Below are 52,500 nucleotides of genomic sequence, written 5' to 3'. Positions count from 1 at the left end.
TCTAATAAACATATAAAAAGGGCATGGGAGCACAGATTTGTCTCAGTGCTTAAGTGTACCTAGGTTCAATCAGTGGTACCACAAAAAGAAGATTTCTAATATATTACAAAATTTAGGCAGTGTGGTAAAATTTTGAAAATAATACAGCACATACAGAATTCAATAGATAATACTGAGAAATTATAAAATGTTATTAGTGACATTTTGGCTGCAATATTAATAGGTATTATTAATAGTTTTTGTTAAATTTTCTTTCCTATGTGCATATATTTCTAAGTATAGATTTTTAATATAATTATTTATAGGTTGAGATACCATATAAACAACAGAATATACTATTCTTTTATACTGATTGTTTTATGTTTTACAAGACCCTTTTTCTCAGCTTTTTAAAGTTTCAGGAAAGTGAATTCAGAAACAGTTTCAAAGTCACTGAACACTACACAATAAGGAGTATAGAGATCCTTTAATACCCCTGGAAAAAACTCTAAGACACATTAGAGAAGAAAAACAGTTCTATGTGACCATTCTGAATTTAAGTCTTCACTCTCAAATTTTTATGTACACAATGACAGCACACTTTAGATAACATTCAGCCAGAAATTCACCACATTAATCAGAAGCCCAAGTGCATATGCCTTGTTGACTTTTCCATTTTATCTAATTTTTTTTTCCATTTTTAAACACTTCATTTATGGTGACCTTGAAAATATCTACTTTTTTAGCTCTGTTATAACTCATTAGGGGAAAAAAAACAAAATTAAATAGCAAGAGACACAAGTAAACTACTTGGTATATACCTTACTTTTACCATATTAAAAATGTTGGTTTGAATCTCAAAAATCTACAATTCAGAAACAAACAAACCAAAAAAAAAAAAGACCACTAAAGAGACACAAATACATCCACTCAATGAAAGAAGTGAAAGAAACATTAACCAGTAGTAAATTTTCTATTCTCAATTAAGTAGATGACAGAAGCAATAAATAATTCCTCCAATTTTTAAAAATAAAAACATATTTTCAGGAAGTTTGTCAGAATCAGCCCTACACTTTTGAACACTGCAAAAAATAAAATTTATTAAAAAGTATTTCAGAACAAAATATTTTATAAATGAGAAGTTATATAAAAGATAGAGTCACATCTGCAGTAAGCAGCAGGTAAGATATTAAATAAATAAGTAAGTAAATAAATAAATAAATAAATGAAAAACTGAAAAATTTGCCTTACCAAGCTCATTCTGTTTCTGAAAATATGCTAGGCAGCTTTAAATTAAGCTTGCAAATATATATAAACAACCTGGACAACCAGTATTTATATTTGACACCTACCACTTTAGGAGGATTCACTTTGGTTACATTGTCAATTAAACTTGCAAAAAAATCCATAGATTCCTATTGCAACTAAAGAAAATAATCACAAATATAACAGCTTAAAATAATAAAAACATATTCATTTATAGTTATGGATGTTTTTATTATCAGGACAGAGGATTAATAATAAATATTAGCAAAGACACACTCCTTCAGAAACTCTGGAAGAATATCATTTCAGCTTTAAATGGCTATCGGTATTTTTTCTGTGGTTACAAATGTTTCCCTTCTCCTAGTAGTGATACAGCCTTCAAAAGAATAAAGAGAGACTACACACACACATACACACACACACACACACACACACACACACACACAGAGAGAGAAAGAGAGAGAGAGAGAGAGAGAGAGAGAGAGAGAGAGAGAGAGAGAGAGAGAGAGAGAGAGAAAATGGTGCTGTGATAACAAGTTACAACATTGAAGCCTCATAGAATCTGAGAACTACAGCAACATAGAAGTTAGATCCTCCATTGAGCTTATTTTTATTCTTGCACAGAGTATTAGACAGAATCACAAAAAAAAATAAAATTTCATGCACAGTGGATGAAGAAAGAGAGGGGACACTGATCCAGGAGAATGTAGCAAGACAGGTTAATTATGCACAAAAGTGACTATGACAGATAAAATGTGACATCATACACTGTCTCCAGATGCAGAGCAGAAGACAGAGCTGTGTACAGAGTGGAAGTCTTATTTATTTTTTCTTGAAACCCTGAAAACCCTCTTAATTACATGGAGCTTTGGATTATTCAAACTAATACTCTATTTATACTTTCTGCCTGTCCTTGGTCATCCTCTTACAATGAATGTGCATGGTACTTATTTGAATACTGGGAAAAAGAAACTATATCAGTGACTTATATTACTCAATTTTTAAGACCCTTTCCTGTTTATTTTCATGGATTTCTGTATGAGAAGGCCAAGTTTTAATATTGTAGATGAGGAACACTCAGGTATCCAAGCTAAAATATAAAGTGAGAGAAAATACTTGCAAAGTACATATGTAGCAAAAAGTTGATATGACAGAATAAAAGTGGTTTATATTTTTGAGAAAAAGAAGGCATACCAAAAGAGAATGTTATGATTAAACTATTTCTAATTCACTTAATTAAAGAGGAAATATTAAACCATTATGTAAATTTACAAAAAGGAGTATAAATCATGACTATTGAGACAAGTTTGCTAAAAAGCAAATTCACTATTGCATATCAATCAGGAAGGAGAACATGCAATAGAAAGGCCAAAAAAATGACTGAAATTATAAGCCTTGTGGAAAATTGATTTGGTACTGCCTACTTAGGTATACCTCAATGAGTCATCAGTTCTACCCTTGGCACCAAATATTCTGAATTTTCCAACTGGTAACTGACACTCCTGTTTTAATCATGAAAATACACTGCTTCTGCCGCCATCTTTCACTGTCTAGTTTCTCTAAGTCAGGGCTCTGGTTACCAATATTCCCATGAGCCCATGCCCTGTCCCACAACAATGTCAGAGTAAAGCATAAGGAATGTGGCATCCTTGAGAATTAAGGATCTGAATGTGGACACAATGAAAGAAAAAGCAAATTGCAACAAGAAGAAAAAATGGTGAAAGACTAAAAGAATGGATCTAAGGAGAATGAAGAAATTGCTAACTGTGTATTAGATGAGAAAAGAGGTTGATCCCATGGGGAAGAAGACAGGAAATATGTGGCAGCAGGATACATACCCCAGTGGCCTCATATTTGGACATTTCTGAAAAACAGAATGCTGTAATAAAACAAGTATGCCACACACCTGGCTTCCTGCTCTTAGAGCTTTACCAGAAATGTCACTCATTTTCTTTCAAGACTTTGAATTTATCCCTCTCCAGGCACTGCTCATCCAACTTAAATCTACTGGTCCACTACTTCTGAACCTGTTCCGTCTGAGCTCCCTCAGATTGTCTTCAGTAACTCATATCTAATCTTTTTTTTTTCTTTTTCCTCAAACCATCCCACAACCCTTATACTCAGGTAACCTCTCATAACTGAACTCTTCATGCTCCATTGCTGATATTTTGAGCTACCCTTCTTTTTTATGACTCCTGGGTCAAGCAAGGCCTGGACCCATCCTAGCGCAAATGGCACTAGCAGAACTGAGAAGCTGCTGTGAAGTTCCCGAGGACTCCTAGGGTAACTCCGCTGACTGTTAACTATAGATAGAAACAAAGTCAGTTTGACTTGCTTCATCTTAAACACTTAGCAAAGACAGTCAAAGCCAAAACACAGCTATTCCTGGACATTTTAATAATAATAATAGTTAAATGTAACTTCCAAAAAATAAGTAAACTGGAGGCTACAAAAGAGATTCTCAGACAGAAATGCCTGATAACTATCATCTCAGACAGGAATGCCTGATAACTATCAAAAGGAACTGCCAGAGTAGTTTTTAGTTTAACGCATTTATTTCTAACCTACACAGGTAGGCTTAATGTTTGCTAGTATGGTTATCCAGCCCTAAGTAACAGAATTAAAGATTTCTCTATTAGGCACAGGTCATACTAGTAAAAGAATTTTGCAAGATCAGATGATATTAAATTATTAAACTATATCTTAAGGGAAGGACAACTATAACCCTAGAAGTTAAATGGTGTGTTTACATCCCTGACATTTCTGGTAATGTGACAAATATCCTTAAAAATTTACATGCTCAGATAGAAGCCATGTCCTCAGCAACTTTATCATGGAAACAATATCTTAGCTCTTGGTTCTTGGTACTTCCTGGTGGTAAACATTGTTAGTCTTCGTCTTTGCCATCATACTCATTGGCATATTCCTGTGCTATGGGATTTATTGCTACATCAATATGGTTCCAGTACTAATAAATTCTTGTTTCTCTTATAGACCACCCATCACTCAAATGGCCCTCCAGCCTATCATGGACCACTCGATAGACTCGATTTTTAAAGGGGGACTCCAAACTGCTTGCCCCACACAATGTCTCTTTTCAGCCTGAAGAAGCCAGAAAGATCTTCTTCACCCACTTTCCTTACAGCAGTAAGGAGTTCCCAAATTAGAGCAGGGAATAAAGCCATATTTAAAGTTAGGTAGTCAGTGTAGTTAGGTAAATCGGGTCTAATATCGAGTGAAATCTAAAATGGAGGCCATGCTGGGAATGACTCCGGGAAAACACAGGACAATTCATGGAATGTTAATGAAGTACCTAAAAGGCCCTAGGCCAAAGTCTACCTGGAAGAAGTATTAATGAATAGCCCCAAACAGATTTGGAGATAGCCCATCCCAGAGAAGTGGTAATTAGGCCCACCTGTGTCCCACCCCTCAGGCCTTCCAACCTACATTCTATCACCAAAACTATAAAAAGGGGAAACAACCACACTTCCATGGATTCCACCTCTTGAGTCCCCTTCTTCCTCCGGGAGAAGTCTTTTCTGCTGTCCTTTAATAAACTTCTAATTTCTACACTGATCTTGCCTCAGCGTGCTTCTTTGGTGTTATTCTTCAACATCGGGGAAGCAAGGACTCGTCACCGGTCAACAGCGGGTGACACTATTTGGTCCACAAAAAAAGCTTCAGGCATAATTGGTGTAAGATTTTGTTTGCTACACAATGAGATACATATTTTACTCATTTCTTGTACAATTGATGAAATAAATAAATGGTCCCAATTGTTTTTGATTGTTTGTTTGTTTAAAGAATAATACTTTAAAATAACTAGTTGAAACAAAAAAGTTGAAGTTACCACTAGGGGTGCCTGGAGTGTATAGTGAAAGCAAGAGAACACGAAGCTGTTCTATGTAGCATCATTAATGTTCTATTTCTTAAAAGAAATAGTAGTCACATAGTAATGTTCCACTTGTAATAATTCATTGATCGGTAGAGTGTGATGCTGATCAAGTATTTGCATTGTTAAATATAATCAAATTAATTTCATAAAACTTGGTGGGGAAGAGCATAAATGAGACAAAAAAATTAGAGTACCTGAAATTACACTATTAAATGATTAATTCAAAATAAAAGTAGGAATTCATTCACTAAATATCAGTCTCAATATTTTGAGAAAGGCAATTTTTATATGTAGAGAGTATAGGGAAAATAGTAACAAAGGAGTGATACTTGAACATATTAACAGTGAATATAGCATAGAAAGTATCAGTAATTCCAAATGTTGCATTGAGAACACAACTAAAATTAAAAGAGCTCTGGTAAATTTTATAAGTAAAATTTTTATATTTATATATTATATACTTATAAAATGTATGGTATGTATAATGATGCCTCATTTAATTATGTGGATACATTATAGAAAATGCACCATAAGGTGAATGATGCAGGGTACTTACATAATTCTACATGGTATATACCACTACACACCTAGGTTATAATTTAGCCATTAGAGTACATAAAGTCCATCATAAATGAAAACATTGTGCTACATATGACTATTGAATTTAACATTATAGCAATCAATATAGATATCATGATGAGGTGAGTTATTAGCCCTGTGGAACTAAAGACAGAATACTTAAAAAGACTCTGGCCATTTAGACAATATATAAAACAGAAACAGAACTACCATAAAGGAGAAAAAAAAAGATAAACTTTCCAAAAAATCTGCTTAAATAATGGAGTATCTGCATAAAAAATGCCATTGTATCATTTCCTGGTATTACTTAATAAATCACTCACTGGTAAAATATACTTTAATATAAAAGAAAAGTATGATTTATGCCAAAGTTTTTACAAGAAAGAAATTTATACAGTGTACATAATAGTTGGTGAATGTAATACCAGCTACTTGGAAGAAAAAGAAAGAAATATTGCAAAATTAAGATCAGCTTAAGCATCTTAGTGAGATGCTTACTCAAAATAAACTTTAGAAATGGCTGTGAATGTGTCTGAGTAGTATGACACAGCTTTTTTTTAAATCATGAATAATAATAACATTAAGAGACAGATATATGTTTTATTTTTATTTTCAAAGTTAAATGACACCTTTATTTTTTGAGAGAGAGAGACAGAGAGAGAGAGAGAGAGAGAATATTTTAATATTTATTTTTCAATTTTTGGAGGACACAACATCTTTATTTTATTTTTTTTTAATGTGGTCCTGAGGATCAACCACAGCACCCTGTGGATGCCAGGTGAGCACGCTATGACTTGAGCCACAATCCCCAGCCCCTAAATGATATCTTTATAACAAAACAGTAAAATACTTAAATGCAAATTATATTTATAATATGATACCATAAATGGTACAAACTGAAGTAAAAAATTGGGGAAAAAACTAATTGCCTCACATATGACAAAATGTATGCTTCACATATGAAAAAAGAGTAACAGAAGCTAAGGCAAAAGGATCCCAAGCCTTAGCAACACATCCAAGCCCATAAGCAAATTAGAGACCCTGTCTAAAGCTTAAAAAATAAAATAAAAATATTAGGGGATGATGCACAGTAGTTAAGAATCCCTGATTTTAAAACTGGGCACCAAAATAGAAAATAAAAATAAAAAGAATATCAAACATAGAGACTCCAAAATAGAGAAAGTAAGAGCTATGATTGGTGGCAGATTTTTATACACCCAGCAGCTCAAGATACTCAGGAAAGAGATTGTGAGTCCAAACCTAGTCTCAGAAGTTTATTAAGGGACTAAGCAATCAAGTGAGAACATGTATCAAAAGAAAATATTTTTAAAAATCTAGGATGTTGTTCAGGGGTTAAGTGCCTCTGAATTTAATCCTCAGTGCCAATAAAAGAAAGGGAAGAGACTTCAATAGCCACCTTTTAAAAGGAAAAATAGTGTTTGATAAATATAAAATAGCTCAATAGCTTTAGAAATTTGAAAATGGCAATTAAAATCATATCTGTGGCACAAAAATTAAATAGTATAAGTAAAAACATGGAGCAAGTAAATTCTCAGGAACTAAAAAGAGAGTAAAAATTGTTATTTCTTTTATGAAGTGGCTATTAAAAATACATGTTTCTTCCCCAGCAGAAGCATATGTTTATTAAAATTACTGCATATCTGAACCATGGCAACATATATGGATATGGCCATATTGGTCCAAACAGCTGAAATCCAGGACATGGAGAAAAAGCAATGTACATTGAGAAAGATATAACAAGAATAGGGTTAGAAAGGCAAAGGGAATACAGTGAGAAAAATGATTTTCAAAACCCATTTTCATCATAATATATTCAGTTTGAAAAATATGTGAGTCATCACATAATTTTATGTAGATGTCACATACATGTGTTAGTTTTCATTCATGCATGTATAAAAATATGTAGAGTTTGAGAAAATAAAAATATACAAAAGGACATAAAAGACTTTATCATACACATCATTGTGTACATGATAAAACTGATCATTACCAAGATGCAAAATTTTCCCTAAATCTACAATATCACTTCATTAAAATATTAGCATATTTTACTTTTAATGAAAGAAGTGACTAGAGAAAAAAATTCTAAAATTCATCTGGAATGTTATATGTTATATATGAAACCAGCAGCCCCCAAATTCTGAATTTAAAGAACAACTTATTTTACAATAATGAAAAAAAAATTCATAGATGAATGTGTATGTATGTGAAACTTTATGTATACTTAATAGGAATTGAAAGGTCAACATGAATCTAAACACCTCAAAAACAACATCACATGTGAATGGTTGACATGGCCAACCTGAAGAAAGATCAACTTGGGGGAAGAATTCACTGGCGTAGTTTGTGTACAATCTGCAAAACACAGGATTACAATAATAACCCAATGATAAAAGGCATACATTAAGTGAGGGCAATGTTGGGAATATAAATAAGTAGTACCTCCTGATTCACTTTCCATTAATGAATACATTAAATGGAAATATAATATTTCAAGTTCCTCTTAGGCAAAGTAAAAAAATGAGTTGAAAGATTTATATAAACTGTACAACTTGAAAATGTCTACCCTTTGATGATCTTAAAAAGCTAGGGTAGGCTGGGATCTAAGTCCAGCCTTAGGCAATGTGCTATGTAATTGGAACAGAATTACCACCAGCTAGTGAAACCCCAAGAAGAGGAAGATTGGGACCATATATATAAAACCCTACCACTAAACTGTTTTCTGTGCTTTAGATCTTAATTTTGCTTGTGCTGAAGAAGGATCCTCACATTAATACCACTAAGAATACAGAAAAAAATAATAGTTATCTATGTTCTTCCAAGGGCTTCCATGGGCTTAAGACCCTGGGATTGGGACAGAGAAGTTAAATCACAAATAACTTAGTTTATGCATTTATGGGTGTTCAGCACACAAAGAGCTCCAGTCTTCAGCTTGCCCCTTTTAAAATTCCATGACAGCCAATTTTTGCCAGCAGGAAAATTTTTCTTTATTGACTGATAAATATCTCAACATCTTCCATTCAATAGAAGAAACTAGTTACCTCACATATAAAAAAACACTCTAGAGAAAGAAAAGTAGGAGGCTTAGGCAGAGGACCCCAAATAAAAAGCCATTCCATATGCTCAAGTTCTGGGAATAAAGCTTACTGATCATAGGCAAATCTCCCCTAGATAACAAAATATTTGTTTACTATTGATTTGCAAGCAACTAAATGGGCTTCTAAAATCCCAAGCAGTAGTTCAGATAAGGGGTTATAAAGCACATATATTTGTTAATTCCCAGAGAAGGTTTCTACACACTCTCTCTGTGGATACTTGACAAACTGGACTCCACAATCTTCTCTGAAATATTTTATAAGAAAGTCAAATAGTGGACAATTGTATACTGAACACAGTTGTTAGAGTAGCTTTCATCAGCAGTAACAGTTGCACATGCCTGTAACCCTGGCAGCTTGGAGAGTTGAGGCAGGAGGGCCTCGAGTTCAATGCCCAGACTCAGAAAAAGTGAGGCACTAAGCAACTCAGTTAGATGCTGTCTCTAAATAAAATACAAAATAGGGCTGGGAATGTGCATCTCAGTTAAATCTCAAGTGCCTACCCCCCCCCAAAAAAAGAGAATAGTTTTGTCAATAATCTAATACCAAAAAGTCAAGAAACTATGAATATGGAAAAAAAGAAAATCCTTGCACTCTGTTGGTGAAAATGTAAGTTTTAAAAAGTCACTTGTGAAAATAATGTAAACTCCTTGAACTATTTAAAACAGAAGTAACATATAACATGGTTAAATTAATTCTGTATATAAATTCAAAGAGTTAAAATGAGTAAGTAAAAGAAATGACTGCATGCCACTATCATGTAGCAGTATTGCCAATAATCAAATAAAAAAAAAGACTTAAGTAAAGGGTGTCTCAGGAGATTTATTCCAGGTGCAGGGCATCCAACTACTCTCCAGATAATTTCCACACAATATTTCAGAGTGCTTCTCCCTTTCCAGTGTACAGATACGGTCTCAATACCCTGTGCAGTAACTATTGCCTGGTTTTCAAGGTGACTTGCATTTTCCCAATAGATTTTTTATTATCTATGTGGAAGCAGAACCTCAGTCTCCTGAACACTGTGAAGAAAGCCTAGAAATGAATCTGAAAGAATGACAAGCTCCAGAAATTAAAACTCGATCAGATAGTGTAAGTCATAGCTTTTGTACTTATCATATGTTGGATTAAACAATTATCATCCAAGAGTACCTGATTGGAAACTGCATCTCTCCTAGTCTGAATCCACTGAGCCTACTATCTAATAACAGTATATGCCTTCAACTCCAGGAATGAATGAGGCCAGAATGAGTCAAGATAGGCATGTTCTTGTGTGCATTTACTTCATTTTTTAAACGTGATTATAATTGAGTACAGACAGCAGCTTTTTTAAAAGGCAAGTTTATCCAAAAGTGATGGAGTCTAGCCTGGCAATAGGATATTTACATTAAGCCTTTTATATAGGATAATATCAATGTATAAATTAAATGCATACATATTGTTAATTACTGAAAACTATATAATGGGCAATATTTTTTTTTAATTAAAGTCTTTTGATCTAATTTCTAAAAAGACAGTTAGAGCTCTCAACTGAGAAGCACTCCCGTAATCTCCAACTACAAATAATATGTAAGGCACAGGTGTAGACTTAACTATTTTAGTATATAAAATTTAAAAAAGACATAGTTGAAATTTATTTTAATCACAAAACTGAATATATCTGGAGTACTCTTATTATGAGACAAATATAAAATTAGTAATAAAGAATATATATGTATTTAGAACTCCATCCTTACAACTCCCTCATTTTTAATGCTCTAGCACAACTTAATTCATAATGATCACAATTCATTTTGAGAATATGGCTTCCCTGTCCTTGGTAAGTCAAAGTGCCTGGACGCCTGCATTCCATACAGGAGATATGAGAATACACTTCTAATATGCTTTTCCACAAAACCAAACAGCAGTAGTGGCACTGCCCTCAGAAAGAGAAGTAAGACCAAAAGAAAAGGTATAAAAGATAATGATTTTTTTTTCTATTTGATGCTGGACACAGACTCATTCCCATTCCAGATGTCAGATAGCATAACAAAGAGTTCCAAAAGTTGGATTTCTCATTTTGGTATATCTTTTCACAGCCTTGACTCTAAAACTTAAATATATTAAAGACAAACATCTTATTTTGTAACTTAGCCTTTGACCTAATGCCTACCTAGGCTGTGATATTGTTTCCTCAGTTTGTATGAGGTATTGTAACAGTTTTTGCATCAATCTGATGTATACATGTCTGCATTAGCTAATAGCACCTCAATAATGGTCCAGACTTAACATAGGGAAAAAGGAAAACAGTACCAATAAGGCAACTGCTGTTTTCCACAGAATTTTCTCCAAGTATGTGACAGAATCTTGGTTTCCAATTATAAATGGTGAATGATTCACTCTAAAGCTTATTAGATTTTGATTGGGCTGCTTTATTAATTCAAGCTGGGCTTATCTGGGTTTTTCTGGTAAAAAAAAATTAGCTAATGGCTGGTGAGCTTCAGGGGGTTAGCTATCATCCTCACAGCAGCACCTTGATTCTCTGCTTTGATAATTCTTCCACTAATGTAGGCTTGTTATTTTGGACACAACAGGATTTGAAAAGTAAAATCAAAAGAAATCAGGATCTTCTGAGTGTAGATACTACACTATTCACTTTCATCTTTACTGGTTTCTATGAGCCACAATAAATAAAAAAATGCAAATAACAGTGGTGGGTGTGTGAACATAATTCAAGTGTCTCAGGAGACTGTGGCAGGAGAATTCTTAAAAACATTCTTTAAACTGAGCCTCAGCAATGTTGAGAAACTAAGAAATTCAGTGAGACCCTGTCTATAATAAAATAAAAAATAGGGCTGGGGATGTGGCTCAATAGCCAAGTGTCACTGAAATCAATTCCCAGTACTCCACCCCCCACTCCAATAAAAAAAGAAAGAAAAAAAAAGAAATAAATATTAGATAAACTTAGGAATAGATTCTGCATTTTAAGAGGTGAAGATGAAAAACACAATACATACTTTAAAAAGGCAGAAAATAAGGAAGAATTGCTTATATTAAGCACTCTATATCATTCAACCCTATTTTATACATGAAGCTTATACAATTATTTGAAGGAAAAAATGTGTTTGTATATCCACAGCTATTAAGCAGACCAGGTAGAATTTAGAATCAACTATGCATGACTCCAAATCCCAAAGATTTCCACTAAACCACATACTACATGCAAATTTGCTTACTCTCTGAGGTTTTGGACAGAGACATACCAAAAAGAGGAGGATCTGTATCCATATTGTGTACATCACCAGTGGGGACAATATACTCAAGAGTGTTCTTCTGAGCCTTCTAATAAGAACTTGCAATAATTTTGAGTAATGGCTGATGTCTCAATTTAAAAAAATCAGTAATCAACAATATATTCTTAATTTCTTACCATGTGAGAAATATGAAAATGCTACAATGCATCCCACAGGCATTGCATTAAAATATTCTATGAAAATTTTAGAAAAAGAATACATCATCTGTGTCCCAAAAGTGTTAAAAATAAAAATTTAAAAACCCATTAAAGAGTGTAGAAGAACACAGCACTTTTAAACAAGATACCACAGAATACACTAGAATTCCCTGATGAGATTATTATCTGTGCCTTTCTAAATGAGAACATTAAGCTACATGGAACTTGTGTCAATACAAAAGGATTTCAAATAGACATAATTGGGAAGTGCATCCCATGATTATGATATATATGCATTGGTAGAGCACTATTTTAAATTTAATTGCAAGAATTATTTTAAATATCATAAGATAAATCCATATATGAGTTAGAGTAAAAAAATAAATATAAATGAATAGAAAACAAATAATGATTTAAATAAAAATCAATTCTAAAAGAAACGTGAGGTACACAAACCCCCCCTCTGTCAAGAGTAATCCGTGGTATACAGATAAAAATTCAGTTCCAGCTATTACCTAAAGAGGCCACATTTATCCTAAAGTTATCTGATTATTAACACTTCTGTTAATAAGTGAGAATGATTTTCAATAATGCAAGTTAGCAATATTTCATCTTTATAAAACACAAAAACTAACAAAACTTGGTGGCACTTATCTAAAATCCCAGTGTCTCAAGAGGTAGAGGTAGAAAAATAAGAAATTTAAAGATAGCATCAGCAACTTAGTGAGGCTCTAAGGAACTTTTAGGGGTTCTGTCTCTAAATAAATATGTAAAGGTATGAGGATGTGGATTAGTGGTGAAGTGTCTCTGGTTCAATCCAAGGTTAAAAAAAAAGTGTTGTTTTCTCTTTTTTCTAAAAATGTTCTGCTTCAATTTTTTTCACTAGTTGTTCCTGTTAATGTCTCATAAAATTAAGTAAAAAAGTTCTGTCATTACATATTATATATTACTGACATTGACATATCCTATTACCTTAATCATTATAATTATTTGAATATTAAGGTAGTATATACACAAATAAGTTTGAACAACACAACAATGGAAGAAAACTAGAAGTCTTTAAGTAAACTTCATGACTCTGGTCAATTTAATTTCGACAATTGTGTCAGAAAAATTAAATGGAGAAAAAGTAGTCTCTTCTTTAATGTAGATTGATAAAAATGCATGTTTATGTTTTAAGTAATGTTATTGGATTTTACATGAGATTATGTACAATATTTAACATAAAATATGTTTTGCACTAGAATATAAGAATTAAAACTATTAAAAAATAAGAAGAAAACAATTACATATTTATAAATCAGATTCAGCTGTGGAATCTTCATTATGCTTCCAAAGTAAAAATAAGAAATAAGAAACTGGACTTGAAAGAACTGCTGTAAAAAAATAACCTCACCGTAAAAGTGAAGACATAATTATCAAGTTTTTCTTTTTGTTTTCAAAGAACTATCTTTTCCAAGTTTTTAGACTTGGCTAGAGAGCAGTCATTCCTCCTTATTGAGAGGCTGATTGAGCCCAGAGCCCAAATAATTACCTTTTGAGGCTCTCATACTCCAGTGACAAAATGCATCCTTCATAATTACCCAACAATAAGGGAGTAAACCATTGAAAAAAAAATGTTATACATTCCAGAGACCCCCAAATTTTTAAGCTGTTAAGTCAATGATAATTCCTAAAATCTAGATGACTTCATAGTACATAGTATATGGTACAGAGTACATAGAACTGCTACCACAGTTCTAATATGTCTTTGTTATACCTTCGAATGAACAACTATGTGTTTATTTTTGACATAATTCTTTTATTCCTTTTGCCTATCCAAAGCAACTGTTTTATATTATGTAAACAAAAATTATAAACATTTGCAAAAATACCCTAAAATAAAACAATTTGGAAAAGAAAAAAATGTAAATATGCAGAAAATTGAAAATTCCATGCCTCTCTGATACAAAAGTAAAATTACATTGATGGTTTCTTGGTAAAATAAAGAATTACTAGATGAAGAAGCATTCATTTCTGAAATATACCAAAAGTAACTGGAAATGTATTGAGACTGTCATTCATATAGGAATATTTATTACTGAACTACACATAAGAACCAATATGTAAAATCAATGCAAGGTAAATAGATAAATGGAAACATGTAAATCCTCACAGTAGACTGTTACTCAGGAATATTATATTTGTGTTGCTAGAAATTGAATTCTGGGCCTCACACAGGCTAGGAAAGAACTCTACCTCTGAGTTATTTTCCCAGCCATTTTGAGCAAGTAGGATTTATGAGAGCACTAAATGTTACAATGAATGTGTACATGGAAACCTTTAGCTAATTGAAAGTAAGCAGAGAAACTGTAATGTGATTTACAATTAATATTATATTTAATTTTTTGCACAAGTAAATTCATGAATCCAAAACACATATAAGTCATTGCCTAGACCTATGTGAAAAAAAAAAAACTGCTAGTGGGCACTAATTTCTTTTCATCTAAAATAGTTTTGGAAACTAAATGCTGGGGATGGTAAACATGTGAATATACTAAATCATAAAGAATTACATCCTGAAAATATTTATAAAGTTAATTTAAAGTTCACATGTGATTTCTAGGAATGAAAAGATAAATAATTTATGGAATTCATAAAGCAGCCAAAATTAAAGCCTGTAAAACAGAGAAATAAAAATGTAACTTATTACTGTTAAAAAAAGCACTGAGTTTTAATTATGGGATCCACTTACATTTATGTGAATATACTGTGACTTTTTAAAATTTTCATTGTTACTTTATAATTTGTAATAAGTATATAGAAAAACTATGTCTATACATCAACCACTATTGTAAAGTTGTCAAGTTTTTAATATTCTTATATGAATTAATATTCATAGTTTGTGAGTGTGTGTGTGCATGCACCAATGGAGATCAAATCCAAGATCTTGCACAAGTATGACAGGTGTTTGACTGTTTTGCCAAAACCCATGTAAAAATGTATATTTTTAATCTTTGTGCGCTCGCTCTCTCTCTCTCTCTCTCTCTCTCTCTCTCTCTCTCTCTCTCCCTTTCTTTCTTTCTTTTTTTCTTTCTTTCTTTCTTTCTGTCTGTCTCTCCTTGTCTCTCTCTTAGCCCCTCACTCTCTTTCTCTCTGTTTTGTATTTTCGGACACAGATGGCACCCTGGAATCATTTACCACTGAACTACATCCCTAGTCCTTTTGATTTTTTTGGCAGAGAGTTTTTCTAAGTGTATTAGACTAGCCTCTAATTTATAATCCTCCTGCCTCAGCCCTCAGTCCTAGGATTACAGGCATGTCTTGCTATATCTGCCTATTTATCTCTTTTTGAAAAGATATCTAATGCCAATTTTCAACTGTATTATATATATTTCTTATTGCAAAAGTGAACATTTATTATGTCCTAATTAACATTCTGCTAATACTATATTGATTGTTGTTGCTATTTTATGAGTGGATAAAAATTTCACATGATTAACTAGAATCTTCTAATACTTCACATATATGCTTTCTTGTATTGCCTATTTATTTTATGTAGATTATAAACTTGATCTCCCTGCTGACTAGTGTGCTCAGTCTCACACAATCCTCAGTTCTCTGGGCTCCTCAGGCTCCTCACTCCTGCTTTTGCTATAGTTGAGTGTCAGGAATCTCTCTTACCTATGCTCTTGCATATGTCACCGGGTCTTACTCTAACATAGCAAGGAACAAGACTGCATTAAAACAAACAAAACTCATCTAAAACTAATAGCCATGTTTTCAGACACTATGCATAGGGACACTCAGATTTGTGAAAAAGGAGTCACAAGGCATTTACTAAAAGACAAAATGAAAGCTGACAAATAAGATCCTGAGCATAAAGTTTCCTGACATGTTATTTACACATAAGTTATATGAGTAATTCACAAAGATGCAAATTACACAATTTAACATACATTGGTAAAACTGGCAAATTACACAATTTAACATACATTGGTAAAACTGGAGACTGAGGCCAGAGGATTACAAATACAAAGCCAACTAAGCAAGGTCAATCTATTTTCAATTGTCCTCTTTTAAAATCTTAATAACTGTAGGGGGCAGTGGAACACTACTGTAATCACAGAAATGATGAAGGTTGAGTTGATGAAGGATTGCAACTTGGAGTCCAACTTCAACAACTTAGTGAGGTCCTATGCAACATAGAGAGACCATGCCTTAAAAATGAAAATTCTCAGGCTGTGACTCATTGGTAAAGTGTCAATGGGGTCAATCCCCAAAACCCTTAAAATGACTAATATCTGAAATTTACTAAAAATGAATTAATTATCTAATAGTTCTTTGAATTACAAAATTAGCACTTAGGTGAAACAAATATGGTCTACAAGTTTATTAGCCTCTACTTTAATTTCTATTTGAAGGAGATAACTAAAAGTTGCAAATCAAAGGAACATGATATATATTGTAAATAACTGATGAACTGTAATCTCCTGAGACCAGGATGTATACATTACTTTTAATTCATTATCCAGTTTCATAAAGCCTAATTATAATAGTATGGGTTTAATAACCAGTTTTATTAACAAATATTAGTTTAGTAATAAAATAAAAACCAAATGTGAAGTATGTATCTTTTTGTGGATGGACTCTTAATTTTTATTTATTTAAGTATATGTGATGCTTAGAATTGAACCCAGTACCTCAAAGTTGCTCAGCAAGCACCAGGCATGATGGTGTACATCTATAATTTTAGTAAGTTGTGATGGTGAGACCAACCAAATAAGTACAAGATTCCTTGTTATGATGGTGAACTTCTGCAATACCAGTAGCTCAGAAAAAAAAGCAGGTAATTCTCAAGGTTAAAGGCAACCTCAGAAATTTAACCAAAAAAAAAAAAAAAGAGTTTTTCAAGTAACTCAGTGGTTAAGTTCCTCTACGTTTAATTCCTGATACTAATGAAAGTACAAAACTAATTGGGCAACTAAGGAAGAGACGATTCTGCTCAATTATAGAGCACAGCTAGATTTGATCCCCAGTACAAATAAGAACAAAAATGAAAATAATAAAATAAAGAGCCATACATTTACTTAAGTCAATTCCACAGTAAAATTAAAAATTAATTAATTAATTAATCAGTGCCTTTTGAGGACTGACTTCCATTGGTGAATAACTAATGTGGCACTAGGTACATGCTAGACTAGAAGATACATATCCTGAAACTTTTGGTTGCACTCTGAAAAAAAAAAAGTGCAAATTAGTAGAATTAAACAAAAATTTTTGTACCCAGCCAAATGTATGTGTGTGGGTGATTAAAAAAAATGTTAAACACTTCAGTCTGAAGACACTCTTTATTTTTTACATGTTTTTCTTTAGAAACCTCAAAATATGTGTCAAACAATATAAAGAAGAATACTAAGAATGCTTACCACATAGTGAGAGGTTTTTTTGATTTTGTTTTAATTTTTCAGGATAGAGTTTTTGAGGAACTAGGGACATATATTCTAACTATGCAGTTTTATGTGTTGCTTTCAATATCCATTAAGAAAGTAGAAAATGTGTATTTCTATTGCCTTTTATACTTTTGTTTGTACCTTTACGTGTCTATTTTCTTGAGCTACTTTTCTGGACCAGCAATTATAAATAGTTGCAATTTTTTTCCTGTTCACTAGTTCTGCTGGGCTAACCTTTCATGAATATCTTCATGCTGTCATGCTAAAGGTCTCTCAAAATATTATATTTCAATGAATGTACACTGAGTAAATTATTAGCTGTTTTTAATGGACACATTGTAGTAACATTAATTACTAAAACTACTCACAATCACCTATGAAGTAGTCACACTGCTATTTTCTTTATAGGCTTACCAAAGGTGATGATAACCTGAATAAATAAAATTAAATATTTTTTGAATGAAACTAAATTTTGTCATTGGCCTACTCATCATAAAATGACAAATTTGAGTACAAACAGTAAAAAGTATGTCTGAAACTAGCTACATTGGGGTCATATAAGATTGAAGAAATATGAGCTTATTCATTTTTAGTTACTACATAGCTACAAAAATATTAAATGTTGTAAAACACTGTCAATATCATGACATTAACATGATATATATTTAATTTAGTAAGTACTACAGAAAATTATAGAGAAACATTACCCCCCCCAAAAAAAATTTTGCTACCACAATAATAGTTGCATAATGAATGAAAATATATTTTTTTAAGTGCAACATAGTTGTATTTGCAAGTTTAAAATGACATCAAATTAAGACGTGCAAGATCTAGCTGGGAAAGGTGGCTTAAGCCTAGAATCCCAGTAGCTCTGGAGACTGAGGATGGAGGACTTCAACTTCAAAGCTATCCTCAGCAACAAGGCATTAAGCAAATCTGTGAGGCCCTGCCACTGAATCAAATACAAAATTGTTCTGTGTATGAGGCTCAGTACTCCAGTAGCCCTGAGTTTAGTTTCTAGTTATCCCCACCACCAATCAGAGACTTTGATGGGAGACTTTGAAGAAACCAATATCAATGAGGTAGAAAAGTAGAGAATGGGACCATAAAATTGATCAAACTACATTCACTTGATGAAACAAATGATAGGAAACTAGCCAGTAAATTGACCAAATTTAAATTGAATAGGTTAAAAAGCTGGAAATAAAACAGCCAATCTCCAAAATATAATACTAGAATGATCAGAGTATATATATAACAGTAGAAAACCTCCTTTTGTAAAAATCAGTTTTTTTAGTTCCAAATAATAAAATGAGTCCTTATTAGGATCATAAGAAAATAATTGTCAAGGCAGAAGTTATCAGAAGTAACTAAAAGCAAAGAGAACATGTGAGTATCTAACATGATGAGAATGGTTTAGCAAAGAACACCAATAAGTTACATCACAAACAGGTATTTCTCTCTCTCTCTCTCTCTCTCTCTCTCTCTCTCTCTCTCTCTCTCTCTCTCTCTGTCTCCTGTGTGCTAGGGGATTGAACCCAGAGCCTTATGCATGCAAGGCAAGCACTCTATCAACTGAGCTATATCCTCAGCACTGGAAACTAGTATGAAAAAATGAATCACAAATAAACTTACATACTATTTAGAAATTTAACGTTGCTTTATCAACCTGTTTCTTACACTCAGAAAAAGCAGGGAAGTTTAAATCATATTTTAAAGCAACTTTGTACAATGTTCTCTTAATTCCTACTTAATTCTGATCACATTATCATGATGGAAATTTGAACACATAGATTTAATTTTCAGTAATTTCTGATTTTTAATATGGCTAAAAAAATTAAGTCACTTATTGAAATGAAATAACCAGAAATTATTTCTTAAAATTATGGATTATTTAAATACAAGACTTCCACAGTGTGAATGGCTTTGAGTATATAAATTTTTATCAAATTGATGAAATAGCCATACTTCCTATAAAAGTCTAAGAGAAAATTATTACTTGCATTTTCTCAAATCTTATAGCTTCTAGTGTTCTTTAGCTTGTGACCACAAATACTTCTCTTCTGAGTTGGTGGAATACAAAAGATAGATAAGCCTTCTTTTGTTTTTTAAGAGAGAGTGAGAGAGGAGAGAGATAGAGAGAATTTTTAATTTTTTTTTTTTTTTTTAGTTCTCGGGGGACACAACATCTTTGTTGGTATGTGGTGCTGAGGATTGAACCCTGGCCGCATGCAGGCCAGATGAGTGTGCTACCGCCTGAGCCACATTCCCAGCCCCTAGATAAGCCTTCTCACAGGGAAGATGATAGGAAAACAGCAGGGGAACTACCTTCAATTCCCACAGGGTCTGAGAACCATATTATACCATATGAAAGACCCTCCTATAGACTGACTATTCCAAACATTGTTTGCAAAGATAGAAAAAAAGTCAGTTTATTGAACAAAGTGAATGAAGTGGGTTTGTGCCTCTGCAGATGAGAATAAGTTGTAAAAAAGCAACAAAAGTGAGTTCAGGACTGGGCATTACAAGACTTGGCTGACAAAATCCTGAAAACAAAAAAAAAACAAAAATTCAAAAAGCACTTTTCCCACCTAAGCTTATTTGAGAGAATCAAATTCAGATGAACAGCAGAGGAAAGAGGCATATCCAAAGTGATAACAGTATCTATTTTTATTAAATTTTTATTATTATTCCCCATAATTATAGAGTTCTGTATCACCTCAATTACTACTTTTTTCATCTTTCAGGTGTTATCATTACCTTGTTTATACAACTCATGCTGTTATCATTACCTTGTACATACAACTCATGTACACTGAATTTACCCTGCATTTATGAGCCCATCATAGGAATTTCACAGAGAACACCAGAGGTGGCGCTGTATTGGTATCTAAGTCATCCAACACACATTTCAGATAAGAAGAGCTAAAAGCAACCAATGATACTGCCACTTCAGAAAACCAGAGAAAGAAGAGCAAGGAAAACCTAAATTAACCACAGGTAGGTAACAGAAAAAGTGTGGAAGAAACCACAATCAGGAAATCCACAGTCTGCAAAATCAAGTTCTTCATGAACATCAGCATCACTGATTAACTGTCAAAAGGCTAAGAATACAGAGGACAGGGACTGGGGTTGTGGTTTGCCTAGTGCTTGAGAGAAACTGGGTTCAACCCTCACTGCCACATAAAAAGAAAAAATAAAAAGTGTAAAATATATAATAATATTAAAGAAAAAAACAACAAGGACTGAAAACCTACTAACAGATTTAAAAGTGTCATCATCAACAATGCATTGGGACTTCAAGATTATTTTAAATGTGCTTGACACAAATTAGACAACTTGCAGAAACTGGACCATTTCTTTGAGAGAGACAATCTCCTACAACTTACATACAAGGGGAAATACACGAAATAAATAAGCCCATGGCTGCTGAAATAAAAACAGACTCAGTAACTAATTACTTCCCCAAAAGGCAAGGCAAGGCTCTTTCACCAATTTTCTACTTTTTTCCCAGAATATAGAAGCTGAGTTAACACCTCCTAGGTCTTTCTGAGGCATAAGTTATCATATTATCCAAATTAAATAAATAAAGAAAAATAATAAAAAGAAGACTATGAATGATGCTCATAATCATAAATGCAAAATTTAATCATAAATGCAAAAAAATGTACAATTAAGTCATCACACTCCAGGTGTCTATGCAAATGATGTGAAAATTATGGGCACAGGACGCCTCACTGCAGTGCCTACAGCAGCCATATCCACAACTGCCCAAAACTAGATGCAAGGAAGATGCACCTTTCAATACTGAGTGGACAAGCTGAAGTTTAACCACACCAAAGTGCATCACCCAGAAAATGAGCTCTGCAGCCTGGAAAGATTCAGCACCCTTAAAGGCAGACTGGTAAGTGAGAGAATCCAGTTTGAAATGGCCAAGTGCAGTAAGATTCCAAGTCAAGAACATTCTAGAAAAGACAACATTATAGATGCATTAGCAGAACTGATGGGTGACAGGGACTTAGGGAGCAGAGAGGGAGGAAGAAATGAGGAGGAGTGATGAATGGGTGGAACACTGGATTCCCAGAGAAGTGAAACTCTTCTGTATGACATTATCTTTTATAAGACGTGAAACACACAATCACATCACACAGAAGAGGAGCCCTAAGGTAAAGGATGAACTTTGGCTTATCCTAACATGTTGCTTCATCCATTCTCTTTATCAAATGTTCAACACTGGTTTAATAACTAACAAACACCCTACACGAATGCAATATGTTTAAAACAGTGGCGACTATCAGCTGGAGAGAAGGGGTATTTGATACTATGTGTAATGGCACATTTAATTGTCATCTTGATTGGATTAAAACATGTCGGTGATTAATGAGCTTGAGGGTATGTCTACAAAAGATTGGCATATGGGATAGTGAGCCAAACTGGAGGACCTTCTTAAGCTAGGCAGCACCACCCAATAGAACGGTGTCTTGGGTGGGACAAAATTCTTCACTCTCCCAAAGTGGACTCTGCCAGTGATTCTCTAGTGAGTTTCCAGAATCTTTGGTCTGGACTAAGGCAGCACCATTGATCCCCCTTGTTCTGAGGCTTCAGCCTCTGGGACTCTGCAGCTACTACTTATCAAGCTCTCCAGCCTGCAGATGGCCACTGTGGACATCCACCTTCGGGTCAAGTAGCCAATCTAATGAATCCCCTTTGATAATCATACTTCCTCTTGATACTTTTCCTCTAGAGAACACTGACTAATGAACTATGTAAGCCTAAAATTGCTCATAAAAACAAAGTTTATCTAATAAAGAAGTAAATAAACCACCAAGCCATGAAGTTTTAAAAATGCATATATAAGAAACAATATTATATGCTAAATACCTTTTTCATAATAATGCCAAAAATAAAGCAAAGAGGAAGAGTCATAGTTACAAATTTCAAAAGTATGAAGAAAAGCAAGAAAACTGATTTTCAATACTATTTTCATCTGGAAAGAAATTGGATGATAGTCTTCAAAACTCATTCCAACTGCTAGTGTAGTGGTGTGCACCTGTAATTTTAGCCACTAGGGAGGTCAAGGCAGGGAAATGGCAAAAGTTTGAAGCCTGTCTCAGCAACATAGCAAGACACTCAGAAATTTGGTGAGATTGGTCTTCATCAAAAATAAAAAGGGGGCCTGGGACTGTAGCTGACTGGCAGAACACTTGCTAACATGTGTGAGACACTGGGTATGATCCTCAGCATAGAAAAATAAATAAAGTAAAGGTATTCTATCCATCTACAACTATACAATATATTGAAAAAAAGAAAAAGAAAAAATAAATAAGAAAAAGAGCTGAGGATGTGCTCAGTGGTCAAGTGCCTGTAGGTTTATTCCACAGTAAAACACTTGCCCACCTCCAGAAAGTTGCTCACAAATTGAAATTTATTTCTGGAAGATAACTAAGCATGAGCATGTCCATGGCATAAATTCCCAGCACTCAATAAGTAAGCAAATAAATAAACAACAGTCTACAATACTAATTCTCTTGGGCTGGAGAGTAGCTTGGTAAAATACATGTAATGAGAGATAAAAATGATTATGATACAGAAGGTACACAATTAGAGGCATAAAAACACAACAAATCAGTGGAAAGACACTACACTTTCTAACAAAGAAGACTGAATGTTTCCATGATCTAAACTCTCACTGAGCTTTTCAGTAAATTCTGTGAAATTTAGGGCATGGTTTACTGTATTTTGGAGGTGAACTTCAAGAAAAACTATATCTAAAATTGAAAATACTAGGGTTGGGATTCTGGCTCAGCAGTAGAGTGCTTGCCTAGCACATGAGAGGCCCTAGGTTTTATCCTCAGCACCACATAAAAATAAATAGGTATTGTGTCCAACTACAGCAACAAGAAAAAATACTTTTCAAAAAACTGGAAATAGTAAAGTGTATCTAAGACCAGCCAAAATGTTGTACAGGACAGAGAGAATAGAGAGAGCATTTATGTGACTCCCAAGTTTCATAAGCTAAAAGGCTAGCTCCCAAAGGGGTGGCCCTACGAGGAGGCAGTTGGGAGGAAACAGGAATTAGGTGACATGATGAGGGGATCAACACCCTTATTTAGACACATGGGTCTCTCCTTTGCAGAAAACAGGTGTCATTTACTCCTTCACTGATATTCAGTGATTAAATGACTACAGTTGGGTATTCAAGGTATTGCCAAAATTGTCCTTAAAATTTACAATGAAGACGGGTGTGATGGTGCACACCTGTAACCCCAGCAGTTCAGGAGTCTGGGGCCCTAGGCGATATAGCAAGACTCTGTCTCAAAAAAAGAATCAAAAAGGGGCTGGTGGTTAAGCACCTCTGGGTTTCATTCCTGATAACAAAAAAACCACACAGTTAACCTGAACCTGCCAAGTCCAGACAACAACAGTGAAAAACTGTCATCCTTGGTCAAAATCATCACCTTGTGAAGAACAGATACTAGTTTTCATGAAATCACATTCATAAATTTATCCACCACTATTTTTGGTAGAATTGGACTCAAATTCTGCAGCAATAATGCAAGACAGAGTTTCTCTGTAACTTACGTGGTATTTTGGAATCTAGGGTGGGATTTCAATTTGAAACCACTGAAAAGACAAACCTGAATCTTACAAACTTTTTATACATACTCAGGGGTAGCAAAAGGTAAATTAGGCAATTAGATGTTTTCTTTTTCTTTTTTTCTTTCTTGTTTGATGCCCCCAAGATTAAACCCAGAGATATTTTACTACTGAGTCACATCCCCAGTCATTTTTATATTTTATTTTGAGACGCAGTCTCACCAGGTTGCATAAGGCCCGGCTAAGTTGCTAAGGCTGTCCTCAAATTTGCAACACTCCTGTCTCAGCCTCTGGAGCAGGAAGGATCACAGGTGTGCACCACTGTATCTGGTTGTAAGCTGGGATTTTTAACAAAAAAAAAAAGGTGGATTTTAACCCACCTCTCTCTTGCCTCTTTAATAATAGTCCATCCCATTTGGCTCTGAATACATAAACCTGGGCCTCAGATAAGTGAGCACATCATTTCAAAGTGATACACAGAAAGCTTTGGTGCTGAGGGAGCACAGATGTGTCAGGCTCAAGGGGCAGGGAAGGTCTCTGACAGCGGAGACATGCTTCCTCCTGTCCTTGCTCATGGAAAGCATCCAGGATCACCCTCCCAGGCACCTGGACCATGACTCCAGTCTATGAGGCTTTTCAGGTCTGCACAGCTCTTCACTGGGGTGGGTGGTATTTATGCTCTGGGAGAGGTTTTGCTCCTTCACACTGTGAGAGACTAAAAGGGCAGGAGTCACTGCTGATCTGACCCCTCAGCACCAGCATCCACAGGCTGACTGTCCGCCTGTCTCCAAGGAATGGGAACAGAGCTTGGGGATAACAAAGTCCCAAGGAAGTAGCTGTTTAGATGAGGCCTTTTCCAGGAGATTCCTCAGCCCAGGGCCCCCAGCAGCTTCCCTGAGAGGCTGCACCCCACACCTCAGGCTGCCCTCTGGGAGCAGCTGACCCAAGGCCTGAAATTCTGTTCACCCTGCAAGGCACAGGACAGCTGTGGGCACTCTGTGGCAGCACCAGGAGAGGACACTGGCTGAGAACATGGGACTCTGTGATGTGTCCAAAGAAAACCTCTGCCCAAGAAATCTGACATGGTGCCTACACCTAAGGAAGACAAAAGAAAAAGCACAAGATTTTTACAGCTGTGAACTCAAGTTCTCTATACAGTTGCATCTACATCAAAGAACCTTCAGAGTACTTGACTTTAGCTAACTAGACCACCATGAGGGTGGAAAGGCAGGGTTCTGTATGGAGAGCAAACATTATCTCGGGCTATCTTAAGCCCTTTAATAGCCAATCATCTTAATTTCTGTATCAGACCACAATCTCAAAACTTCTCAGAATATATTCACTAACCTGACCAGACGTCTCTAAAATCTACCAAAGCTCAGAATGCAATAACAGACATACAGAAGAAATTTTCTTTACTTTTTTTCTGTATCCCACCAATCTGATGTTTCTACCAATGCAATTGGTTAATGCACTGATACACAGTTTCTTTTATAAAAGTTCATGGAGGCCAGGCACAGTGGCACACAACTGTAATCCCAACAGCTTGAGAGGCCAAGATAAGAGGATTGCTAAATTCAAAGCCAGACTCAGCAACTTAGTGAGACCATCAGGAACGTAGTGACATCATGTCTGAAAATACAATATAAAAAGGGCTTGGAATGTGGCTCAGTGTTTAAGTGCCCCTGGGTTCAATCCCTGGTATATTAAAAAGGAGAAAAAAAGAAAGAAAAAACAATGAAAAAAAGAAAGAAAATAACGAAGAAAGAAAGAAAGAAGTGATGTAATCTCTTCTAGGGAGGGTCACACACATCATTCATAGTAACTTGAATCTATGTTCCTTAGTATGATAATTAATATTTGGGTTAAAATGAACTATTTTCTGTAGCTGGGGTTGTCGATGCCTTTAATCCCAACAGATTGGGAAGCTGAGGCAGGAGGATCACAACTTTCAGCCAGGGCTGGGCACCATAGCCAGATCCTTTCTGAAAATCATACTGAAAAGAGCATGGGATGAAGGACAGTAAAGGAATCAGACATTATTGTAGTGGCATCCAATTTTTTCACAAAAAAAAATAAAATAACTGGGTTTCTCCAGAAATATGCACCATGGCTAATTTTAGGACTATCAACAAAGAGTATCCACAAAAAAGTTCAGTGTAGATAAACTTCCTATTTTTGTGTTGCCCTATTTTACTGGGCTGCTAGTCTGGAAGAAATCAGCACTCCTGGGCTGGAAATGTGGCTCAAGTGGCAGCTCGCCTGGCATGTATGCGGCCCGGATTCGATCCTCAGCACGACATACAAACAAAGATGTTGTGTCTGCCGAAAATTAAAAAATAAATATTAAAAAAATTCTCTCTCTAAACCAAAAATTAAAAAAAAAAAAAGAAATCAGCACTCCAGGTGCTGGACTCCCCTTTACTAGTTTTTTACACACTTGTATCCAGAATAATAGTTTGTAGAAATGTGCAAACAAGGCCTCTGGCCTTGAGCTGGGCTTCACAGACAAGTCACCAACTGGGCTCCATGGTAACAGCTGGTGGGGGAGGAAAGAAAGAGAAGAAGCTCTCCCCTCCTCAGGTGCTGTCCTTGAAGGGTTAACTTGGTCAGAATAGAGAAAGAAAAACCAGCTTTTATGTGTGTGATGTGACAACTTGACTATGGTGACTTCACTTTGTGAACTCAGCCATGACACTCAAAAAGCTCATTATTGGGGCAGTTTGGATTCTTTTGTTCATGAAAATTCCCCAAGAACACAGAATGATCTATGGGGCCAACTGGAGACTAACTGACCACAACTTTCAGGCTTGCTTATTTTGCCTGAACCCCCAAACTTCCCTTTTGTGGTTTTTGTGCTTAAATATGGAGCCAACTGAAGACAGGGGTACCACTCTGACCATCTCATTCTTTCGAGAGCAGAGTGTCTGCCACTGGCCAGCAATAAAGTCTTAACTGGAATGAGACTGTGTGGTCTGAGAGTTATTTGGGGGTCCTGCTATTACAATGTGAACTTCTGAGCCTCTCCCCTTATATGCTGGGTATAAAATTCTGAAACCACCTGAACTCCGGGTTCAGGGGATGGATGGATTGATTACAGCAAAAACAGTGCCCTCTGAGACTGGCTGCAGCCAGATAAAACTGTTTACAACTACCTTCAGTGCCTTGCCTCCTTAGTGCCTACATCATTATAACCCTGTGAGCTTACCTAACTACAGGACTGGTGTGACTCTACATCATGGAGGATCAGAAAAAGGAGCACTTATACTCTATTGATGTAGCCCAGAATTCCATATCCCTGGGATCTATAAACAACCCACTTATTCCCTTTAAAGCAGTTATTCTGACTAAACACAAGGAAGTGTTAAGTGCTCATTCTTTCCCCTCAAGGATAATATTCACAAATTGAAAACAAATGCTTTCAAAAGTGTTCTTCTTGCCAGGGACATTGGCACAGGCCTGTAACCCCAGTTAAGCGGGAGGCTGAAGCAGGAGGATCACAAACTGCAGGCCAGCCCAGATTCCAAAACAAGGAGAAGAGAGGAAGAGAGGGGGGAAGGGAAGGGGAAGGGAGGGGGAAGGGAGGGGGGAAGGGAGGGGGGAAGGGAGGGGGAAAGGGAGGGGGGAGGGAAGGGGGAAGGAGGGGGGAGGGAGGGTGAAAGGGAGAGGGGAAGGAAGATTGATTGATTCTTTCCAATATTTCACTAAGCGATAATGACAATTAGCAGACGGTGTCTATTTGAAACGAGTGGGAAGAAGAATGTCTGGCCCAGCTGTGAGGTGGAGGGAGGTGGCCTTTTAGAAGGCAGGAGGCGCCTGCAATTTGGAGGACCTCCACTGGGTGGAGCTCCACTGGGAGAAGGAAGGTGCACTTATGGTCCTGCTTCCTACACGTTGGGAAAAGTGAGTGCGGGCCACAGGTAGAGAGCAAAGGGGACACCTGGGACCTGAGCCACCATTCCAAACCCAGGGAACCAGGGGACGGGGCCCAGGGCCACCCGACAGCGGCGACTCCGTGCGCCAGTCCGCAGCTCTCCCGCCCGCCAGGCCCCAAGGCAGGTGCTGACTACCTATCTTCAGCGAACTCACCATTTTTGGCTTTTCTGGTGACCTGGCGTCCTCTGGAGGAAGCTCTGGGCACCCGAGATCCCCGAGAACACGGGCAGCGCAGTCACCTGGGTCCCTGGAGCAGAGAACACGGGGCCTGGAGCAGGAGTAGCCAAGTTGGTGAGGAAGAAAAGCCCGCGAGCTCGCAGAAGCCCGCCCTTCCCCTCCCTCTTCGCACTGATTGGACAGTTCCCCCCAGCGACCCGGATGGATGGCCTCCAGGCCCGCCTCTGGATTATGACTGACAGCTAGAATAGTCCAATCACTGGCTGAAATTGGGTAGAGTGACAGATTCTTGGTCCCAGCCCTTTTCAGGAGGAGCTTCCCGGCTGTGCTAGGAACGAATCAAGGTGGGAAGCCTTGGCTTAGCCTCTGTGACAGAGGTGACGCCTGGCGCTGAGCTGGGCTTCAGCCATAAAGTGCTTTCCGAGCATGGCGAGGCCCTGGGTTTTACCTCAACACAAAAGCAAAGCAGAGCTTCTCCAGGAGGCTGCGGCTGGAGGAGCCCAAGGTCAGGTCTGCATCTGCAAACAGTGAGACCCTGTTTTCAAATAAATTGAAAAGGGTGGGGATGGAGCTCAGAGGACGGGGTCAAGCCCCTTTGGGTTTATTCCCCAGTACCTTAAAAAAGAAAGTACAATATTTTATTCTGTATTATATATATATACTATATATTTTATATATTTTTTGTATATATAAAATATATATCATATATTTTTTATAAAATATAAATGAAAGACCCCCGTTTCCCTGTCCAAGGAGAATCACACGAAACACTGGCTGCAAAAGCAAGAGGGGTTTATTGAGACACAGGCGCCTGTGAGTGCCCAGCAGAACCTCAGCCGGAGCTTTGGTGAGCTGGCACACCGGGTTGGAGATACAGAAATTTTTATAGGGTAAAGGGGCAGTTTAAACAATAGGTTTCTTATTAATTTTAAACCCAGCATATAGATTACCTAAAGGGCAAAGTTGTTTTTCACTGTATGCTACTGAAAAAGAACCACATAAAAGCTACATATTTGCACTCTGGTCCTCTTGTTCCTGCTTATTCAGGGATGCCTGGGGACCTGGTTCTCTGTCCTTTTTCAACTGGTTACACCTAACTAATTATCTGAAAAACACCTCTGGTGCCTGCGTAGGTTTGTGACATGCCTCGGTGGTTTTGCAACTAGGCCTGATGTTGTTGGGCTGGGGTCTTTCATATATAATATATTATATATTTTCTATATAAAATATGTATTTTATATAACATATTCTATATATAAAATGGATATTTTATATAATATATTTTACATATAAAATATATTTTATATGTAAAATATATATTTATATATATATAATATATATATATTTCTCACACCAAATACATCTAATCAGAATATTATCTATAATATATTATATATAATATATATAATACATATATATTATATTTATATTTATTTATATATATATTTTTTTTTCCCTAGCTGATGCAACCTCAAGTGATTTAGAAAGACACGGTCTCCAAATTTTTGAAACACTTTTTAAAGATATCATATATATGACTCATATATAATATCTAAAAATAAAAACAATTTGAAAACTGTTTAGTCACTCTCCTCATCTCCTGGCCTCTGTTTCTTTGAGGAGGCTCCTGATCTATGAAAGGAAGCAACTGAGGTTGGCTCTGATGCCCAAGGCTCCCTTCCCAGCAGAAAGGGTGGGGAGGAAGGAGGGCGATCCTCTAGGGCAGCAATGTGGGGTGGAAATAAAATGGGTGCTTTGTGCTTAGTGTCGATGTTCTACTTCAACTGTTAGAAAGTTTTCTGCAGAGATGTAACTCTGGTGACCCCAGAGGTCTGGTCAGGTGTTCACTCACAACCAAACAGATAAGGTTGTGATGCAAAGCAGAAAAGAAACTTTGACCAGTGCAGCTACACCAGGAAGACAAGGAAACCCTGTCCTTACCCTGTCTTCAGATGCTGACAAAGACTTTGAGGTTTGTAGAAAGGGTAATCATAGGCATGTATGGATAGGGGAGATTGTATCTAGGATTTAGTATTATCTGTAGGATTTAAGCTTCAGGCATCTGTGGTCTTATAACCTGTCTGTGAACTCACACTCACTTGCCCCCTGGACGCATGTCACTCTATTGCACAGACTGACCTCACTTTGTCAGGAGGAAGTCCCCCTCCAGTGTATTCTTTCCATGTCTAGGTTTTCAACAAAAGCCACAGCCATAGGAAGCGACATAGCCCCAGGAGCTGACCCAGCACTCTCAGCATCCTGGGTTTCAACTGATAGTCCAACCAGAAAGAAACCAAATCCCTGCTCTCCTGGGCCCATTAACCCTGCATATAAACCATAAAAAATTGCCACTTGGGGCCAACACTGCCTGTCATGTCTAACCCCACTTGGAAATTAAGTACAATTTTTTTCTCTACTCTTAAGTTGGGCTTCGTGAAGTCTATCACATCCTGCTCACTGGCCCAAGTTCATTCTACCGAACAATATTGCCCATGGCCAAGGGGGCTATTGTGTAAAAAGTCGTATTCCCACAGGTGTAGAAAAGTGGACACATAGCTACCAGGGCTGAGAATTGAATTCCAGGTGCCTTTATTGTCCCCCATGGTAGAGACTGAATTGAGGGCAGGGGCACTTTGCCACTGAGCATCCCTTTTATTGTGGTTCAAAGAAGGTGGGTGTGAGCATAACTGTAATGGGCCTGAGAGAATAAGTCCAGATGGTGACTCCAAGCTACTATCAATCCAATGAAGAAGTTGACAAATCAGAGTGTGAAACCAAGCATGGTTGTTCATGCCTGTGATCCCAGAGGCTCAGGAGGCCGAGACAGAAGGATTGCTTGTTCGAATCTAGCAATCAGCAAAAATGAGGTGCTAACCAACTCAATGAGAGCCTGACTCTAAATAAAATACCAAACATGGCTGGGTGTGAGAATATAATATTTTGCATTAAATGTACAATTGAGATATAAGAAAGGCAGCCTGAGGGCAAGTAGAGCAAAATGGAGATTAACGTGTACAGCCTCAGACTGTGGATGTGGCAGATCCCGAGTCCATGCACTTGAACCATTCTGGACACACAGGAGGTTGGGGAGGGGTCACCCTGACCAAGAGAGAAAAAAACAGTGTTGATTTACGTAAAGTCAAAAGTGACTAGGTCCAACATGCACTCAATCCAAGAAGACTTTCCTGGCACAAAAGGACAAAGGGAGTTGGGGACAACTAAGCGTGTATTGCTTTATATGAAAATATGTGGGGGTTTTTATACCAGGGATTTAACTGAGCACTGCCTAACCACTGAGCCAAACTTCCAGATCTTTTTTACTTTGACACAGGGTCTGCTAAGTGGCTTAGGGCCTCCCTAACCTGCAGAGGCTGCTTCCAACTTGCAGTTTTCCTGCATTAACCTCCCAATCCACTGGGATTTCAGGCATGTGCCACTCTGCCCTGCAGCATGCTTCTTTAAACAGCCCAGTGGGACACAGGGAAACCCAGGTGAAGATCTGTAAGTTGGTGCACCCCATAGTACTTTGCCAAAGAGGAACTGGGGTGGGAAGCGGGGACCCTTGTGAACCAGAGGATAGAATGCTGACTGCAACTTGCCTACTCGCCCAGATGTTCCATCCTGTCACACTTTCAGAAAAAGCTGTGCTTTTTCTGTACCTGTGTCTCTTAGTCTTTTAGGGGACACAGGCAAGAATGGTGGGAACAGACGGTTAAGAGAATAATTCTTTAAAATGGGCCCGCCGTGCTGACCTGCACATGCATGATTTCCAAAAAGCAATTTACCTGCAACTCTGCCTGGCCCAAGTGGATAGGAGATGTCACATTCCACAGCCAACTGCCTGTGATCTGCATGAGAAATGCAGGCAGGAAACCCCCTAAGAGGAACCCAAGTGACTATGTGGGGACAGACTTTGTGACTCTTTCCACAGACAAGATTTTGAAAGAAAGGATAATTTTTTGGATAAGAATCCAATTAGAATGGCTCAGCGTGGGCCAAGGTGACATAGAGTTGCCATGACCTTTGAGACTTGAAAGTATGATGTCACCCTGCTGTCAAAAGTCCAAAAGTGCACCTGAGCAGGATTCTCTAGAAACTTCCCATGGACTCCAATAAAACTAGAGTGCAGAAGAGGAACAGGGTCCCTCTGCTGTCTGAGAGGACCCACTCTCGCCCTTGAGAATGTCCCCTTCCCCTTCAAGAAGTTCATGCCTGTTACAGGGCGACATGTCTGAAAACTTTCTGATGTGATTGCAAAAATCAAGGGTTCAAGGGGGTCTTTTCACTGCCTCAGTTACTCAGGAGGTCCCAGGTCTACAATGAGTTTATTCACTTAAAAAAAATCAGAAACTTTCATTAACAAACAGCAAAAAAAAAAAACAATAATAACAAAAATAGATCAGTAACCTGCTAGAGCAGCCTCCACAATTAGCTTCACTCTGTCTCAAAATAAAACTTGCAATAGAGATGTAGTTCAGGTCATGTAGTTCAGAGGGCCAGGCATGGTGGCGCACACTTCAAGTCACAGCAGCTTGTGAGGCTGAGGCAGGAGGACCATGAGTTCAAAGCCAGCCTTAGATGTTGAGGTCATAAGCAATTTGGTGAGACCCTTTCTCTAAATAAAATACAAAATAGGGCTGGGGTTGGGGCTCAGTGGTTGAGTGCCCCTGTGTTCAATCCCCAGTCCCCACCCCCCTCAAAAAACACATAAGAAATAGAATGTAAAAGGGCAGATATAAATCTAACGACATCAACATGGTGAGGGTGAAGCTCACAGTACATACAGGCTTAAGAGTCAGAAAGCTGGACAGGGATTATGTCTGCATCACTGGCTGCTGGTTCCTCACACTAAAACACTCAGGGTCACGCCAGGAGAACTGGGCTGCAGGAAATAACCACACAAGAGACACAGATACCTTTTTCTTTGGGTTCTGTGATGGCTCCTCTGACCTTAAGGGTTCACAGAAATTGAGAGAGACAGAGAGAGAGAGAGAGAGAGAGAGAGAGAGAGAGAGAGAGAGAGAGAGAGAGAGTTAGTTTCAGGGATTGATGTAGTGATCCATCAGAGCCTCTTGCTTCAGGACTGGAAGGCAGGGGGTCATTCAGAGTGGCAACCCACATATTTGCTCTTCCTTAATATTTGAAGGCGATTGGGAAATTGTATCTTTCAGTCACTGGATTCTTGGTCCGAGGTCATCATTATCTACTATTGAAACACAAAAAGCATTAGTAGAAAACATACTATCTCTTGGACATAACCAACTTGGAAGATCCAGGTTATTATTGTTGTTATTGTTGTTGTTATTATTATTATTATTATTATTATTATTATTATTCTGCCAAACACTCATCAGAAGATTCTTTATCTTTTCTCGATTTTATTTGGAAGCCTTGCACTTGGCAATGGTAACACAGACATCTTCATTTGGCATGACGCTTCAGCCTCTCCACAAACCACGGAGCAGGGGGCTCAGTCACAATATTAATCACAGTGGCCTTTAGAGCATTTTAACTCAGTTTTAGTTTTTCCATGAGCATTTATCTGACTATGAAAGCTCTTGGAAGGAATTGAAGTTCAACGTTAAGAGAATCCCTATATTGTAAGTTTGAAACAGAGCCATAAAGACTGTATCATAGAAGCAAGGGATAATATTTAAAGTAGTCACTTCAAAGATCATGAGAACCAGAGCTGGCCTAGGTCTGGTTAACTGGAATGCACCTTTGTCAAACCTGAACCTTAACTTCAGCAGAGTATAGCTCTGAAATATCAGCTGGCAATAACTAGTGATGCCATCAGATGAGTTGTATTCATACAGGCTATAGGATAGTCATCATCTTTTCTCTTAATTCTCACATGTAAGGAGTCTGTTAGGTCTGTCAGTGATGTAGATATTCTGAAGGCAGAACACAAACATCCTAACATCCTTTTGGGTTTCATCTCACTGAGGGTTAGGGTATTACCAATAAACTTCCAGGTGACAGGCATCCTCCTGTAATTATTCTTGTCCATTCTAGGAGACCAGACTAAATGCATCCACTATTTCTAGACCTCTTGAGTGGTCCTGACTAGACATTTGCATAATACTCAGGAATACTCAGGAATAATACTTACGAAATGTGCCCATTTCTATTGTAGAATGATCAGGGCAACCCTACATTTGTTGATACCTTATGTAAACAACTGGCCTATAGAGAAAAATTTTATTTCAACAATCTTTCTCTTTGGACAACTGTTAAGATAAATAGTCTTAATTTCCAAGGACAGCATGATTATCTGGTTTAGCTTTCTCCTATTGTGTCTATTCCTCAAATAAAAACCCAGACAATCTGTTTGCCATAGGATCGACATATAACTGACCACTACAGTCAGTAGGATTAATCTAGTTTCATGGGTGGATTTTCCAGTCCACACTACAATGCACATTAAAAATAGATCTGAGGGCTGGGGTGGTGGCTCGGTGGTGGAGCACTCGCCTAGCACGTACGAGGCCCTGCGTTTGATCCTCAGCACCACATGAGAACATAAACAAAATTGTTTATTTTGTTTCCATCTACAACTAAAAAACAAATTAAAAAAATAGATCTGAGAAATGGGTCCATAGAAGTCTCTTCATAATTTTTTGCTTACCTGACAAGTTCATGAAGCTACGTGGTTGTAAACTCTGCAGTTAGAAGATTTACCTTCCTGTGTCAGGTTTTTCAGTCATTTTCATGATGACAGGTTTAAATCCTATCTTTTCAAACCTGATTTAATTTACTGAATCATGTTCAGCAGCAGTGAACATGATTCAATAAATTCAGCAGCAGTCTCAATTTTTTTTGGTGGTACTGGGGATTGAACCCAGAGCCTTGTGCATGTGAACAAAGCACCCTAACAACTGAGTTATATCCCCTGAGATTCTCAATATTACAATTAAGAAAAAAATCAAATATTTTGTAAGATCTAGTGTGTGCCTCTGGGGTCTTGTGTTCCCCCTTTTCTTTATTTAATAAAATTGAGTAAAGACTTGGCATAAGTCATAGTATCATCAATTTAAGTTATAGATAGTAGTACAAGTATTTAAATGATCAGATTTACCTTGTATTGATTATTTTAATTTCCAAATATCCTGTATTCACAGAAACCCTGATCCCCAGTATGTCTGGAGACTAGGGCAAAACGCATGTCTTAGTGGGGTGTGGGGGAGCCAGGGCCAAAATGGTGGCCAGGAGAAGGTCTGAATGGGGGTCTTTGGAGGCCAGAGGATCTTAGAGAGGGTGGGGTATTTTCTTATTTTGGCTAAACTGGGTAGAGGGTTACACACAGGCTTATAAAATAGTACTCAGTTCTGAGTCCTTTATTCTCAGGGTTAGCAAATCACTAGAATTTTACCCCAAATCCATCAGCCTGAATCTTAGTTATCCATTTATGAATGAGCCATTCCTCCACCCACCCATCTGTCCATGTTTTCATCCAGGCATCATCCATTTGTCTATCTGCCCATCCACCTATGGTGGATGGATAGATGGATGGGTGGGTGGATAGATGGATGGATAGATGGGTGGATGGTGGGTGGGTGGGTGGATGGATAGATGGGTAGATGGATAGATGATTGCCTGGATGGATGGATAGATGGGTGGATGGATAGATGGATGGATGGATGCGTAGACGGTTGCCTGGATGGATGGATGATGGATGGATGGATGGATGGATAAATGGGTGGATGGATGGATGGATAGATGGATGGATGGATGGATAGATGGTTGCCTGGATGTATGGATGGATAGATGGGTGGATGATGGGTGGATGGGTGGACGAATAGATAGATAGATGGGTGGATGGATGGATAGGTGGGTGGGTGGATGGATGGATAGATCAGTGGATGAGTGGATGGATGGATGAGTGGGTGGGTGGGTGGGTGGATGGATAGATGGGTGCCTGAATGAATGGATGAATGGATGGGTGGCTTGGTGGGTGGATGGATGGATGAGTGGGTGGATGGGTGGGCAGATGGGTGGTTGGATGGGCAAATTGGTAGAAGGGTGGATGGGTGAATGGATTGATGGGTGGGTGGATGGATGGGTGGGTTGGTGGATGTGCAAATGGGTGAATGGATGAATGGATGTATTTATAGATGGATGGTTGAATGGTGGATGAATGAGTGGGTGGGTGAGTAGATGGATGGATGGAAGGACTGACAAGGTTCTTTAGCCTTGGTCCTACTGGTACACTGGCTCAGATCACTCTGTGTGATGGGCCCGTCCTATGCATTGTAGGATGTTGACCAACATTTCTGGTCTCCACCTGCTGCTCACCAATAGCACCACATCCCAAAGTAGGACACCTCCAGTGTCTCTGCACTTTTCCAGTTGTCCTCAGGGGAGCAAAACTTTTCTTATGGGAGGTCACTGAGTAGTCAGCTTTAGGCGCATGAAGAACAAGGTCTGAGCTTTTATAGCTTAGCTCCCACCAGATGCAGCCTCCTCCAAGGGAGAAGGGAAGAGAGTAGCACCTGTCATCTGACAGTCCTTGGGGAATTCCTTGAGTTCTAGGGGCTGGGTCACTGCCTTTGGGATTCGCATCTATAGTGAGATTTTCAATCTATTTTTGCACATCTGACTGCAAAAGCTCTTAGGTGAAGTTTTTCATCTTCTCTTTGAATTTTGCACCTGAGAAACCTGGTAGGAAACTCAGGGTGCACCCTTCGTGGATGCTGATGGGATATTTAAAGCATACAAGCCCCCCTGGGTTGCATACCACCCCCCAAAAAATAAGAAAAAGCCAAAAACTTTGCCTTTGTGTGTGAGATCAGTCATCTCTTCCTTTAAATGTAATTTTGTTGGGGTCCATCTTCCTCTAAGAAGCCCTGCGATGTAACCACAGTGTTATTGTGACAAGGGGTCCGCCGTAACCCACCCTAAGAGGAGAATGTCACCACACAGATGTGCATTTCGTACCCCGAACCTACCTAAGGTCCTGGCTGAGCCCAGACTCCCTGGGCTCAGAACCCACGTCATTCCCCAGCTGGACAAAGGTGTCTCTCACAGCCCGTTTTTATAATCACTGTGCAACATCTGTCATTCATGACTCCCAGAAAGTGAAACAGGCAAGGTGTCTCTGTGCCAGCCCTCCAGGCCAAAGCCAAAATTCAAAATCTGGGGTGCTCTTTGTTGCTTTGGCATCAGTTGAGGTGGGAGGAGGGCTGTAGGAGGAACCGCCCAGGGTGAGCCTCATCTGTCCTTTGCAAACTCAGAGAAGTGGGCGCACTAAGACAGGTGACACGCAGCCCCGGGAAGTTCCATGTAGGCCTCGTTTGAGGCCCAGAGCATTCCCAGCCCTTTCCCAAGGGACATTCATCTGATTTTCTCAGGACCCCCAATATCGACCGGCTGGTGGAGGGGGGCATGAGACTCACCCAGCACCTGGCGGCCCCCCCCTCTGCACCCCAAGCAGAGCCACTCCAATCAGGTGGGTGTCTCGGGGACCCTGGACAGCAGCTCCCGGCTGCAGCCTGGACCCCATCGCCACTCTAGCTTGGTAGTGATCCCGCAGATACTGGGAAATTGAAAGCTAATGTCCCATCCTGTCACCTTCCTGCAGTGTGTGCTCCAAACAGGACCTCGATGCCCTCACCCCTCACGACCCTCAGCCCCTGTGGGTGTTAAAACCTACGCACAATACCGGGCATGGTGGCACACGCCTGTCATCCCAGCGGTTGGGAGGCTGAGGCAGGAGGATCATGAGTTCAAAGCCAGCCTCAGCCAAAAGGAGGCCCTAAGCAACTCAGTGAGACCCTGTCTGAAAGTAAAATGCAAAATAGGGTTACAGAGGGGACTCAGGGGTTAGGTACCCCTGGGTTAATCAAATGGGAGTCACAGATAACCACACACCTCTTACTGAGGTCTAGATCATCCCTAGCTGATCTGGGACACACAGCACACTGCAGGTTCTGCGGGAATCGTGCTGATACTCAGAGAAAAGAATTGCTCAGGGAAAAAACACCCAACACAAATATCTGTGCACGTCTGGTACAGGAAAAAGGTTCTTTTCCTTCTGATATTTTCCACATACCAGCTCTTGTCTCATAAAATTGCCAGGTAGGTGCCCTTGGTAGGCTGTGCAGAGAGAGCCTTCTGGGATGGGATGACCACCATCATTTGTGGATGAGAAGCAGAAATATGGTGATTGACAGGTGAGATACAATGCTCCATAGATGATGACGGTGATACCATCAATGAAGGAGATGGATTAATGATGCTCAATTGATAGCAATCCTGTCAATAGATAATAGAGGAACAGGTGATAGCTAATGATGGGTGATAGAGGTATATAGAGGTGACAGATGCATAATGCATATACAGGTGACAGATAAATGATGTGTGGATAGAAAGGGGATAGATGCAACGTAATGGCACCTGGATGATAGGTAATGATTGATAGATAGATAGATAGATAGATAGATAGATAGATAGATAGACTGGGTTGGTTCTCATGATAGGCAAGGTGTGTCCAACTTATGCAGCTGACATTGGGGCAGATGATGCTCAGTGGTGGGGTCATGCTGTGCACAATAGCACATTCAACAACCTCTCTGATGTGCACCCATTTCCTACCTAGAGCACCACTTCTCCACCTTCCCCAAGTGCTGACAGCCAGATTCTTGCCCACTGTCCCCTGGTGCTCAGAATCCCTTTCCTAAGACCTGTTCCTGGCAAAGGGAACATGAACCTTGCTCTGCTGTGGGATCCACAGGAATGGACAACAATGAGTACCTGGTCCTCTACTGGAATGCAGGCTCAGGCGGGCTTCCTGCCAATGAAACCACTTTTGCAAAAATCCCAAATGAACAAGGCTATGCTACCAGCCTCGTAAGTATTTGAACACCTGATTCCCCTCCCATCCAAATGTCAAGGGACCAATTTCCTCTGGAGGAAAAAAAAAACAAAACTTTCATCCTTCTCCGCCTCCTGAGTTGGTATCTGGCTCCACTCCGGCCCTCTCGGATGGTTTTCAGTTCAGAAGTTCTCCTCATTGCAGAGGTTTGGGGTTCTTGATTTATATTTTGCCTTCTTTCCTTCTATGAACCTGTCTATCTTCTTCAGCCCCAAGGAATCAGAAAGCTCTTCAGAGCCTGGCTCCACCACCTGTAATTCCAGTAGCTTGGGAGGCTGAGGCAGGAGGACCGCAAGTTAGAGGCCCACCTCAGCAGTTTAGCGAGGCCCCAAGTAACTCAGCGAGACTCTGTCTCTAAATAAACAAAAAAGGGTTGGGGATGGGGCTCGGGGGTCGAGTGGCCCTGAGTTCAATCCCTGATACCCAAAACCAAAAGCAAGTCTTGGTTGAGGTCACTCATAGCCTCTGCTGATTCAGGATCTGCTCTTTTGAGGGTTTATTTCCCCTGACTGCATCCAAATGGCCTCGGGGTTCTTTGTCCCAGGCAAAAGCGTGCGCCCTTTGTGTGGCTGACCACCCACTTCCACTAGCAGGAAAGTGGCACCAGGGCGTGAGCTGCGCATCCGGCGGTGACTACTGCCACCACCCGCTGAACCATAGCTTCCACTACTTCTATGGACTGCCCTTCACCCTGATCAACAACTGCGACCCTGACAGGCCCCCAGAGCTGGGCGTCACAGTGGCTGCCCGGTTCAGCCGCTACACCCGAATCCTGGCTCTGGGCATCCTGACACCCATGGCTGCCAAACTCAGTGGCCTCCTCTCAGATCCCTAGACTGCAGTCGGGCGCACAGCCAGCCTCGTCTTCACCACGTGGTTCTACAGCTGTGGGTTCCTGCAACTCTGGAAAACTGTGTGCTAATGCGGAACCACCAGGTCACCGAGCAGCCCATGGATGTGGGGAGCACCATCAGACGGATGCTGCAGGAAGCCACGGCCTACATTCAAAGGTGGAGACCCTCACGATCCGGGGTGGGGGGCAGTTTCTGAGCCATGAGCTACCCTGGGGTCCCATAGCAGCAGGAGCATTGAAAAGGTCCAAACTCACACTTCATTCACAAATGAAAGGAAGCTATCCTTCTTCATGGCTACATAGTAATCCACAGTGTATATGCTGAAGGATTTCTTTATGGAGTCACTTTGCCCATGTCTGTCATCCTAGCAGCTTGGGAGGCTGAGGCAGGAGGATGGCAAGTAGGAGGCTAGCCTCAGCAACTGAGAGAGGCCATAAGAGACTCAGTGAGACTCTGTCTGTATAAAATATCAAAAAGACTGGGGAAGGGACTCAGTGGTGAAGCACCCCTGGGTTCCATCTCTGGTGCTAAAAAAAAAAGAAAAAGAAAAAGGAAAGGTCCAACCTCTTTGTATGAATTGGTTTCCACACTTGGATCTCTGCGTTGAGTTACCGGGTTGCACTGGAAAGTATCCAAGTAGTTGTCATGCATCAGGGACTCTTTCCAAGCCCCAGGGAATGCCTGAAACCCCAGAGAGTACCCAACCATTCATATATAAGTAATAAATAAATATTCATACATATAGTATAATATATAACTATTTCCCTATGCATACATACCTATGAAGAAATTTAATTTATAAATTAGGGAAAGTCAGAAATTAGCAGCACCTAATAATAAAATAATAATGATGGCAATGTTCTGAAACACAGGGTGGGTGGGTGGGGTATCCCATCACTCCCTCTCAAAATATCTTCCTGTAGTATACTGACCATGGATATTGTTTTACTCAGACAAAATTGCCACTGTGACCAAAGGTCCCAAGAAGAACATTTGGAGGAGGAAGAGTTTATTTGGGGCTCATGGTTTCCAAAGTTCAGTCCATGGTTGGCCAACTGACTCCATGGTTCTGGCCCAAGGGGAGCAGAACAAAATGGCGGAAGGCCCTGGAGGAGGAGAGCAGCTCAGGACAGGGCACCAGGAAGCAGAGAGAGCTCTGCTCACCAGGGACAGGATAGAGACCCCAAAGGCACAGCCCAGGGATTCCCTCCTCCAGCCACACCCCATGTGCTAGAGTCACCACCCAGTGAGTTCATCCAAGTGGATTAATCCACTTCTAGGTCACACCTCTCATAATCTAATCATTTTACCTGTGAACTTTCTTGCATGGTCTCACTCATGAGTTTTTGAGGGGACCCCTCACAGTGAAATCCCAGCAGGTGAACCCAGGTCACGGACGCAGCACATACAAGGTCCACTGTGGACACCATCATCTCCTGTCCATAATTCCAGTGGTTTTCTAATTTCACAAACAAGGACAGGCCCTTTCTCCTCTTTGTGTCCCGGCTGCATGTCCACACTCCTCTGGTGACCTTGAAAGCCTTCCTCAGGAGAAGCTGCCATGGTTTATACAGAGACAACGTGGAGGGGATGGAGTGGTTTGTAGGTAAGTCAAGATCAAGAACGGGGGAGAGTACACCTCACTCGTGTCACTTGTTTGTTCATTTCTTCCCAGTGATAGTCTAATTTTGCACAAAACCAATCATTTCGTTAGCAGTTAGTTTTGTGAGAAGCTCTCATTCAGCGTCACCCTTAGTCGTTACAGGAAGCAGAGAGAAAACGTTAGCTTTCAGCATCGTGGAGGAAAAGGGCTCTTCTTTCAGGGCTTGGGGACACGCTAGAGAGAAGCAAGAACTTGTAGACTCTTCCATCTGCGAGGGTTTCCTGGAGACGTGGAAGCCCTCGCAGGTCAGGTGACATGTCCTTGCACGAATATCCTGACATCTGAACTACGTGAGAGGCACATGTCCCCAAGGAGGACAGCAGCTCACATCCCTCGTGAATTGGCCTCTGTGCCTTCAGGGGTAGGAAGGACCGCTGGTCTCCACGGTGCAGGGAGATACTGCTGGGTTTGCAGGTGTCCCGTGCTCTTCTGATCATGGCCATCATAAACTTTGCTGCTATTGGTTGTGGTTTCTTCCATGTGGGCTGGAATCTGTCATGGCTTTTCCCCGCCCCAGCCACCCTCTCACCCTTTTATTAGGGCACTTGACCCCACCGGCACTGCACATCAAAACCATGCCTGCTGACGACGTCCTGGATATTTCTTTGCAAGTCTCTTCTGGTTTTCGAGGTGACGCGGTGCTAAGCAGACCTGGGTATGACAGTCTTAGCACCGTGATCACACATGTCCCTGTGGTCTCTGGGCAGGGGGCTCTTTCTCTGATGGTCCAGTACAAGGTGGCTTGTGCATAGAATGGGAAGTGCATGCCCCCAGCTGAGACCCGTGTGAGCGCTCTCTCTGACACCTTCCACCTTCTCCACACTAAAGCCCTCCAAGCCATTGATTAGAACCATCTGAAGGACTCCACGATCACCTATTAGGACTCCGATCATGGAGGGTTACTGGAGGCCACAGATGAACACCAGCAGCTGGGGAGGTGCAACGGGATCTGCAGAGATGAAGGGCTAGCCACGGGGAGGGACGGAGACAGGGAGCCAAAGGAGTCTGCATCGGAGGTTCCAGAGCATGGAGACTATGGAGGAGGGGGGGATGATGATGAAGAGGAGGAGAAAGAGACAGAGGTGGAGGAGGAGATGGAGGAGAAGAAGGAGGAAAAGAAAATGGAGGAGGAAGAGGAGGCAGAAGAGGAGGAAAGGAGATGAAAAAGAAAGACAAGGAGGAGGAGGAGGAGTAGGTGGAGAGATGATGTTGATGATGAGGAGGAAAATGAGAGATGAGGAGGGGGAGAGGGAGGAGAAGGAGGAGGAGAAGGAGGAAAAAAAGGATGGGAAAGAGGAAAAGGATGAGAAAAGGAGGAGGAGAAAGAGGAAGGGAATGTGGAGGAGGAGGTGGTAGGGGAGGGGAGAAGGAGGAGGAAGAAGAGGAGGAGGAATAAAAGCAAGAGGAGATGAAGGAGGAGGAGATGTAGGAGTGATGAGGAGGAGGAGAAGAGGGAGGAGAAGAAGTAAAAGGAGATGGAAGAGCAGAAAAATGAGGCTGAGGAGGAGAAGGAGGAGGAGAAAGAGGTGGAGGAGAAGGAGGAATATGAGGAGGAAAAGATGGAGAAGTAGGGGAAGAGAAGGAGGAGGAATAGGAGGAAAAATGGAGTAGGAGGAGGAGATGGAGAAGAGATGATGATGATGATGCAGAGGAGGAGAAAAGAAGAAGAGGAGAAGAGGGAGGAGAAGGAGAAGGAAGACAAAGTGACAGAGGAGTCAGAGAAGAAGGAGGAGGTGAAGGAAAAGGAGATAGAGGGGAGAAAATGATGAAAAGGAGGAGTAGGAGAGATGAGGAAGTGGGAAAGGAGAATGAGAAGGAGATGGAGGAGAAGATAGAAGAGGAGGAGGAAAAAGATGAGAAGGAGAGAGATAAGAAAGAGGAGGAGAAGGAGGAGGAGATGGAGAAGGAGGACAAAAGGGAGAAAGAGCAGGAGGAGGAGAAGAAAGAGAAGGAGCAGGAGGAGGAGGAGAAGGAGGAGTAAGAGATGAAGAAGGAGGGGAGAAAAGAGAAGAAGAAGGAGCAGGAGGAAAAGGAGGAGATGTAGGAGGAGAAGAAAGAGCAGGAGGAGGAGGAGAAGGGGAAGAAGGATGACGAGAAGGAGGAGGAGATGAAGAAAAGATGATAATGAGGAGGAGGAGGAAGAGGGATGAGGAGAAAGTGGAGGATATGGAGGAGATGGAGATGGAAAAGGAGGAGGAGAGATGTTGAGCAAGAGGAGAAAGAAGAGGAGAGATGAGGAGGAGGAAGAGGAGAGAGAGAGAAGGAGAAGGAGAAAATGGAGAGGGAGAAGGAGGAGATGGAGGAGGAGGAGATGCAGGAGGAAAAACGGAAGGATGGAGGAGGAAGAGAAGGAGAGGGAGGAGATGGAAGAGGAGATGGAGGAGGAGAAAGAGGAGATGGATGAGGGGAGAAGAAGAGAAAGGAGGAGGAAGAAAAGGAGTAGAAAAAGACAGAGAACATGGAGAAGGAGGAAGAGATGGAGGAAAAGGAGGAGGATGAGATAGAGGAGGAGGAAGAGGAGAATAGGGAGTAGAAGAAGGAGGAGATGAAGGAGGAGGAGGAGATGAAGAAGGAGGAGGAGGAGAAGAGAAAGAAGGAGGAATTGGAGGAGGAGGAGAAAGAAGAGGAGGAGGAGAAATAGGAGGAGAAATAGAAGAAAAAAGGAGGAGAAATGATGAGGAGGATGAAAAGGAGAGATGGGGAGGCAGAAAAAGAGGGAGAAGAAGGAGGAGATGGAGAATAAGGACAAGGAGGTGGAGGAGGAGGAGAAGGAGTGTGAATGAGAGGAGGAGGAAAATGAAGGGGAGGAATAGGAGGACGAGAAGGAGGGGAAGGAGTAAGAGTAGGAAGAGGAGTAGAGATGAGGTGGAGGAGGAGAGATGATGAGAAGGAGAATATAAAGGAGGAGGAGGAGGAGATGGAGGGTAGGATGAGGAGGTAATGAGGAGGGGATGGAGGAGGAGAAGGAGATGGAGATGGAGGAGAAGGAGAAGGAGATGGAGGAGGAAGAGATGGAAAAGGAGGAGGAGATGGAAGATGAGGAGAGGAGATGAAAGAGGAGGAGAGGAAATGAAAGAGGAGGAGGAAGAGGAGAGAGATGAGCAGAAGAAGGACAAAGAGGAGGAGATGGAGGGAGAAGGAGGAGGAGATTCAGGAAACATGATGATGTGAGGAGGAGGAGGAGAAAGAGAAATGAGAAGGAGAAGAGAGAGAAAAAGGAGGAAGAGATAGAGGAGGAGGTGATGGAGGAGGAGCAGGAGAAAAGGGGGAGGAGGAGAAGGAGAAAAGATGAGGAGGAGGAAGAGGAGAAGGAGGGGAGGAGAAGAAGAAATGATGATGATAAGAAGGAGGAGAGATGAGGGGAAGGAGGAGAGATGAGGAGAATAGAAGAGGAGGAGGAGGATAGGAAGGAGAAAGAGAAAGATATGGAGGAGGAGGAGAAGGAGGAAAAGAAGGAGAAGAAGGAGAAGACGATGATTAGGAGGAGATGAAAAAGAAGGAGACTGAAGAAGAGGAGAGGAGATGAAGGAGGAGGAGAAAGAGGAGAGAGATGAGGAGGAGGACAAGGAGTAGGAGAAGAAGGAGGAGGAGATGGAGGAGGAGGAGAAGGAGGAGATTTAGAAAAGATGATGATGTTGATAATGAGGAGAAGAATGAGTAATGAAGAGGAGGAGAGAGAAGAAGAAGGAAGAGATGGAGGAGGTGATGAAGGAGGAGGAGAAAAAGGGGAAAGAAGAGAAGGAGAATAGAGGAGAAAGAAGAGGAGAGAAAGGAAATGAGAAAAAGATGGATGAAAGTAGGAGATGAAGGAGGAGGAGAAGGACTGTGAGGGGGAGGAGAAGGAGAAGGAAGAGAAGGAGAAGGAGGAGGAGGAGAAGGAAGAGAAGAAGAAGGAGGAGGAGGAAAAGAAACAGGAGGAGAAGAAGGAGGGGGAGGAGGAGGTGGACAAAAAGAGGAAGAAAAGGAGGAGATGAAGGAGCAGGAAGAGGAGAGGGAGGAGGAGGCGAAGTGGGAGGAAGAGGGGGAAGAGGAGGAGGAGAAGAAGAGGGAGATGGAGAAAGAGATGGAAGAGAAGGAGGAGGATCAGGAGGAGAAAGAGGATGAGGAAGAGAAGGAGGAGGAGGAGGAGATGGAGGAGAGAAGATGATGTTTATTATGAGGAGAAGGAGGAGAGATGAGAAGGAGGAGAAAGAGAATAGGGAGGAGATGAATGAGGAGGAGATGTGGAGGAGGACGGAAAGTATATGAAGGAGGATGAGGAGGAGAAGGAATAAGAGAAAAAAAAAGATGGAGGAGGAGGAAAACAAGGAGGAAAAGAGACATAAGGAGGAGGAGGAGAAGGAGGAGGAGGAAAAGAAGGAGGAGGAGGAGGAGATGAAGAAGGAGAAGAGAGATGAGGAGGAGAAGGAGGAAAAGGAGGAGGAGGAGGAGGAGAAGGAACAGGAGGAAGAGGAATAAGAGAAGGAGGCAGAAAAAGGAGATTGACTAGAGATGATATTTTTAAGGAGGAGGATGAGGACAGGGTGAATCAGGAGAAGGAGATGGAGGAGAAGGAAATGAAGGTGGAGAAGGAGGAGAAAGAGCAGAAGGAGGAGGAGATGGAGGAGGAGGAGGGAGGTAAACAAGAGGAAGAGAAAAAGGAGCAGGAGGAGGAGGAATAAGAGGAGGAGGAGATGGAGGAGAAGGAGGACGAGGAGGAGTAGGAGGAGAGAGATGAGTAAAATGAAAAGGAGGATCAGGAAGAGGAGGAGGAGAAGGATGATAGAAATGAGGAGATGGAGGAGAAGGAGGAGGTGAGATGAGCAGGAGGAGAAGAAGAAGGAAAAGGAGGAGGAAGAGATGTAAAATGATGAGGAGGAGGAGATGGAGGAGAGATGATGACGATGAGGAGGAGGGATGAGTCGGTTGAGGAGGAGAGGGAGGTAGAGGAGAAGGGAAAGGAAGAGGAGAAGGAGGAGCGAAAAGAAAAGGAGGAGGAGGAGGAGGAGAGATGGAAGAGAAGAGGGAGAAAAAGGAAGACAGAGAAAAAGAAGGAGGAGATAGAAGAGAAGGATGAGAGGAAGAAGGAGGAGAAGAATAGGGAGGAGTAGGAGATTGAGGGGGAGGAGAAGGAAGAGAAGATAATAATGAGGAGAATAATAATAATAATGAGGAGAATATGGAGGAGATGGAGAAGAGATGATGATGATGATGTGTAGGAGGAGGAGAGAAGAGGAGGCGATAGAGAAGGTGCAAGAGGAGAAAGAGTAGGAGGTGGAGAAGAAGGCAGAGACAGAGGAGAGATGATGATGAGGAGGAGAAAGGAGAGTTGTAGAGGAACAGGAGGAGAAAAAAGAAGATAGAGGAGGAGGAGAAGGAGGGAGAGGAGAAGAAGGAGGAAAAGGAGAGAGACGAGGAAGTGGAGGAGGAGGAGAGTGAGGAGAAGGAGGAGGAGAAGGCGAAGAAGAATACAGAGGACGAGGAAGAGATGGATAAGGAGAAGGAGATGGAAGAGGAGGAGGAGAAGGAGCAGGAAGAGGAGGGGGCGATGGAGGAGGAGGATGAAGATGAAGAGGAAGAGATGGAAGAGAGATGATGGTGAGAGACGATGTGATGATAATGAGGAGAAGTTGGAGGTATAAGGAGTAGAAGCAAAGATTAGGAGGAGCAGGAGGATGAGGAAGAGGAGGAGGAAAGAAGAGAAGGAGGAAGATATAGAGGAGGACGACAAGGAGATAGAGGAGGAGGAGGCGGAGGAGGAGGAGATGAAGGAAGAGCAGGATATTGAGGAGAAGGAGGTGGAGTAGGTGGAGAACTAAGAGGAGGAGTACAGATGATGAAGATGATGATGAAGGGGAGGAGGAGTATTGAGAAGGAAGAAAAGAGATGATGCTGATGAGGAGGAGGAAGAGAAGAAATGAGCAAAAGGAGTGATTAGGAGGACCAGGAGGAGGAGGAGAGGGAGGAGAAGAAAAAGCAGATGGAGGAGAACAATGAAGAGATAGAGGAGGTGGAGGAGATGGAGGAGGAGAAGGTGGAGGAGGAGGAGTTGGAAAAGGAGGAGAGGAGATGATGAAGGAGGAGAAGGAGGAGGAGAAGAAGCAACAGGAGGAGATGGATGAGGAGAAAAAGGAGAAGTACAGGAGATGGAGAAAAAAAGGGAGGAGGAGAGAGATGAGCAGGAGGAGTAGAAGATGAAACAGGAGGTGGAGAAGGAAGAGATGGAGAAGGAAGAGATGGAGGAGTAGAAGTAGTAGAGGGAAGAGAGAAGTAAAAAATGGAGGAGGAGGAGGAGGAGATGGAGAAGAGATGATGATGATGATGCAGAGGAGGAGGAAAGAAGAAGAGGAGAAGAGGGAGAAGAAAGAGAAGGAAGACAAAGTTACAGAGGAGTCAGAGAAGAAGGAGGAGGTGAAGGAAAAGGAGATAGAGGAGAGAAAATGATGAAAAGGAGGAGTAGGAGAGATGAGGAAGTGGGAAAGGAGAATGAGGAGGAGATGAAGGAGAAGATAGAGGAGGAGGAGGAGAGGGGGAGGAGGAAGAGGATGAGAATGAGAGAGATAAAAAAGAGGAGGAGAAGGAGGAGGAGATGGAGAAGAAGGACAAAAGGGAGAAAGAGCAGGAGGAGGAGGAGAAAGAGAAGGAGGAGGAGGAGGAGAAGGAGAAGTAAGAGATGAAGAAGAAGGAGAGGAAAGAGATGAGCAGGAGAAGAAGAAGAAGCAGGAGGAGAAGGAGGAGATGTAGGAGGAGAAGAAAGAGCAGGAGGAGGAGGAGAAGGGGAAGTAGGATGACGAGAAGAAGAAGGAGATTAAGAAAAGATGATAATGAGGAGGAAGAAAGATGAGGAGAAAGTGGAGGATATGGAGGAGATGGAGAGGAAAGAGGAAGAGGAGAGACGTTGAGGAAGAGGAGAAAGAAGAGGAGAGATGAGGAGGAGGAAGAGGAGAGAGATAAGGAGAAAAAGAAAAAGAAAAGGAGATAAGGAGAAAAAGAAAATGGACAGGGAGAAGGAGGAGATGGAGGAGATGGAGGAGGAGGAGGAGGAGATGCAGGAGGAAAGAAGAAAGAGTGGAGGAGGAAGAGAAAGAGAGGGAGGAGATAGAAGATGAGATGGAGGAGGAGAAAGAGGAGATAAATGAGGGGAGAAAAAGAGAAAGGAGGAGGAAGAAAAGGAGAAGCAGGAGTAGAAAAAGACAGAGAATATTGAGAAGGAGGAAGAGATGGAGAAAAAGGAGGAGGATGAGATAGAGGAGGAGGAAGAGAAGAATAGGGAGTAGAAGAAGGAGGAGATGAAGGAGGAGAAGGAGATGGAGAAGGAGGAGGAAAAGAAGAGAAAAGGAGAAATTGGAGGAGGAGGAGAAAGAAGAGGAGGAGGAGAAATAGGAGGAGAAATAGAAGAAAAAAATGATGATGAGGATGAAAAAGAGAGATGGGGAGGCGGAAAAAGAGAGAGAAGAAGGAGGAGTTGGAGGATAAGGACAAGGAGGTGAAGGAGGAGGAGAAGGAGTGTGAATGAGAGGAGGAGGAAAAGGAAGGGGAGGAGTAGGAGAACGAGAAGGAGGGGAAGGAGTAAGAGTAGGAAGAGGAGTAGAGATGAGGTGGAGGAGAGATTATGAGAAGGAGAATATAAAGGAAGAGGAGGAGGAGATGGAGGGGAGGATGAGGGGGTAATGAGGCAGAGATGGAGGAGGAGAAGGAGAAGGAGATGGAGGAGGAAGAGATGGAAAAGGAGGAGGAGATGGAAGGTGAGGAGAGGAGATGAAAGAGGAGGAGAGGAGATGAAAGAGGAGGAGGAAAAGGAAGAGGAGATGAGCAGAAGAAGGACAAAGAGGAGGAGATGGAGGAGAAGGAGGAGGAGATTTAGGAAAGATGATGATGTTGAGGAGGAGGAGGAGAAAGAGAAATGAGGAGGAGGAGAGAGAGAAGAAGGAGGAAGAATTGGAGGAGGAGGTGATGGAGGAGGAGCAGGAGAAAAGGGGGAGGAGGAGAAGGAGAAAAGATTATGAGGAGGAGGAGGAGAAGGAGGGGAGGAGAAGAAGAAATGATGATGATAAGAAGGAGGAGATGAGGGGAAGGAGGAGAAATGAGGAGGAGGAGGATAGGAAGGAGAAAGAGAAGGATATGGAGGAGGAGGAGCAGGAAGGAAGAGGAGGAGAAGAAGGAGAAGATGATGAGGAGGAGGAGATGAAAAAGGAGGAGACTGAAGAAGAGGAGAGGAGATGAAGGAGGAGGAGAAAAAGGAGAGAGATGAGGAGGAGGAGGACAAGGAGTAGGAGGAGAAGGAGAAGGAGATGGAGGAGGAGGAGAAGGAGGAGATTTAGGAAAAATGATGATGTTGATGATGAGGAGAAGAATGAGTATGAAGAGGAGGAGAGAGAAGAAGAAGGAAGAGATGGAGAGGGGGAAGAGGAGGAGAGGAAGGAAAAGAAAAGAAGATGGATGAGAAGTAGGAGATGAAGGAGGAGGAGAAGGACTGTGAGGGGGAGGAGAAGGAGAAGGAAGAGAAGAAAAAGGAGGAGGAGAAGGAAGAAAAGAGAAGGAGGAGGAGGAGAAGAAAGAGGAGGAGAAGAAGGAGGGGGGAGAAGGAGGTGAACGAAAAGAGGAAGAAAAGGAGGAGATTAAGGAGCAGGAAGAGGAGAGGGAGGAGGAGAAGTGGGAGGAAGAGGGGGAAGAGGAGGAGGAGAAGAGGGAGATAGAGAAAGAGATGGAGGAGAAGGAGGAGGATCAGGAGGAGAAAGAGGATGAGGAAGAGAAGGAGGAGGAGGAGGAGGAGGAGGAGGAGGAGGAGATGGAGAAGAGAAGATGATGTTTATTATGAGGAAGAGGAGGAGAGATGAGAAGGAGGAAAAAGAGAAGAGGGAGAAGATGAAGGAGGAGGAGATGGTGGAGGAGGAGGGGGAGTATATGGAGGAGGATGAGGAGGAGAAGGAGGAGGAGAAAGAAAAGATGGAGGAGGAGGGAAACCAAGAGGATAAGAGACATAAGGAGGAGGAGGAGAAGAAGAAGGAGGAGGTGGAGAAGGAAAAGAAGGAGGAGGAGGAGGAGATGAAGAAGGAGAAGAGAGATGAGGAGGAGAAAAAGGAAAAGGAGGAGGAGGAGAAGGAACAGGAGGAAGAGGAATAAGAGAAGGAGGCAGAAAAAGGAGATTGACTAGTGATGATGTTTTTAAGGAGGAGGATGAGGACAGGGTGAAGGAGGAGGAGGAGATGGAGGAGAAGGAGATGGAGGTGGAGAAGGAGGAGAAAGAGCAGAAGGAGGAGGAGAGGGAGAAGGAGGAGGAAGGTAAACAAGAGAAAGAGAAGAAGGAGCAGGAGGAGGAGGAATAAGAGGAGGAGGAGATGGAGGAGAAGGAGGACGAGGAGGAGTAGGAGGAGAGAGATGAGCAAAATGAAGAGAAGGAGGAGCAGGAAGAGGAGGAGGAGAAAGATGATAGAAATGAGGAGATGGAGGAGAAGGAGGAGGTGAGATGAGCAGGAGGAGAAGAAAAAGGAAAAGGAGGAGGAAGAGATGTAGGATGATGATGAGGAGGAGATAGAGGAGAGATGATGACGATGAGGAGGAGGGATGAGTCGAAGGAGGAGGAGAGGGAGGTAGAGGAGAAGGGAAAGGAAGAGGAGAAGGAGGAGCGTAAAGAAAAGAAGGAGGAGGAGGAGGAGGAGGAGGAGAGATGGAAGAAGAGGGAGAAGAAGGAAGACAGAGAAAAAGAAGAAGGAGATAGAAGAGAAGGATGAGAGGAAGAAGGAGGAGAAGGATGGGGAGGAGTAGGAGGATGAGGGGGAGGGGAAGAAAGAGAAGATAATAATGAGGAGAATAGTAATAATAATGAGGAGAAAAAGGAGGAGAAGGAGGAGAGATAATGATGATGATGCGTAGGAGGAGGAGAGATGAAATGGAGTAGGAAGAAGAGAGGGAGAAAAAGCAGGACAAAGAGGAGGCGAATAGAGGAGGTGCAAGAGGAGAAGGAGTAGGAGGTGGAGGAGGAGGCAGAGACAGAGGAGAGATTATGATGAGGAGGAGAAAGGAGAGTTTAAGAGGAACGGGAGGAGAAAAAAGAAGATAGAGGAGGAGGAGAAGGAGGGAGAGGAGAAGAAGGAGGAAAAGTAGAGAGACGAGAAAGTGGAGGAGAAGGAGAGTGAGGAGAAGGAGGAGGAGAAGGCGGAGAAGAAGAATACAGAGGAGTAGGAAGAGATGGATAAGGAGAAGGAGATGGAAGAGGTGGAGGAGAAGGAGCAGGAAGAGGAGGGGGCGATGGAGGAGGAGGATGAAGATGAAGAGGAAGAGATGGAGGAGAGATGATGATGATGATGAGAGACGATGTGATGATGATGAGAGGAAGTTGGAGGTATAAGGAGTAGGAGCAAAGATTAGGAGGAGCAGGAGGATGAGGAAGAGGAGGAGGAAAGAAGAGAAGAAGGAAGAGATTGAGGAGGATGACAAGGAGATAGAGGAGGAGGAGGTGGAGGAGGAGGAGATGAAGGAGGAGCAGGATATTGAGGAGAAGGAGGTGGAGTAGGTGGAGAAGTAAGAGGAGGAGTACAGATGATGAAGATGATGATGAAGGGGAGAAGGAGAATTGAGAAGGAAGAGGAGAATTGATGCTGATGAGGAGGAGAAAGAGAAGAGATGAGCAAAAGGAGTGATTAGGAGGACCAGGAGGAGGAGGAGAGGGAGGAGAAGAAGGAGGAGATGAAGGAGAACAATGAAGAGATAGAGGAGGTGGAGGAGAT

General features: G+C 40.8%; 1 pseudogene; it reads left to right on the top strand.

Annotated features, from left to right (window-relative positions):
- The first annotated feature begins 28,830 nt into the window (after positions 1-28,830).
- LOC144374436 (arylsulfatase D-like) lies at positions 28,831-42,039 on the top strand (annotated as a pseudogene).
- The last annotated feature ends 10,461 nt before the right edge of the window (positions 42,040-52,500 follow it).

This window comes from Ictidomys tridecemlineatus, unplaced genomic scaffold, assembly GCF_052094955.1.
Source record: "Ictidomys tridecemlineatus isolate mIctTri1 unplaced genomic scaffold, mIctTri1.hap1 Scaffold_696, whole genome shotgun sequence".
Lineage (NCBI taxonomy): Eukaryota > Metazoa > Chordata > Mammalia > Rodentia > Sciuridae > Ictidomys > Ictidomys tridecemlineatus.
This window is presented reverse-complemented; position numbering and strand designations above follow the sequence as displayed.